This window comes from Anomaloglossus baeobatrachus, chromosome 5, assembly GCF_048569485.1.
Source record: "Anomaloglossus baeobatrachus isolate aAnoBae1 chromosome 5, aAnoBae1.hap1, whole genome shotgun sequence".
Classification (NCBI taxonomy): domain Eukaryota; kingdom Metazoa; phylum Chordata; class Amphibia; order Anura; family Aromobatidae; genus Anomaloglossus; species Anomaloglossus baeobatrachus.
The window spans coordinates 531,407,492-531,477,604 of record NC_134357.1 but is presented as its reverse complement, the minus strand read 5'-3'; the positions used below and the strand labels follow the sequence as shown (position 1 = coordinate 531,477,604).

Here is a 70,113-nt window from a genome sequence, read left to right as displayed (position 1 = left end):
GGGGGTGGGCGGCATGTTACGTCCCGCTCAACTCCGCCCCTCCTCTGCTATTGGACGGCTGCCGTGTGACGTCGCTGTGACGCCGCATGAACCGCCCCCTTAGAAATTAAGTGGTTCGCCAGCCAGAGCGACGTCGCAGGGAAGGTAAGTCCGTGTGACGGGTGTTAGCGATGTTGTGCGCCATGGGCAGCGAATTGCCCGTGACGCACAACCGACGGGGGCGGGTACGCTCGCTAGCGATATCGGTACCGATATCGCAGCGTGTAAAGTACCCTTAAATCTGTACCTTGCCTAAATGCATTCACTGTGGTGCACCTTTAATTGGGTTCCGAGAAAAATCTATATCAGGCTTTATTACGGTCACTGCTGTGCACTTGTAATTGTTTTTTTTTAAAGTTAATGCAGAATATATTATAGTAAGTGAATGGGCTTACTTTGCCTGTGCAAAAAGTCTGAATTTTGATCATTATGCTGTATTTATTTATATATAGTGCTGATGATATTCAGAATAAAATAGTAAATTAATTGTATTAAGCTTTACATATAGATTGGAACATCTAGCTCTCTATATATGTGGGCATAAAAATAATTAGCTAGATGTTGGGTAACTAATTTAGTATACATACTATATTGGTTTTTTTTCTGAGAATAAATAAATTTATTACATTTGAATGTCGGATTAATGATGATAATTGAATATACAGTGGTACCTTGCTTAACGTGAACAATCCGTTCTGGGACTGTGCTTGTTAATCAAGGTACTCATTCAGCAGAGCAAGATTTCCCATAGGAAATCATTGCAATGCTGACGATCCGTTCCACAACTTCTAAAATGTCCCATCCTGGTCCCCTATTCTGTCATTCCACACACACACAAACACACACAAACTCACACAAACACACACGCACATATTATATGCTCACCTTACCTTCCGTTCCATCGCTGGTCTGCTGGGACTTGCTGTTCTCTGGTACGGGGCCGGACTGTGTAACGCGTTACCTTATCGACGAGGCAGGAAGTTCCCGGCCAGAGCGCTGACGTCAAAGGCACAGCCGCTTGCCTGTGATTGGCCAGCGCTCTGCCTTTCATTAGCGATGACAGGAAGTTCCTCCCTCGTCTCTATGGCTGCAGATACACAGCGTGGACTGGAGCGGAGCGGTGCACTACAGCACCCAGGAGGCCGGCGATGAAACGAAAGGTAAACATATTATGTTATATTATATGCTCACCTTACCTTCCATCGCATGCCTCCTGGGTCTTGTAGTTCGCCGCGAGGACGTCGCGATGTACCCGGGAACTACAAGAACCATGAGACCGGCGGTGGAACGGAAGGTAAGGTGAGCATAATACTGTATGTGTGTGCGTGCGTGTGTTTGTATGTGTTTATGCGTACATGTGTGTGTTTGTGCGTACATGTGTGTGTTTGTCTGGACTGCAAGAGCGGGTCAGAGTGTGGTGGATGGACGGAACCGGAAGTGTGTGCGGTGAGAATTTCGCTGGTACAGCAAAGCTTTCTCGTAAAGCGGGTTACAAATTTACAGAAAACTTTGCTTGTTAAGCGAAATTCTCGTTAAGAGGGTTACTCGTTATGCGAGGTACCACTGTATATGAATAGCCATTACCTTTATGTGTAATTTCTCAACTGTGGGTGTAATTTATCTGGATCCAGTTGTGTCACCCCTAGGTGGCTCTTCTGTTTTAATAGATGTTGTATTTTGAAAATAAATGTGAATAAAAAGTTTTTTTACTTTACTAAAAATTTGTATGCATGTTCACTTTTGTCCAGCTGGGATTGATCCTGGACTGATGGGTATGTTCAGTTTCTAATGAAGTGTGCACTACATTTAAGGACTTTAAGTTGAATAACTGTCTGCATTGTTGGGTCTGGTGTCTTTCAGCTTCCTCTTGACAATACCCCATAGATTCTCTATGGTAGGGGTGGGGAACCCCCAGCCTGCGGGCCATGTGCGGCCCACAAATAAGTTTTCTGCGACCCCCGGGCATATTCCTGAGGCCACAGTGCTCGGGCCGGCTACCAGGTCTTGCCGGCAGTTTAAATCCCCATCCTGCGAGGACGCGCATTCCGGAGTCACACTTGTGAGTGACTCACATCGCATCACCTGACACGACCACACTCTCCCCTGGCAGGAACGGGTCAGCTGCATGTATTTCTACACATCTGAGATTCTCCTATCCAGAGAGCAGCAGGCTGTGTCTGGTTATGCGGTATGTGAGGCTTCCACTCAACTTTCCATTAATATGTTTGGCTGCAGCTTCTTTAGCAATGACCTTTTGTGGCTTGCCCTCCTTGTGGAGTGTGTCAATGACTACCTTCTGGACATCTGTCAAGTCAGCAGTCTTCTCCATGATTATGTAGCCTACTCAACCAGACTAAGGGACCATTTTAAACACTTAGGAAGCCTTTGTAGGTGTTTGTAGTAATTATTCCATTTGCTGAAATAATAACTTTCAGGTTTTCACTGTCTGTAAGCCATTATCATCAACATTCACAGAAAAACACTTGAAATAGAGCCCTCTGTGTGTAATGACTCTATATAATATATGTGTTCCCTTTTTGTATTGAATTACTGAAAAAAATTAACTTTTTGATGATATTCTAATTTATTTTGATGCACCTGTAACTTTGGTAGATTTCCATTTATTTCTGAAGATACTTTACAATCTATGAATGAAAATTAAGGGGGACTAATCATGGTGAGCAGCACTGTATGATAACGTCCCATGTAATTTATAACAAGTCTATTATAAAATTATCAAATAAATAATGATATTTCAGATATTCCTGTATTCATTTCGAAAGCTCTTTGTGTACTACTGGTCTTGATCCACTCGCACCGCCTGAACAACTAATAAATATATATACAGTGTGTCCACCCATATCCTGTCCACCGCCATTAACTTGAGAACGGCGGCAGCTATAGGCATAGGAGTGCTGTCTAGGTATAGTAAAGTAGCCATGCGCTATGCAGTGAAACCACCTATAGCGCCACCTGGTGGAAAAAAACGGAGTTAGCATTTTTATCTTGAAAACAGAACAAGATAGAGAAAAAAAAGTGAATTACAAAATTGTAGGGCATCAGCAATTCAATATGAATCGACACCTTGCATACAGAAATCCTATGATATGAAACCCATGACCCCCCTCCAAAACATTGAATGCTGGTCACGCATATGGCGCTCATTTAAAGGGAACCAAACATCAGGATTTTCGTGTATAAGCTGCAGCCAGTGCAGTACTGGCACTATCAGGCACAGGCTGTACATACCATTAGGGTGCATCTCGGGTGTTTAGTCAGTGAAATCCAACTTTATATAGTTTGAAATTTCGTGCACTTTTTGATTGACGTGTGCACCTCTGTTAATGTCGGGCGGGTTATGCAGGAGTTCCCCGCCCCCCCACCAGCCGGTTCCTCCCTCTCTCCTGATGTCCGGGCGGGTTATGCACGTGTTTCCCGCCCCCCCCCCCCCCCCGGGCCGCCTGTTCCTCCCTCCCTCCCTCTGGCTGTATGTAAATTTCTAATCTTCAGAAACATGGCGCCGGAGTGGGCCTCTGCGTATAGCGCTTATCTCCGGCGCCATGTTTCTGAAGCCCGCATCACACAGCTTGGTGTCTAAGAGGGCGGCGCATGCGCCCTCGCTCCTTCAGATCCCATTGTGACCGCGGGAGCGAGCGCGATCACAATAGGACTGCAGAACAGCTGATCGGAGGACGCGATCAGCTGTAGCTGTATATATATAATATATATAGTGTGTATATAGTGTGTGGTGTGTGTATAGTGTGTGTGTATGCGCGCGCCTCTCTGCTGGGGCAATGACGTCACAGGTGGAAGTGAGAGGCTGCTCTCACAATCAATGGGGGACTTTTAGTTCCGCATTGAACGTACCAGGGATTATGGGATCAACCCCAGATTTGGATTTCGGTGGACCTGGATTATGGATGTCACAGGGAATTAAATTTGAAAAGATGGTGTCTATTGTGTTCTAATTTCTATTTTTATGTCTTTTCAGGGTCAACTTTGGAGAACGTCGGGGAACATCTAAATGGATTACGGCGGACCTTTAGCATTTTAATAATTTTGTTAATAAATTGGTCAATGAGGGATGGCGTCGGGGGTTTTTTTGTTCTAAAAAAAAAATCACTTTTCTAGTGCGCACATAGCCTAAAGATCTTACTTTACTTTTTTTTTGGAATGGTTGCACAAGCCACCTTCCAACATACATATCGATGAAAAATTCATTGTACAACCGCAAGTAGCAGCAGCATAGGTGGCGAGGACGCGGCAGGCAGCGGGGATAGGTAAGCTCTATGAATCCTCCTCCTCCTCCTTATAATTCTCCTCATAATCCTCCTCCTCATAATCCTCCTCCTCCTCATAATCATGATGGAGGAGGAGGATAATGAGGAGGAGGATAATGAGGAGGAGGAGGATAATGAGGAGGAGGAGGAGGATAATGATGATGGAGGAGGATAATGATGATGGAGAAAGAGGATAATGATGATGGAGAAAGAGGATAATGATGATGGAGAAGGATGATGATGGAGGAGGAGGATGATGATGATGGAGGAGGAGGATAATGATGGAGGAGGAGGATAATGATGGAGGAGGAGGATAATGATGATGATGATGGAGGAGGATAATGATGATGATGGAGGAGGAGGATAATGATGATGGAGAAGGAGGATTATGAGGAGGATAATGATGGAGGAGGAGGATTATGAGGAGAAAGAGGATAATGATGATGGAGGAGGAGGATAATGATGGAGGAGGATAATGATGATGGCGGAGGATAATGATGATGGAGGAGGATAATGATGATGATGGAGGAGGAGGATAATGATGGAGAAAGAGGATAATGATGGAGGAGGAGGATAATGATGATGATGGAGGAGGATAATGATGATGATGGAGGAGGATAATGATGATGATGGAGGAGGAGGATAATGATGATGGAGAAGGAGGATAATGATGGAGGAGGAGGATTATGAGGAGGAGGAGGATAATGATGATGGAGGAGGAGGATTATGAGGAGGATAATGATGGAGGAGGAGGATTATAATGATGATGGAGAAGGAGGATAATGAGGAGGATAATGATGATGGAGAAGGAGGATTATGAGGAGGAGGAGGAGGATAATGATGATGGAGGAGGAGGATTATGAGGAGGAGGATTATAATGATGATGGAGAAGGAGGATAATGAGGAGGATAATGATGATGGAGAAGGAGGATTATGAGGAGGAGGAGGAGGATAATGATGATGATGGAGGAGGAGGATTATGAGGAGGAGGAGGATAATGATGATGGAGGAGGAGGATTATAAGGATGATGGAGAAGGAGGATAATGAGGAGGATGATGATGATGATGATGGAGGAGAAGGAGGAGGATAATGAGGAGGAGGAGAATGATGATGGAGGAGGAGAAGTAGGAGGAGGTGGAGTATTCATAGAGCTTACCTATCCCCGCTGCCTGCCGCGTCCTCGCCACCTATGCTGCTGCTACTTGCGGTTGTATAATGAATTTTTCATCGATATGTATGTTGGAAGGTGGCTTGTGCAACCATTCAAAAAAAAAAAAGTAAAGTAAGATCTTTAGGCTATGTGCGCACTAGAAAAGTGATTTTTCTCAAGAAAATTTCTTGAGAAACTTCTGGGAGTTGAAGATTACCGCACCTGCGGTAAAAAACCGCACCAAAACCGCGGGAAAAACGCATGCGCTTTTCCTGCAGTTTTCCCGCAGGTTGGTCCCTGCGTTTTTTTTATGCTGAACTGCAATAAATAATATAGATAATAGATAGATAATCGATAGACAGATAATGGATAGAGGGAAAGATGGATAGATGAATAGATAGATGAGAAAGACCTATATAATGTCCCACCTCCCTGCATTTTCTAAGCTGACACCCTTTAGTGACTTTCATCACTAAAGGGTGCCTAGCCTTGTATTTAGCCAAAAAATAAATAATTAAAAAAAAATGACGTGGGGTTCCCCCTATTTTTGTAGCCAGCTAGGGTAAAGCAGATGGCTGCAGCCTGCAAACCACAGCTGGCAGCTTCACCTTGGCTGGTAATCCAAAACAGAGGGCACCCCACGCAGTTATTTTATATTAAATAAATAATTTAAAACAAAAAACGTGGGGTCCCCCCAAATTGGATCACCAGCCAAGGTAAAGCGGACAGCTGGGGTCTGATATTCTCAGACTAGGGAGGTCCACTGTTATTGGACACTTCCCAGCCTAAAAATAGCAGGCAGCAGCCGCCCCAGAAGTGGCGCATCCATTAGACGTGCAAATACTGGCGCTTCGCCCCAACTCATCCCGTTGCCCTAGTGCGGTGGCAAACGGGGTAATATATGGGGTTGATAACAGCTGTGAATTGCCAGCTGCCATCAAGTCCTGGTATTAGTAATGGGTGGGTATCTAGTAAACACCCCCATTACGAATTCCTTTATTTGAAAGTAATACTTTTTATTAGAACAAAACCCCCCCCGACGCCATCCCTCGTTGACCAATTTATTAACAAAATTATTAAAATGCTAAAGGTCCGCCGTAATCCATTTAGATGTCCCCCGACGTTCTCCAAAGTTGACCCTGAAAAGACATAAAAATAGAAATTAGAACACAATAGACACCATCTTTTCAAAATTTAATTCCCTGTGACATCCATAATCCAGGTCCGCCGAAATCCAAATCTGGGGTTGATCCCATAATCCCTGGTACGTTCAATGCGGAACTAAAAGTCCCCCATTGATTGTGAGAGCAGCCCCTCACTTCCACCTGTGACGTCATTGCCCCAGCAGAGAGGTGCGCGCATACACACACACTATACACACACCACACACTATATACACACACACTATACACACACCACACTATATACACACACACACACACACACTATATACACACTATATACACACACTATACCTACCCACACACTACACACACACCACACACACACACACACACACTATATACACACACACGCTATATATACACACACACACACACTATACCTACCCACACACACTACACACACACTATATACACACTATATATACACACACACACTATATATACACACACACTATATACACACACACACTATATATACACACACACACTCATAATATACACACACTAAAGACACACACACTATATATACACACACACACTATACACGCACTATACACACACACACACACACACACACTATACACACTATATACACACACACACACACTATATATACACACACTATATACACACACACACTATACACACAGACACACACTATACACACACACTATACACACACACTATATACACACATACACATTATACACACACATTATACACACGCGCGCGCACACACACATTATACACACGCACATTATGTACATTATACGCACGCACATACACTATACACGCGCACGCACACACACATTATACACACACGCGCGCGCACATCTGTGCCTGATAGTGCCAGTACTGCACTGGCTGCAGCTTATACACGAAAATCCTGATGTTTGGTTCCCTTTAACTTTGATGCTCAAAGTGACCACCGTCAGCTGCAATGCACATCTGGACTCTGGACAGCATACTGTATCTTGCTGCACGCTGTGCAATATGGTAGGTGACACTTTTGCACAAGCATCTATGATACGTCGTCGTAGGTCCTGCTGTAAAACCTGTTAACATATATATATATATATATATATATATATATATATATATATATATATATATATATACATACAGTTAGGTCCAGAAATATTTGGACAGTGACACAATTTTCGCGAGTTGGGCTCTGCATGCCACCACATTGGATTTGAAATGAAACCTCTACAACAGAATTCAAGTGCAGATTGTAACGTTTAATTTGAAGGTTTGAACAAAAATATCTGATAGAAATTGTAGGAATTGTACACATTTCTTTACAAACACTCCACATTTTAGGAGGTCAAAAGTAATTGCACAAATAAACCAAACCCAAACAAAATATTTTTATTTTCAATATTTTGTTGCGAATTCTTTGGAGGCAATCACTGCCTTAAGTCTGGAACCCATGGACATCACCAAACGCTGGGTTTCCTCCTTCTTAATGCTTTGCCAGGCCTTTACAGCCGCAGCCTTCAGGTCTTGCTTGTTTGTGGGTCTTTCCGTCTTAAGTCTGGATTTGAGCAAGTGAAATGCATGCTCAATTGGGTTAAGATCTGGTGATTGACTTGGCCATTGCAGAATGTTCCACTTTTTTGCACTCATGAACTCCTGGGTAGCTTTGGCTGTATGCTTGGGGTCATCGTCCATCTGTACTATGAAGCGCCGTCCGATCAACTTTGCGGCATTTGGCTGAATCTGGGTTGAAAGTATATCCCGGTACACTTCAGAATTCATCCGGCTACTCTTGTCTGCTGTTATGTCATCAATAAACACAAGTGACCCAGTGCCATTGAAAGCCACGCATGCCCATGCCATCACGTTGCCTCCACCATGTTTTACAGAGGATGTGGTGTGCCTTGGATCATGTGCCGTTCCCTTTCTTCTCCAAACTTTTTTCTTCCCATCATTCTGGTACAGGTTGATCTTTGTCTCATCTGTCCATAGAATACTTTTCCAGAACTGAGCTGGCTTCAGGAGGTGTTTTTCAGCAAATTTAACTCTGGCCTGTCTATTTTTGGAATTGATGAATGGTTTGCATCTAGATGTGAACCCTTTGTATTTACTTTCATGGAGTCTTCTCTTTACTGTTGACTTAGAGACAGATACACCTACTTCACTGAGAGTGTTCTGGACTTCAGTTGATGTTGTGAACGGGTTCTTCTTCACCAAAGAAAGTATGCGGCGATCATCCACCACTGTTGTCATCCGTGGACGCCCAGGCCTTTTTGAGTTCCCAAGCTCACCAGTCAATTCCTTTTTTCTCAGAATGTACCCGACTGTTGATTTTGCTACTCCAAGCATGTCTGCTATCTCTCTGATGGATTTTTTCTTTTTTTTCAGCCTCAGGATGTTCTGCTTCACCTCAATTGAGAGTTCCTTAGACCGCATGTTGTCTGGTCACAGCAACAGCTTCCAAATGCAAAACCACACACCTGTAATCAACCCCAGACCTTTTAACTACTTCATTGATTACAGGTTAACGAGGGAGACGCCTTCAGAGTTAATTGCAGCCCTTAGAGTCCCTTGTCCAATTACTTTTGGTCCCTTGAAAAAGAGGAGGCTATGCATTACAGAGCTATGATTCCTAAACCCTTTCTCCGATTTGGATGTGAAAACTCTCATATTGCAGCTAGGAGTGTGCACTTTCAGCCCATATTATATATATAATTGTATTTCTGAACATGTTTTTGTAAACAGCTAAAATAACAAAACTTGTGTCACTGTCCAAATATTTCTGGCCCTGACTGTATATATATATATATACAGGTTAAAAGACTGTTTTGTGGACTTGTCCTTGTGTTATGCTGCCACCTGCTGTCAAAACAGAGAACAGCGGGCAAAAAGGCCCTGCTGCTTCGTATGACTTGGTACAGTCCTGAACAGGAGGAGGAGGGGAGTCTACCTGTGGCTGAACAGGAGAAAGGAGTGTGCTCGGCTCTGCTGAAAGATAGAAGGCCGCAGTCTGCCCTGCTGAACGAGGTCCAAGTACCTGAGAGTGTTGTGTGACGTCTCCCCAAGACACAGATCCAAAGAGGCTGGATGTGGAGCGAGGAGCCAGACAGCACGGGCAAGTTACAGATCCGGGACAAAGACTGAACTTTAGAGGTGTCTGCCGGCGGAATACGGGCCCCAACGGTGACCAGGTATAATTATTATTATTTATTATTATAGCGCCATTTATTCCATGGCGCTTTACAAGTGAGAGAGGGTATACGTACAACAATCATTAACAGTACAAGACAGACTGGTATAGGTGGAGAGAGGACCCTGCCCGCGAGGGCTCACAGTCTACAGGGAATGGGTGATGGTACAATAGGTGAGGACAGAGCTGGCAGTGGTCAACTGGACTGAGGGCTATTGTAGGTTGTAGGCTTGTTGGAAGAGGTGGGTCTTGAGGTTCCTCTTGAAGCTTTCCACAGTAGTGGAGAGTCTGATGTGCTGAGGTAGAGCGTTCCAGAGTATGGGGGATGCACGGGAGAAATCTTGTACGCGATTGTGGGAAGAGGAGATAAGAGAGGAGCAGAGGAATCCCACGCTAAAACCGGCAGTTAAGTGTGCACACTACTCTTAGTTAGGGACAGCTAGGAAAAGACTCTGCACTGTGTTTCACGAGTAAAGTAACAAGGACTCAGCGTTTTTGCTTAGTAAGGATACTGTGTTTTGCTTTTGGAGGACTATCTGAGGCTTTGCAGCCTTGACAAACTAGTTAAAGTATTTGTATGTATATTACATTATATTCACTGCTGTGTACCTTCCAGCTTCTCTCCCTCTCCTTTCCCACGCTTTTCCCCCACTTGTGTCGTGCAATACGTTATTAAATTTGCATTGGTTAATTCCTGTGGTTCCGTGCAGTCCTTGCGGATCCAGTCACCTGCTGGTTATCACACTGCAATGTTGGTAGAGGGGTCGCATACACCTGCTGTTTGATGTGACCTCACAGAAAAGTCCAATGAGGTCAGGTCAGGTGAGCGTGGAGGCCACTCCACGCAGCCACTATACCCACTGACTTGTAGGAAGGTCTCCATGAGGTACTGCTTCACGTCCGCAGCCTTGTGAGTTTTACACGTTCTAATCATAGCATTTCTTTATGCAAGGTGTCGATTCGTATTGAATGGATGATGCCCTAGAACTTTTTAATTCACTTTTTTTCTCTTTCTCGTTCTGTTTTCAAGATAAAAATGCTAACTCCGTTGTTTTCCACCAGGTGGAGCTATAGGTGGTTTCATGGCGTAGCGCATGGCTACTTTACTATACCTAGACACCACTTCTATGCATATAGTTGTCGCCATTCTCAAGTTAATGGCGGTGGACAGGATATGAGTGGACACACTGTATATATCAACTAACCATTATAATTCACTACTTTTTAGAAAGAGATCCATCAATCAGTAAGCACAGCTATGTGATTTATATACCCATTTTTCTCTTCTATAGAATTTTTATCTTTGTATAGGTAAATTCTGTACACTATATTATGGGTTTCAAATTACACATGTTTTGAATATGATGCAATCAAGCGATAGTTATTTTTCTCACAGATCGCACTCTAACATGTTTCATCAATCTCACTTTTGAGTTTCATGCAAAAAAAACAGCGGAGATTTTACCTGTTAAAGTCAATTTCCCAGCCGACATTGTGCTCATTGGATCTTCTCTCCTCTTGATGATCATTGGATCTCCTCTCTATCCTTATTTTTCTGTTGGCTCAACATGCTAATCCTATTGGAAAAGCTTCCCAATTAGCATTTCAATCTCATTCATCACTGGGTTCATGGTCACCATCTCATGTAGTGAGAATATTCCTCAAAGAGTAACAGAAAAGTCAAATTCCCTTTTATCTCTACGCTCACTGTGTGTTTTTTCACCCTAATCGTCACTTCTTTGAATGCTCATCACACTGAGGGCTCTTGTCCACTTGAGTACCGCTTCCGATGCGAGAGCATCGGAAGTGATATGCTAATGACCCTCTGCTGCGGGTGTCAGCCAAGGTTCATGCAACTGTGATGCGATCTTGCGATCACATCACAGGAGCGGAGAAGATGGAGCACTTTCTCCCCATCTCCTCCGCTGTCTGTCTCTGTGTGCACCGCACTGCAGTCGCATAACATGCGAGTGCAGTGCAATTTTACACACGCATGAGCCGAGACTCTGTGCAAAACGCAGCATGCTGAGATTGCACCAAGAGCACGATTTGTGCCGTAGAAAAATTAAGCAAGAGGACACTGTCCCAGAGATTAACACTGGTGCGAGTGGACATGAGCCCTGATGCTGAGTCGGGTTAGCCTACAGCAGAGATTTTCATTTGCTATAGTACTGGGTTTGCGGTCACTTGACACAACAAAGAAATACTCCTTTTTGTTTTCTATAATTTATTATTGTCATTTGTACATTAGGAAACCTTTATTTTATTCAACATATTGTATGTAAATAAACAGAATGAAATATTGTATATATATAAAAAGTTTTTTAAATTTAAAAAATGATCACCTGACAATGTCGCTAAAATATGCGCCTTATTGTATCAATTAAGGTAGTGTGTCCCATATGTATATACAGTATATCCCATGTGTGTTATGGTCCTGTACATGTGATTTTTGTCCTGAAGAAGGCTACAGTGTTTGCCGAAATGCATTGATGAATAAAGAAAAACTATTTTACTGCTTGGGTCAAATTATTTCCACATGGCAGCACGGCGTTGTCCCATCTCCTCCTTCAGCTTCTAGATCACAGAGATTGGGAGTTAAAAAAAGAGGGGGAAATGTTGGGTGTTTTTTTTTAGTGAGGAGGGAGGTGGAGGGGGTTGCAATACTCTTATCCACATAGAGACTATCTAAATATATAACAATGTGATATATTTAATGCTAATATTGTATTGCTTTTTAGATAACCAATGTCTATTAGTAAATGGACATGTTTTAATTCTAATGTAAGTTCTAAATTGCTTTTCCTTTCTCATTACTTTCATTGACTCTGTTATAGGTTTTCATATACAGTTTGTAAAAATATATGAGTTCTCCCCTGTGTGAGTTCTCTGATGGACAACTAAATCGGATTCCTGATTAAAACATTTTCCACATTCTAAACATGAATATGGCAACAACCCTCCTGTGTGAGTTCTCTGGTGTCTAACAAGAGTTGTTTTATCTGCAAAAAATTTTCCACATTGTGAACATAAAAAAGGCTTCTCTCCTGAGTGAATTCTCTGGTGTCTAATAAGATATGGTTTATCTCCAAAACATTTTCCACAATCCGAACATGAAAAAGGTTTCTCCCCTGTGTGAGTTCTTTGATGGGCAACTAAAGCTGATTTCTGATTAAAACATTTGCCACATTCTGAACATGAAAAAGGTTTCTCCCCTGTGTGAAGTCTCTGATGAACAATTGAATTTGATTTCTGATTAAAACATTTCCCACACTCTGAACATGAAAATGGCTTCTCTCCTGTGTGAGTTCTCTGATGGATAACTAAATCTGATTTCTGATTAAAACATTTACCGCATTCAGAACATGAAAATGGCTTCTCACCTGAGTGAAGTTTCTGATGTCTAACAAGATTTGATATATCAGCATAACATTTCCCACAATCTGGACATGAAAAAGGTTTCTCTCCTGTGTGATTTCGCTGATGGACAATTAAAGCTCTTTCCCTATTAAAACGTTTCCCACATTCTGAACATGAATATGGCTTATCACCTGTGTGAACACTTTCATGTACAACAAGCTCTGATTTGAAGCTAAAATATTTTCCACAGTATGCACAAGAAAATCTTTTCTCCTTTGTGTGACTTTTTTTCTGAGTAACAAAAGACATTTTGAGGGACAAACATTTTCTATATTCTGAGCTTGAAAATGGCTTCTTTGCTGTAAGAGCAATTTGATTTTCAATGCCTTTTTCATGACTTTTATTTTTCTTATTAACCTGTGATGAATCAGAAGATGGGACCAGTTTAAAAGGATCAGATGATAGATCTTCGCTCTGAGGGGATGATGGGATATCTGGAGAAATGACTTTCACTTCAATTATATCTTGCTCGATATCAAAGTCATCTGATTTAAACATTCCAGATACTGATACCTCTGATCTGGTACAGTCACCTGCTAAGAATAAAAAATATTATTTGTGAGTAAAATGGTCTTAAAAAATACCATTGTATAACATTTCTAAAATATCCATAGAAATTACATGTTATGTAGAAAAATTCAATTATTTTTTGAGACAAAAACAGTTAACAATATAACAATAGATCTTAGAGCAGGAACGTGCAGAGCATGATGGTCGGACCTGTTTGTTCTGCCTCCCAAATACTGGAATAATTCGCCACAAAAATAAAATGTATGTAAGTAACAATGATATCAATAAAAAAATAACCCAATTGGTAATTAAGTTTTGGAAAATTGCAACAAAAAGAAAAAAAAAAAAAGTTTGCAATATTCAGATTTTTTTCCAGCCATTTTTATGGCAATAAGAATGTCGTAAAAGCAAAACAATGGCAGAATTGCACTTTTTCATCATGTGTTGTACTGGAAAGCAGGAAGTGATTTCTAAGTACTTGGAATTAAAAAACAAAAAGTGCAATTCTACAATTTATTTTTTTTTTTCATTTACCATGTTCACTAAACTGACCTTGCAATATGATTCTCCAGATCAGTATGATCACAGAAATACTAAGTATATATTATATGTGTATTCACACACATAAACATATAGTTTTATTTACACGTGTAAAAACAATTTGCTTTTGTCGCCATTTTTCCGAAGCTAGTAACAGTTTAATTTTTCAGAATCTTGGCCTGTGTGAGGGCTTATTTTTTGCGCCTAAGCTGACGTTGTTCTTTAAACAATTTTGGGGCGTTTTGATCATCTCTTAATGCAACGTTGCAGAGGCTAAAAGACACGTAATTCTGGTGTTTTTATTTTTTTTCCTGTTATGCAGTTTGCCAATCAGATTAATTTATTTTATATTTTGAAAGACCAGACATATACAAATGCAACGATGCCAGATATGTGTATTTTTAAATGGGCAAAATGGAGGGTTATTTGAACTTTTGTATTTTTTATATCACATTTTGTACTTTTCACTGTATTTGCTAGTTTCATTAGGTTGCTTAAACCTGCAGCTGTCTGATCATTTGCACTATGCAGAGCAGTGCATAAGCACTGCTATGTATAGTGAAAATCAAGATACTCTATGAACGGCAGCTAAAGGTTGGCTTTCACAAAAGTATCCGCATAACAGACACAAGGTGCGATCCAGCAGAATCCCAGCGTTCATGGCAAACCATCGGCGCTCCGCGATCACGCCACAGGCACTCCGATGGGTGGAATAACGAGTCATCCTGCTGGCTCTTGTTAAATGACTCTGTCAAAAATTGACAGTGGCATTTAACAGGTTAACAGCCGCAAGCGAAACGCCACTCCACCCGTGGCAGTTAGAGGCAGATGGTGGCTAAATAACACAGCCATTATCTGACGGGAAAGATGCGGGCACGGTGTGCGAGCCCACATCAACGTTAGGGAGCCAGCATATAATATACCAGTGCCTCATATGTGATGAAGAGGTTAAACAATGAGAAATAGTTGTGAATCCTGCTAATTTTCTTCTCTGCATCAAATGAGAGGATATTTCAATTTATGGTTATTCACAGGTTGCACCGTCCTTGGCTTTGATGCAGAAGATCAGAAATATTAAACATTTTAAAACGTCTTAACTGTAAGACTGCAGTCACACTTTCGCGTGACTTGGACGTGGATCGCATGGCACTGCCCGGACCAGCTGCCCACCCTTAGGACTGGAGCTTGCAGCTTCATGTATTTCTAAGCAGCTATACGCGCCTGCCCTGAGATCAGGCGGTGAGTCCGGACACGGCGATGAGATCCAAGCACATGTCACACGCAAGTGTGACTCCAGCTTAACTCAGAGGTGGCAGATCTATTGGGACAGCCTGGAATGAGAGATTTTTGGGAACCGGTTATCACATTTGTTGCTGAGAGGCTGAATATTGTTTTGTCATTTCAGGATCTAATCAATTCTCAGTTATTTGCAAGGGGAATTATTTTTAAGGACGGGATAACTTCTAAAAATATCTTTTTGTAACAACAGGTTAGGCCGAGTTACACATCCAAATATAATAATTGCTGGGATAAGTATAAGGTATGAGTTTTGGATATATTGGAAAGGATTGTTGATTGTAGATGATCTCTTCTTTTCTCTGATCTGGATGGGTGGGTGTCGGGGATGGAATTAAATATAAAAACAAAGGAGAAAAAAATAAAAATAAAATTGAGTTTGTGTCTACTGTGCATAATTGAGCATATAAATAAAAAGGACATGGACTTTGGTCTCATCTTAAAAGTAAGGCACACCATACGGATTATATTTTTCTTCACAAGATTTTCTAAGTTGTCAGCACATGCTATGTACGCTGTCATTTGGATTTGTAGTTTAGTAATCTGGGAAGGTAAGGGTCAGCATCTTCTAATTCCAGAGAGTAGTGTGCGTTATCTGGGCTGTAAGCTCTGGCCAGAACAGATCTCACTCCAACAGAAGGACTTCCAATGCCCAAAGTAATGGGGACAGTTTTGGTTTAGCAGCAGAATGGTGACCACTTGATTGTGCTATGGTCGGACTACACCGCAGATAAACCAGACACAGACGGTGACTGAGAAGAATCTGTGACTTCTCTGCATTTTGTGTTTACTACTCACCTGGGTGGTTATCTGTAGGAATCTCCTCTTTAAACCACTCATCATCTCTCACATATGTCTCTGTAGTGTCAATATCGGTAAGATCTTCACCCTGAAACAAACATTGTAAAAGTCACAGACAGATGGAGAAGTCTCATCTATGATCAGCTCTAATCCTGCCATCTCCACCGCTCTCATTACACAAGTATAAGGCTCTGTGCGCACTGGGAAATGAAATTTCCTTGAGAGAATTCCGCATGCTCTCAAAGATTACCGCACCCGCGGTAAAAAACCGCAGGAAACCGCACCCGAAAACCGCATGCGGTTTGCCGCGGTTTTACCGCGGTATTATTCGCAGTATTGCCGCGGTTTTGCCGCGTGCGGGTTGGGATGTGCTTTATTGCATTCAATGCAATAAAGCACATTGAAGAAAAAAAAAAAAAAAATACATTTAATTCTGATAGTAGATAGACAGAAGAATAGATAGAGGGATAGATAGACAGACAGATAGATAGAGGGATAGATAGAAGACAGATCGCTGCATTTCCCACGGTCGGCAGTGAGTTCACATTACCGGCCGTGGGAAATGACCGGTAATTACCTCTGCTGTCTGCTGCATTCAGCCTGTGTCTGTGACAGTCGCGGCTGGATGTCAGCAGCGCAGGACGCAGGAGCCGGAGCTGTGTGGATTACGCCGGAGCTTTGGTGCAGGAGGGGTTAATAAAATGGTGAACGAGGCTTGTTGGTTTTATTTAAAATAAAGGATTTTTGGTGTCTGTGTTTTTTCACTTTACTTACGGGTTGATCATGTCAGCTGTCACATAGACGCTGCCATGATCAAGCCTGGGGTTAATGGCGGTGGTCCCCCACCAACATTAACCCCTTGTATTACCTTGCCACCACTGCTACACGGTGGCAAGAAGAGCCGAGGACACTCCGGTACTGCCGCATATTGCATGCGACAGTGCCGGGGCAGCTGCGGCTGATATTCTCGGCTGCCGGAGGGGGAGTGAGGCGGGGGACATTATCCCTGCCTCTCTCCCTCCCCAGCCTGAGAATACCGGGCCGCCGCTGTGTGCTTACCTCGGCTGGATGGTAAATATGCAGCGGAGCCCACGTTCTTTTTTTTCTATATTTCCGTTTTCTTTCTATGTGTGTTCTATGTGTCTGTGTCTATGTGTTCTATGTCTGTGATGTGTGTGTGTTTACTCTGCACGGCTTCCTCTTCCTGTAATGACATCACTTCCCTGCAAAACCGCAGACAAGCGATGCACATTACCGGAGGTAAACCGCGAAATACCGCAGGGAATAACGCAGGAAAACGCAGTGAACCGCACAGAATTTGCTGCCTGCGTTATTCCCTGCGGGATTTCATGATTAACATTGAGTCAATGAAGTGAAATCCCGCAGCGATGTGCGGAAAAGAAGTGACATGCACTTGTTTTTGCTGCGGGATTCCCGCAGCAAAACATGCAGCTGTCAAATTCCGCCCAGTGCGCACAGGATTTTTTTTCTCCATAGGATTTGCTGATGATTCACTGCAGAGATGTTATGAACATTTTCTGCAGCGAAACATGCAGCAAATCCGCGAAAAATCCGGTAAGTGCGCACATAGCCTAAAACATATAATAATGGTGGATAAAACAAGACTGAGCACAAGACCTTCACAGTATTTTACACATTATAGGGAGATTTCATGTCACCTTCTCCGCACCTACCTGATAATCCTGAGGAACAGTGGGATTTTCTTGCTTAAATTCCTGTAGAAGAGGAGAGGGACATCTCTCTGGTGTTGTACTCTTACTGGATAGAACTGGAGGAGACACATACAGGAACTGAATTCATATCTTACATGGGGATAATTACACACAGTGTGAATTTAGTCCTGTCTATTACCTGGTGATGTGAGGGGCTGGGGAACCTCCATCATGACATCCTCATATAGACCTTTGTGTCCTTCTAAATATTCCCACTCCTCCATGGACAAATAGACGGCGACATCCTGACACCTTATAGGGACCTGACACATACAATGATACCGTCACCCCCCCGATCCCTTCATAGAATTACTGTATAATGTCCCAGCATTCCCAGCAGTGTCACCTCTCCAGTCAGCAGCTCAATCATCTTGTAGGTGAGTTCTAGGATCTTCTGGTCATTGATGTCCTCATGTATCAGGGGGTGAGGTGGAGGCCCCGTGATTGGGCTCAGGGGTCTTCCCCATCCCTCAGACACAGGGTCCCGACAGCGCTCACTAGAGGTCTTCTTCACTACTGTGTAATCCTGGTTATGGAGAGACACATTAATAAATCTCACTACAGACATTTCCAGAGTCCTCACCTCTCCAGTTCTGTCCATCTGTTATTCCCATAGATAAGAATGATGTAATGTGACATTATCAGAATCTCTCACCTCTCCAGTAAGCCGGAAGAGGATCTCTAGGGTGAGGTTTAGCATCTTCTGTGTCATCTTGTCCCTGTCCCTATCCATCCTTGATGAGTTAATTTGGAAAATTCTCTTCTAAAGATCTCCACTGAGAGGATGTGATTTTGTAGAGACCTGAATTAGGAGAAGATGAGCCGGTGTAACATCATAAAGAATCCTGTGTAATAATGCAATCACTGAAGATAAAAAAGGAAAATATATGAGGAGATATAATGTGTAGATGTTGTATTCTTAGATTATATACACTGAAACATTAGTTGAATTGGTGACAGTCAGCTGGTGCCATTCACTGGTTATTTCAGCTACTGATTGGTTGTATAGATAATATGTGACCAGAAAATACAGAGATTGGTAGGTAACACAGCACTGGAGACACAGGAGTATGGGGGATCATTCATGTGAGTTGTAATATTTTTATTATTTTCCAGTATTTACTGTATTATTCAGACTATAAGATGCTTATAGAGTAGGAAAATAGAGAAAAATGTTTGAAGCAAAAAATGTGGTCATGGCACACTGTATTTGGGGAGTGGGGTGGAATCTGCCGGTGACACTATTATGGGGGTGATGTACTCATTCTGTTGTATATATCCCCACACTGGGCACATCCTGGTATACATGGTTCCCGTTATGGTGCACACGTAAAAAACAAACAAAAAAAACAAACCACAATTCTACTCACCTACATCCTCTTCTGGTGCCCTCAACTGATGTCAGTGTGTAAGCAGGACAGCGCATAACGTCACTGCCATGTGATCTCCAGTCACAAGCTAACCTCAGCTGCGAGCTAATCCAAAATGAATATTCACTGCTCCCCACGCCCACTATTATAGGCGTCGGGAGCAGTGAATATTCAATTTCTGGTCATAGTGGACATACGATTGCCCCAGCAGCTTCAATAAGCTGGCGGCAGGGCTGACCACGTGTGCCTGCTATTAAAAAAAAATATTCACTGCTCCCCACTTCCATAATCCCACCCACCCTTCGGCACCGCGGCTTCAGTGCAGAGAGGTGGGTGGTATTATGGCCATGGGGAGCACTGACACGTATTCGCCCGAGCTGTGGCTTCCTGCAGCACGACCCTGCTCCTGCCTGCTGTGCCTCCGCTCCACTAATGCCACCCCAGGCACATCCGGACTATAAGACGCAACCCCCAACCTTACTTCCAAATTTGTGGCGGGGAACAACAGTGCATCTTATAGTTTGAAAAATACGACAGGTTTAATTTCTGTATATCGTCACATAAAATCTATATATTTTATTTTACTGCACACACAGCAAACAGTTTCTTCCTCGGAGTCGGCAGCTGAATATGTTTCTCATAGACTCATCTTCCATAACATTAATTCACATCTCATTTACAAACGTTGGAATCAGCATTAGCAATACTGCAGGAGATATTCATTACACATGAGATGAGAAATAACTACCGTATTTTTTATTTTACAAGATGCACTGGATTATACAGGGGGCTTTACACGCAACGACATCGCTAACAAGATGTCGTTGGGGTCACGGAATTCGTGACGCACATCCAGCCTCGTTAGCGATATTGTTGCGTGTGAAACATACGAACGACCGCTAACGATCAAAATTACTCATCTAATCGTTGATTGTTGACACGCCGTTCTAATCTCAAATATCTTTGCTGTTGCAGGACACAGGTTGTTCGTCGTTCCTGAGGCAGCACACATCGCTACATGTGACAGCCCAGCAACGACAAACACCGTACCTGCGTCCTCCAGCAACGAGGTGGGCGTCACTTTCTTTTGGCTGCTCTCCGCCTCTCCGCTTCTATTGGACGGCTGTCATGTGACGTCGCTGTGACACCGCACAAACCGCCCCCTTAGAAAGGAGGCGGTTCGCCGGCCACAGAGCGACGTCGCTAGGCAGGTAAGTACGTGGGATGGATCCTAGCGATGTTGTGCGCCACGTGCAGCGATTTTCCCGTGACGCACAACTGACGGGGGCGGGTGCTTTCACCAGCGACATCGCTAGTGATGTTGCTGCGTGTAAAGCAGCCTTAAGACGCACCCCAAATTTAGAGGTGGAAAAAATGATTTTTCATTGTTCATATAAGGGTCCATCTTATAATCCTAGTGCATCTTATATTAGCTCACCAGGGGGAAGCGGCAGTGGTGGAGCGGCTCAGAAAGGTCAGAGGAGGCAGGGTTGGTGATGCTGTGTTCTCGGAGGAGGGGGTTTCACGGCTCAGGAGGGTCAGTGGACGGTGGGTCGGCGATGCTTCGGGCTTGGAGGAGGGGGTGTCACGGCTCAGGAGGGTTAGTGGACGGAGGGTCGGCGATACTGCAGCAGCGTGCGCCTCTGATATGCTGGTGGCCTGCGGGCTCCATTGAATCGCCGGCGGTTGACGCGATGGACGTCAAGAAAATGGCTGCAGATGTGGCACGTACGCAGATTGACGTGATGGACTTCCAGAATATGGCTACAGAGGCCAATTTGCACAGGCACCGCCCCCTCAGCCATTTTCTTAAAGTCTATCGTGTCAGCCGCCAGCAATTCAAAGGAGCCCACTTGCAGATTAATGGCGCCCCTCGCTGCGACACCCCTGAGCCCGAAGTATCGCCGGCCCTCTGTTCTGTGACCTTCTTGAGGCTGCACCACTGCAGTGACACCCCCTTCTCACGAGCCCTTAGTAGCGCTGACCCTGCCTCCTGTGACCCCGATCCACCACCGCCATCCTGGTAAGCCATACCCAGATTATCAGACGCACCACCATTTTACCGCCAATTTTTTAGGGGAAAAGTGCGTCTTATAATCTGGAAAATATGGTACTTCATGATGAGGACGAAATCTTAATTTTCTACTATAGCTCTATAAACATATTTAGCCAGAGTCCGTCACTGACTCCATCCCCACCAGCCGCCTGTATGAAAGTTTTCCGCCTTCCCCGGGCTGTAATCTTCTATCACGTTACATCCCATCTGATTCACATGCTTGAGGCATTTTGATTTCCAAAAATAATGTAGACAGTAGTTATTTAAAACAAAAGTCTACATGCACAGTGTTTTAGTTTTGGCATTTAAAAAAAAAAAAAAAAAACGAAATAAAAAATTCCTCTGGGTTACGGTATTATATTTTTTTCTGGTACTTTCCTTTTAAGCTTCCATGTATTAAAATAAAATAGCCAGAAATAAAGCAGATGTTAAAATCTTAAAAAATAATATCGTCACAAACAATTTTTGTAAAAAACATGGAAAAAGCATGAGACACATGCTCCTTTTTATCAAATGTTAAAAGGGTTTTTCCCATCTCCAAGATCCTATCCCAATATGTATTGGGTGTAATAATAATATTAATAAAATTAGCAAATACCTTCAATTATATATATTGTATAGTTCTCCTGATATAGCCATGTCTCTTAACTCATGTGCAGGGTATTGCAGCTTAAGTATCCTCATGGTTATAATCATGAGGCGTGACCCAGTCAATGGTAATGAAAAGTAGTCTTGGAATAAAGAGGTAAATGTGTTGAAAAATAAAAAGATGGAAAACCATTTTATCTACTTGGATGCAGCGATCAGTAGAAACCGTGGCATATAAGCAGTTTTCATAAATGAATACTGCAATCAAGGATAAGGAACATGGAAATATATCTTATCAGAGAAATCAGCTTGTTTTCCCTTTGGCGAATGATCATTTGCCTCAGTTCACAGGTAAAATCTGTATTACAGAGGGCTAAAGATGATGGAGGACAAGCACTTTCAAACCTGTGGCTCTAACCATCCTGCACAAAGCCATCACTTCAGGGGTTGGAGAGAGGGACTATGAATGGGTGTAAGTGATGATAAGTAGAGATGAGTGAACCCGTTTGGTTAGGCGGGTTCAGCTGGACTTTATCTAAAGTTTGGTTTGGGACCCGGACTTGACCTGAACCCCAATGGAAGTCACTAATTGGGCAGTTCAGAACTCCGTCCACATGCAGCCAGCCATAAACAGATCACTTCTTCAGGAGTTTGAGCTGGATTTTTCCTTTTTTTATTTGGTGCACTCTACATCCAGCCACACTGTGGTTACCCCCAGCGAAAGCCGTTCTAACACTACAAACTGCTTGCACTGGGCTGAGCACCGGGCGTACCTAAGCACAGCGATGCTCGCGCGAGTGGTTTGCATACGTAGAGCACCTGAACTCAGAACTCGAACACTGATTTTTCTCAGCGAACTTTAAAGTTTGGGTTCACTCATCTCTAGTGTTTACTCCTTGATTTTATTGATGATCTTCTGTAAATATATGTTTGGTATCAGATTAGGTGTCTAACACTGCCCAACAATGACCATTATCATGTGTGTTCCATTCCTGTAGTATAGTTATTGGGTATCGAATGCGACCACTCCACGTGTTTCTTAATTCTGACACTGCAAGACTAAAGGGGGCTTAACACGCGTGAAAGCACCCCCCCGTCGTTTGTGCGTCACGGGCAAATCGCTGCCCGTGGCGCATAATATCACTAGTACCTGTCACACGGACTTACCTTCCTAGTGACGTCGCTGTGGCCTCCTTTATAAGGGGGTGGTTCGTGTGGCGTTACAGCGACATCACACGGCAGCCGTCCAATGAAGTGGAGGGGCGGAGAGCAGCTGAAGGCAAGTCACGCCCACCTTGTTGCTGGAGGACGCAGGTACGGTGTTGTTCGTCGTTCCCGGGGTGTCACACGTAGCGATGTGTGCTGCCTCAGGAACGATGAACAACCTGCGTCCAGCACCATCAACGATATTTGGGATTTGAACAACGTGTCAACGATCAACGATTAGGTATTTGTGATCGTTAGCGGTCGTTCGTACGTGTCACACGCAACAACGTCGCTAATGAGGCCGGATGTGCGTCACGAATTCCGTGACCCCCAATGACATCTCGTTAGCGATGTCGTTGCGTGTAACGGGGCCTTAAGGCCAGGGCCACACGGTGGACTACTGCGATTCTCGCATGACACTCGGCTCAAGCTGGCCGCACTGCAGGAGCCGAGTGTCATGCGAGTGTCACTGCGACTGAGGTCCAATCTTGCAATCGGACCACACTTGCGGGGGGCGGGCCGGCACCGAGGAGGGGCCGGCACCAAGGAGGGGCGGGCCAGCACTGATGGTTGGCGCTGCGGAGGGGAGGAATTTATGGACGTAAAGCGCTATGGTCCTAACTGGACCAAGAAAACAACCGCAGCATGCTGCGACTGTAATGCGTTCTTGGTTTCTCTCGCACCCATTCAAGTCTATAGGGCGAGAGAAAAATCACACTGCACTCGCGGTACACTGGTGTACTGCGAGTGCAGAGCGAGAATGGCAATAGCCGGCAACGGAGGAGAGCGGGAGATAAATCCCTCCCTCCCCTCTGTAGCGCCGGCCCGCCCCTCCTCAGCACTGACCCGCCCCTCCTCAGTGCTGCCCCACCCCCCACAGCTTTGGTCCGATTGCACGATTGGACCTCAATCGCAGTGACACTTGCTTGACACTCGGCTCCCGCTGTGCTGCCAGCGTGAGCTGAGTGTCATCCAAGGATCGCAGTAGTGCACCGTGTGGCCACGGCCTAACAGTTGCATCTCACAGAGCAGAGGGAAAAAAGTAAACAAGGGCATGGAATAAACCACTGTGCAAACAATGACGTAGCTCACTTTACAGAGGAGTCACATCTCTAAGCAATAGCTGTGCACTATTGATCCTATCGATAAACTTTAGCAATGTATTGTTAAAGTTGGCGAGCAATTGCCATGTACAGGCAAGTTTGAAGTTCGCCAATGAAGATCTGGATGAGGCCGCGCTCACATCAGCGGTATTTTGCAGCAAAACGGGATTTGTCATAAATGCCTTTCAGTTCCATTCCTTTACAATGGAATTGTGGCAAGATGCGGTCACATGCGGTTTCGTGCGGCATACACAACCGCATGTGACCACATCTTGCCGGGAGTTCATTGTAAATGAATGGAACTAAATCGCATTTATGACAGATTCGGTTTTGCGGCAAAATACCGCTGATGTGAGCGTGGCCTGATCCAGGAAAAATGGGAGAATATCATGTGGTCAGATAGAATAGAAATTTTTGGTATCAACTGCACTCACTGTGTTTGAAGGAAGAAGTAGGAGTACAACCCAAAGAACACCGTCCCAACCATGAAGCATGGGGTGGAAACCCAATAATTTGGAGGTGTTTTTCTGCAAAGGGGACAGAACAACTGCACCGTATTGAAGGAAGGATGGATGGAGTGATCTATCGCAAGATTTTGGCCAACAACCTCTTTTCCTCAGTAACAGCACTGAAATTGGGTCGTGGCTGAGTCTGTGTCATGGGGGTAACGAAGTAACTGGGAATAGACTCTCCTAAACTGGCCCTCAGGCTAGGGGGCCCAAACTGTCCCTGATCTCAGAAATACTTCCGAAGGTGAAGAGGTCTGGACTGCCAGCGTAGCCCTGACTCCTGATCAGCCCAAGGTCTAAAACTCCCTCACCCCCAAACTAGGAGAGGGCCAGGACTGAAGTGGCAAGTCCCGCACTGATAGACAAACAGGGGGAAACCTAAACTCAAAGCAATCACTCAAAGAGGTATAGACAAAATGTGCCCAGGATGAAATAAAGAATAGGAAGGATATAATTAAATGACAAGAGTATTTCTATGCCGCCCCCGTGCCAGCAGCCGAGCTGCTCGGATTCGGGTTTTCAGTGGCTCGATGGTCTCCGGACTCGGGGGTCGTGCGGCCACTCAAATGAAGGGGGTTATTTACAAGGGTTTTCATAGAGTTCGTGACGCCACCCATGGTATGTGGTAATTAGGAGTACCACCGCTGCAGTTGGGAGTACTCGGGAATGATGGAATGGGGCAGCCAGGTGTTGTGACCCTCCACGGGTAGGGGGGATACCCGGGGCTCGGTGATGGTGGGGGAGTGCCATTGGATGCAAAGGAGTCACTGTGGTACTCACTCAGTCCATTAAGGCTAAGTTCACACTTCCGTTGTTTTCAATCCGTCAGGTCCGTCAGCAACGGATCAGTTGTTTTTTAGATGTCAACTGATGCAACTGATGTGTTTTTCACAGGATTCCTTTCACAGGAATCCTGTGAAAAAACGGATCAGTTGCGTCCGTTACATCCGCTGTGCGTCCGTTTTTTGACGGATCAGTCATGATCCGTTTGTGTTTGGGACAGCCCAGTGGGCGTGCCAAACATGCTGGGCACGCTCAGTAGAGCATGACGGAATCCAACGCTGGATTCCGTCGTAAGACGGATTACGACGGAATCCAGCACCATAGACATCCATTGCAAGTGTGACGGATGGCGACGGATTCCTGCATGGTGCGTTGTTTTCGACGGCCCGAAAAACGTTACATTCTGCGTTGCTCCCCGCCCGGCGGTCAGTCAAAATACGACGGACTGCGACGCAGCGGATGCAACGCAGGGTCATCAGTCGCAATCCGCCACTAATGCAAGTCTATGGGACACAACGGAATCCGCTAAACGGATTCCGTTGTTTACCATAGCAGCGGATTTCGACTGATACATTTTAGCGGAAATGTGAACTTAGCCTAAGCTGACACCTGGTCAAACAAGTCTCTGGACGCCGCTGCCGCTGAGGGGAGATTAGTTCGGGTCCCGTCCCCAATGGTGCTGCCTGGTGATCCGTGACCTGCCTCCTGGCACTAAGTTTACTTCTTTAGTGTGAAACATGCCGGGTCCCGCTTCCCACTATGGCTAAGTGTGGGAGCTTGCTGTCAGGGCTCACGCTTGGGATTTTCTGGACCGTTTTGGATTGAAAAGTCCTATCCCCCTCGATGCGCTAATGCCCCGATTTTGAAGTGGGTGGGAACGGCTCTTGAAGACTCCGTTCTCCTCGGGTAAATTATCGGGTTGCCTGAAGTTACTACCCGACCTAGGGTCCACGTACCCCGTCGTGCCCTGGTCCTAGCCCGGTGATGGTGCAAGGTCGCCGGCTGTCCTCCTTGACAGATCCGTGCCCCTTGCCACGATCTCCTGTGACCGGGGGTCCAGCTCCTCTAGGCCCAGACCACCGTCTGCTACCTCGATTGCTTCCCAGGAGCCCTGCTCCTGACCTCCTCTCACTTTCACTTCTCAGACCCAACTCTCTACTTCTGACACTCCTGACCTCCCTTGTCCAACCCTCCCAGGTGGGCGATTCTATTCCACTCAAGCCGTCCACTGGTGTGTTTGGTGGGTGTGGTGCAGGTTGTACCTAGGATTTGATTGGCTGATGTAGGCAACACCATGTACGGTAGTTAGGGACCCTAAACCAAGAAAGAGGTGGATACTGCACGGGAGGGCAGATTGTGCAATACCCTGTGATGACCCAATAGTCCAGGGGCGTCACATTTCCACAACACACCAGAATAGCATATAGCAGGCCACCAGGATCTGGATAATCATGCACGTTGACTAGAAATCAAAAAAGCTATTATCGGCATGGAGTAGAAGATTCCACCATCTTTTAAATGGCGAAGGCGACCATGATAGGTCTCCAGAAACCTATGAGCATAGCAGTAATTCACAGGTCAGCAGAAATTACTCCTGCTAGACCATTCATTAGAAATCTCACAGCCCAGGTTGAAGCCCAGCTCTAAGTCAAAAACTCAAATGCACCAGGTGGTGTGTCAGACTCTGAAGTGTGAACAGGGTCAGAAGGCATCATGACACCTGGTGAGTTTAGAGCTAAACCCCGTGTGACAGTACCCTTCCTTCTACGAGGGGCCTCTGGAACAGGTCTCTCCGGATGACGGCGATGAAAAGCCCCAACCAGGCATTCCACTTGGACATCCAAAGCTAGCACCCAAGTTCTCTCCTCAAAACCATAACCTCGCCAGTGCACTAGATACTGCAGAGAAGGGAAGTTCCCGAATAAGCTTCTTCAACAGAGACTTCTCGAAGACACATTGTGGATTTTATATACTGCAGGTAAGGCCAAAGGATTGATGATGGCAGTAATAGTGAATGGACCAATGAAACAAAATCCTAACTTAAATGAAGAAATCTTAAGCTTGATATTCTTAGTGAAAATCACACCAACCAACCCACACGCAAATCCGGACCAGGCACACGTCCACAGTCAGCCACACACTAATGCGGGCTTTACACGAGACGACCGATCGTGCGATGCATCGTCGGGGTCACGGTTTTCGTGACGCACATCCGGCATCGTACACGATGTCGTCTCGTGTGACACCTCCTAGCGACTCAGTATCGCTCACAAATCGTGAGTCGTGTAATCGTCGCTAGGTTTCATAAAATTGTTTAATTAAAATGGCCCCGGTTGTTCATAGTTTCTATGGCATCACACGTTGCTCCGTGTGACACCACGGGAACGATGAACACAGCTTACCTGCGTTTCCAGCGATGTGTCACGTACTGGGCCGGTCAGTGTAGTTTTGCTAAACTCACTGTTTAATCAACAGGAGATTATCATTAGAGGACTACTTGGCATGCTGCAGGTAGTCCAGTATATTAATGAGCTCTGAATAAGTGCTAGATCTGCAGCAGAGAAAACATTGATTTTATTAAAATGACAGCAAACAGCCCAGTAAGTGACACATTGCTGGAATAAGGCTCTCTGTCTCCACATTATGCTGCTTTCAGATGGGGTAGTAAAAACCGGTTAACAGATTCACTTTAAGAACACAAGACAGAACGTATTCATTGTAGTTTGATCAAAAGCCACAAGGATTCATTACTGCAGAAAAAAAAAAAAGAGGAAAGCAAATGACAAAAAGGAATAAGTTATCAACACGTTTCTTAATGTACAAAAGAAATAAACTAGAAACCTAACACTCACGTTTTTTGTACAGGATCCAGTATCTGGAGGAGGCAGAGACAGGGACAAGTCTTCTATCCCACTGACGGCATAGAAATCCCAATGTCCAGTGTTTCCTACATGTGTAAGACCTGGTCCCTGGTGCTCATCCCCCATTCTGTGATGTCACCTCCCGGGGAGAGGATAATTGCACTTTATGCCTCGCTGTTGATTTTCTCCACCCACCTTTGGGTTGTGATCTATAACTTCAAAGAAATGTAAATCGCAAATCTAAGGGTCAGCACACATGGAAAGTAATAAGGTGCGAGTGGAATGCGATTAAAAAAAAAAACGCATTCCGCTCGGACCAATATTACTCTATAGGGCAGCTCCCATGAGTGATTGTTTTCTCATGGCTAATCGGACCACAATCGCAGCATGCTGCAGGTGGAACGTGATCTTGTTTCACTCGCACCCATTCAAGTCTATCGGGCGAGAGAAACATCGCATTGCTCTCGCGTTACACCGGTGTACCGCGAGTGCAGAGTGAGAATGGCAATAGCCGGCAACGGAGGAGATAGGCAGATAAATCCCTCCCTTCCCTCCGCAGCGCCGGCCCTCCCCTCCGCAACTGTGGTATGATCGCACGATCAGACCACAGTCGCATGACACTCGGCTCCCACTGTGCTGCGAGAGTGAGCCAAGTGTCATGAAAGAACTCGCAGTAATCCCCGTGTGGCCCTTTTAAATACTGGCACCGATTGCAGTTTTTGCATCAAATTAATTAGGCACAATATTTTTGCGCACCTTAGAAGAAAATGGTGACACTTGGCATTTACTCGCCAGCCCTGGCTGATTATGTCAATATGAGCATAGCAAGGCGTCACTATGCCAATCCATCGTCAATTTAGTGGCTGAACATATTTCAGAAATGTACTCTAGTCCGTCCCCAACTAAAGTACATTTTTGGGGTCGGTGTGCGCTACTGAAATGAATCAGGTGCACTGTACCCCAGCGAGCCTTTCATTAAGACTGGTGTGTGGATCGGAAGTTTTTATGATTTGGCCCCCACGGCTCAGTTATATTCTGTCTCGCTCTCTTATTCACCACATCCAGTCTCTCCATAAAAGTCTACTGTCACCACCTCTGTCCTGTGCTCTGCGGCTGAATCACTTTCTGGTCACCAATCATGATGTCCTCAGGTCCTAATGTTTAGGCCAAAATCTGGAGTTCATAAAAACACAGTCCAAGTGATGTCCAGACCATCCGCGGGGCTCCTAATCTGACCTGAACTGCTTCATAAATGCCTTTAAGGTTGTTGAGTTTGGATCAAGTGACGCACTGACAGTCTGGACATGATGAAACGTACTTGCACCGTGTTTCCCAGACATATGAATTTGGCCTTAAAGGGAATGTGGCATCAAAATATTTTTTTTTCAATAATTGAAAAAAATTAAATTGTGAAAATTTTAATCTAATATATAAAGCTGAGTGTATGTGTGTATGTCCGCTAAAGGAATCTGCACTGTCGCATTTAAAATCACGAAATTTTGCACAGACGCCTGTGACCCAGGAAGCGTCGTAGACTATGTTTTGACAGAAAAATTTAACCTCGCGCTTTACAGTTACTCTCCAAAATCCTGCCGCCATTAAACTGAATGGAGGTGGGAGCTATAGGTTATTAATAGCAACTGTCAGTGGTTGCTATTGGCACAAAATAAACGGTTAGTTGAAGCTTATGTGTGAGGTTATATGATGTCGGTGGAGAGATGGATAGAGACAGAAAAAGACAGACAGACAGAGACACAGACAGATGGGGAAAGAGACAGACAGCCCTGGAAAGAGACAGCCCTGGAAAGAGACAGCCCTGGAAAGAGACAGCCCTGGAAAGAGACAGCCGGGCAAAGAGACAGCCGGGCAAAGAGACAGCCGGGCAAAGAGACAGCCAGACACACACACATAGAGAGACACAGTGATAGAGAGAGACAGACAGACACAGAGATGGAGACCGATAGACTGATACAAATACAGACAGAGATAGAAATAGACAGAGATATAGACACAGACAGACAAAAAAAGAGACAGACAGAGAGACAGACAGACAGCGACACACAGACAGAGACTGGGAGAGACAGAGAGACAGTTACTATCCCGGGCAACGCTCGGGAACTACATCTAGTTAAAAATAAAGTTCCTTTTTGCGCTTTCATTTTTTTCCTCCCCTTCTTCCAAGAGACATAACTTTTTTTATTTTTCAGTCAATATAGCCGTAAGAGGGCTTGTGTTTTGAGGGTCGAGTACTTTTGAAGGAGACAAAGCAGAAACACTGCCATGTTTGAGGCTGCTCAATCTGTGGGAGCCAAATGATGGACAGGCTCACCTGGGAGGGTTGTGCAATCACAGGCTGATGCACTTCTCGTCAATACCCAAACAGGGATAGAGACTCCAAAAAATTAAAGCAAAAGTTCAAGTATAATGAGGCGCTGTCTTTCAACCTGAATAAAAATGATATTTATTGCTAAAACGTTTCTAGAGCAAGTAAACTTTTGCCTTCATGTTTTGGAGCACTGTGAAATTGCAAAAAAAGTGTAATTCCACAATAGTTTTTTGGCATTTTTATTTACTACCGTATGTTCACTATATGGTAAACCTGACCTGGCACTATGATTCTCCAGATCAGTATAAGACCCCTTTCAGACATCTGGGTTTCAGGTACAGTACAGACCAAAAGTTTGGACACACCTTCTCATTCAAAGAGTTTTCTTTATTTTCATGACTCTGAAAATTGTAGATTCACATTGAAGGCAACAAAACTATGAATTAACACATGTGGAATGAAATACTTAACAAAAAGGTGTGAAACAACTGAAAATATGTCTTATATTCTAGGTTCTTCAAAGTAGCCACATTTTGCTTTGATTACTGCTTTGCACACTCTTGGCATTCTCTTGATGAGCTTCAAGAGGTAGTCACCGGAAATGGTCTTCCAACAGTCTTGAAGGAGTTCCCAGAGATACATAGCACTTGTTGGCCCTTTTGCCTTCACTCTGCGGTCCAGCTCACCCCCAAACAATCTCTATTGGGTTCCGGTCTGGTGACTGTGGAGAACAGGTCATCTGGCGTAGCACCCATCACTCTCCTTCTTAGTCAAATAGCCCTTACACAACCTGGAGGGGTGTGTTTGGTCATTGTCCTGTTGAAAAATAAATGATGGTCCAGCTAAACGGAAACCGGATGGAATAGTATGCCGCTGCAAGGTTCTGTGGTAGCCATGCTGGTTCAGTATGCCTTCAATTTTGAATAAATCCCCAACAGTGTCACCAGCAAAACACCCCCACACCATCACACCTCCTCCATGCTTCACGGTGGGAACCAGGCATGTAGAGTCCATCTGTTCACCTTTTCTGCGTCGCACAAAGACATGGTGGTTGGATCGAAAGATCTCAAATTTGGACTCATCAGACCAAAGCACAGATTTCAACTGGTTCCCACACATTCCTTGTGTTCTTTATCCCAAACAAGTCTCTTCTGCTTGTTGCCTGTCCTTACAAGTTGTTTCCTAGCAGCTAGTTTACCTTGAAGGCCTGCTGCACAAAGTCTCCTCTTAACAGTTGTTCTAGAGATGTGTCTGCTGCTAGAACTCTGTGTGGAATTTACCTGGTCTCTAATCTGAGCTGTTGTTAACCTGCAATTTCTGAGGCTGGTGACTCGGATAAACTTATCCTCTGCAGCAGAGGTGACTCTTGGTCTTCCTTTTCTGGGGCGGACCTCATGTGAGCCAGTTTCTTTGTAGCATTTGATGGTTTTTGCCACTGCACTTGGGGACACTTTCAAAATTTTCCCAATATTTCGGACTGACTGACCTTCATTTCTTAAAGTAATGATGGCTACTCGTTTTTCTTTACTTAGCTGCTTTTTTTGTTGCCATAATACAAATTCTAACAGTCTATTCAGTAGGACTATCAGCTGTGTATCCACCAGACTTATGCACAACACAACTGATGGTCTCAACCCCATTTATAAGGCAATAAATCCCACTTATTAAACCTGACAGGGCACACCTGTGAAGTGAAAACCATTTCCGGTGACTACTTCTTGAAGCTCATCAAGAGAATGCCAAGAGTGTGCAAAGTAGTAATCAAAGCAAAAGGTGGCTACTTTGAAGAACCTAGAATATAAGACATATTTTCAGCTGTTTCACAATTTTTTGTTAAGTATTTAATTCCACATGTGTTAATTCATAGTTTTGATGCTTTCAATGTGAATCTACAATTTTCAGTCATGAAAATAAAAAATCTCTTTGAATGATAAGATGTGTCCAAACGTTTGGTCTGTACTGTACGTGTGACATCCGTTTTTAACACGGATGCCGCACATACCCATGTTATTCTATGGAATTACTCACACGGCCATGTTTTCACACAGATCGTGTGACCCCCTCGTGGCCCCACATGCATACACGGTGACATGTCCGTTTTTTCTCCGGCAGCACGAGTGTCACACAGATTGCACACTGATGTGAGCAGTGTGACACATACCGGAGAAAACACAGCTCTTTGAAATAGTTTTTCTAAATTCACCTGTATTCAGCTCTGTTTTCTTCGGCTCTGCTGTCTCCTGCTTCTGACCCCCGCTCATTATATTCACTGATTACTCACTGCACCTCGGACCTTGAAGCCAGAACATCGCAGGGACAGCATCGCCGAGGACAGCATCGCCGGGGACAGGTGAGTATTCAGCAAGCAAGCAGTGTGTGTGCAGTGACGTCCAAGAAGTCATCGGAGTTCCCAATGAACTCTGATGAACCCGTAAAGTCACCGTGGTGACACCCGCTGTAGCGCAGATGTCGCAGGGGAGTCATCAGGATGTCATCAGAGTTCATTGGGAACTCCAATGACTTCCTGGACGTCACTGGACACACACTGCTTGCTGGATACTCACATGTCCCCGGCGGTGCTGTCCCCACGATGCTCCGGCTTCCAGATCCTCAGTGCAGTGAATAATCAATGAATATAATGAGCAGGGGTCAGAATCAGGAGACAGCAGAGCCGAAGAAAACAGCGCCGGATACAGGTGAATATAGAAAATCTTTTTATTTCAAAGACCCGTGTTTTCTCCGGTATGTGTCACACTGATGTCACACATAATCAAACACAGATGTCACACATTGGACCATACCGATGCATGTGGCTTGTACCTGATTAAACACGGACATCTGAAAGTGGCCTAAGTATGTAGATATTAGTGATGAGCGAACAATACCATGCTCGGTGCTCGTATAATGGAAGAATTCAACTGCTCAAACTGTGCAAACTGAGAAAGCTGAGAAATTGAACTCTTCTACACCCCAACTTTGGGCCCGGCTCACGGTCTCTAGAGGCAGCGCCCCCGCCAATACCAAGGCAGAGTGAGTCCAATGGCTGGAAAGCTATGTCAGCCAGGGAGCGTGGCGTACTTATGCAAATTCAGCCAGAGAGTGGAGCCTACACAGGCAGATCAGGAGGATCTCCAAGGAGGTACACGATGAGCCACTGACATATCATTAATGGCGCGCACACAGCACAATATAAGCTGGGAGGTAAATCAATGTTTGGTTAGGGGAATCTTTATCAAACATGGATCCATGTCTAAAGCGGGATAGTCACAGATTAATGGTTTACCTCTGCCATTCGTACACTTTTAACTCGTCATAAGGGCCTCCCTGATCAAAACTTAGTTGGAGGCATTGAACATAAACGTTCCTTTAAAAACCATTTCCTTATTGCAAAAGTCATTTAAATTTTGTTGGTCATCTCGGTCATTAAAACACTTGGGCATTGTCCTCCCTACTGACTTAAAATCTCTTTTAAAGAGCACCAACCACCAGGAGTTTACAATATGAACTAAAGGCAGTGTCATACTTACACTAAGGAGTACTTTGCACGCTGCGACATCGCTAGCGATCTCGTTAGCGATGTGAAATGCTAGATCGCAAGTGCGATCTTTCGGGATCGCATATGCGTAAAATGACCTATGTGCGATCTGTAAAGAATGCACTTGCGATCTAGCATTTCACATCGCTAACGAGATCGCTAGCGATGTCGCAGCGTGCAAAGTACCCCTAAGATGATGAATCCAGGCATATCTGTTGTAAAAAAATCTGATGCTTGGTTGCAGAGATATATCTTTAATCAAAGTTGCAGTAATACACTGCATTTTGACTGACAGTTGCAATGGGGGCGGGTCTTTGTGGGTTGGGTCGTCGCTATAAAGTTCTCCTCTAGCTTCCTCTATGATGTGCCCCCTTTTTTTTTTATTTCAATCTCGTGCCGCCATTGCGGTTGTTGGCGGTGCGTGCGCATGGACACAGTGATTTTGTCTTCATTAAAATGGTGCCAGAGTCCGCGCATGTGCAGATCACTATCTCAGGCGCCATTTTATTGAAAACACTGTGGTGAAGACTATGAGAGGCATTGGCACATATGCAGTTTTTAGGGGTTTTTTTTACATCTGCTCACGTGCCCTTGCCACTCATAGTCTTCACCACAGTGTCTTCAATAAAATAGCGCCGAAGAGCACAACTCGCGCATGCGCAGATTCCGCCGCCATTTTATTGAAGACAGAATCATTGTGTCAATGCCACATGCCGCCAACATCATCAATGGCGGCGCGGTGTGAGATTAAAAAAAAAAAAAAGGGGGCATGTCATAGAGGAAGCTGGAGGAGGACATTACAGTCCTCTTTACTTTACAGAGAGGACCCAACCCACAAAGACCTGCCCCGTTGCACCTGCAAATTGAAGTGCAGTGCATTTCTGCAACTTTTATTAAAGATATTTCTGCAACCAAGCATCCGATCTTTCTACAACAGGTATGTCTGGATACAGCATCTTACTGCCTGTATGGTACTGCCTTTACTTCATATAGAAAAACCCTGGTGAATGATCCTCTTTAACCCCTTTACCCCCCAGCCTATTTTCACCTTTACAACCCTGTCAATTGTTTCAATTCAGACCAGTGTCAGCTTATGAGGTTCTAAATCTGGAACATTTCAAAGGATCCCGGGGATTCCAAGATTGTTCTTCATTGACATATTGGACTTCATGTTGGTGGTAAATTTAGGAAGATATGTTTTGCATTTATTTGTGAAACAAATCAAAAATTTGGTAAAAAGTTAGCAATTTTCAAATTTTTAATTTGTATACCCTTAAACCAGATATCTCATGTGTGGTAGAAATCAATTGTTTGGGCAGGGCTTGGAAGGGAAGAAGCGATTAGTTGACTTTTTGAAAATTGGCTGGAATTGATAGTGGACGCCATGTCATGTTTGGAGAGCCCCTGAGGTGCCTAAACATTAGAGCTCCCCCACAGGTGTCCCATATTGGAATTTAGACCCCATCAAGGAATTTATCTAGATCTTTGATCACAGAATTTTATAACGTTGAGCCGTGAAAATGAAAAAATACATTTTTAACCCCTTTTCTTTTACAAATTCACTATGGTAATAGAAGATAATGGAGAGTACAATTTGTTTTGCAATTTCTCCTGAGTTCGCCAGTACCCCATATGTGCTCAAAACTACTTTTGAGGCACAGTACAAAGTGAAGCAGGAAAGGAGCGTTGTATTTGAATTTAGATTTAGTTGGGATGGTTTGTGGGTGCCATGTCACATTGGCAGAGCCCCCGAGATGCCATAACAGCAAAAACCCCCCACAAGTGACCCCATTTTACAACTGCACCCCTCAATGAATTCATCCAGGGGTGCAGTGAGCATATTGGCTCTACAGGTGTGTCACAAAATATACTAAACTATACGATACTACACTATTGGGTTGTGAACAAAAAGTAATTAACATTTTACTACTAAAAATTTCTCCTGAATGTGGCAATACCCCACATGTGACTTTATAGCAGGGCTCGGGAGGGAGGAGCGCCATTTGATATTTGGAGCACAGATTTTCATAGAATAGTTTGCGGACTCCATTTGCAGAGGCCCTAAGTGCTAGAGCAGAAGAAATCCCCTCAAGTGACCAAATTTTGGAAATTACACCCTTTTCGGCGTTCATCTACTGGTGTACTGATGATTTAATCTCTGAAAACACTCATGGTGTCAAACGCAGTGAATGTTGCAGGATCAAATATTGCAAATAAGCTCTTGTAGTGCCCAGTACATTGTGCCCAGCTTGTGCGTCTTGAGACATACACCCTCTAAATTAAGAGGGATTTCCTCACTACAATAATGCCAAACATGAGGACGCTATCTGTAATTTAGGCATATTGTGCGGCTTAGAAGGAAGGGGGTATTTGGATTTTGGAATGCAGATTTCGCTTGATTTCTTTTTTGAGGGGGGGGGGGCATAATGTTTTTCCAGAGCCTTTGTGTTACCAGTCACATGGAAGCCCCCTAGATTTCTGTTAACAGATGACGGACTCGAGTAGAGACTTGTGTTTTTGTGGGTTGAGTTGAATGCTATTTCGTAGCGATTTGGGTACAAAACATTTTGGAACAGTCCACATTTATCCGGTGCTATATGTTGAGCGCTTACATTATGGTTTCCATTAACATCTGCGAAATACGTGATTCAGAAGAAACCCCCTATGAATCCTATCACTAATGAGGCAGCAGAGTTACTCCGGATTCCTTTTGGCCTATGTTCAGCTGTGTCCGTCTTTTCAGAGGTGAACAATACTATTAATGACTAGAGATGAACAAACCTGAGGTTCGAGATTCGGGTTCGGAAACAGACTTCCAAAAAAACAAAGTTGAGGTTCGAAGTTTGAGTGGGTCACGAATGCAAACCACTCAAACGAGCAGCGATGTGCTTGGGTGTGAGTGATGCCCAACCCTGTGTCAGCTGCGTGTAGTGTTTGAATCGCTTGCACTGGGGGTAAAATCAGAATGCTCTGATGTAATATGCGTATACAAATAATAAAAAAAAATGTAGACACCCTATCCACCTGCTCCTGGATGTTTTCAGGCAAGCTGAGTCCCCAGTAGCAATCGTGTCAGGCTCGGCGCCAGTACAACTGTCACGCTCTCCGGGTCCCCTGCTCTGCTCCCCGGCTCACCTGCCACGCTCCCCGGCTTCCCTGCTTCGCTCCCCGGCTCCTCTGTCAGGCGTCCCCCGCTCCACGGTCTCCAGCCTCCATCACCTGCGGTCCCCAGGCGGCCCGGTCCCCGCTCCCGGCGCCCGTCGGCAGCCCTGCTCCAGGCCGGCTCCCCTGCTTCCTATACACCGCTCCCTGCCCTGGCTTCTGGCACCCGGGCCTCGCGCATGCGCATTAGGGCGCGCGTGCGGTCATTGACCCTCTCTTAAAGGGCCAGCGTCCACTGACAGGAAATTGAACACACAGGTACAGGGTATAAAGGGGTTTAATGTCCAAGTGGGCGGGGCCTGTTCTTCGTGTTTCCTAAGCTAGGAGTCAGGTCTCCTTGTGTCTCTGTGATATACTTACCTATCTCTCTTCTAGAGCCGCTCCTGCCTCGCCATCCGGTCCTGCCGATTCCCGAACTCCGAACGCTGACTATCTGCCATCCCGTCAGTCCGTACCATCTCTGATCCCTGTGGTGACCAGTCCTCTCGCTCCATCGGTTCCGGACTCTGCCTGACAACATCTCGGCCTCCGAACCTGAGCCCCGTCACCCGGACTACCATCAGTGACTCCGTGGTCCCAGGGACTTCTCCATTCCACTCTTTTGCACGGACTGTCCTGCTACCCGTAGTGCTCCGGCTACCGGACCCCTTGCCTTCATTAAGGTGTTCGGCCCAGTGGATCCACCTCCTGGGTCTGCCCGTCCACCTGGCCCTAACAGTAAGAACAGGCCATGGATCCCGCCCAAGCACTAGCGGCCTTGCAGGAAGAACTCACACGCCAGCATGAGACCCAGACCCGCATGCTGAACTTCATGTCTTCTGTGGACGCCCGCCTGAACACGCTGCAAGCGTCGGTCACATCTTCGGCATCTCGAGCTTCCACTATACAATCCACGGCCCAGCTCCCGTGGCAGCCTCCTCGGATGCTTCCAGCCTTCGTTTGGCCTCACCACCCCGATACGCCGGAGATCCCAAGACCTGCAGGGGTTTCATCAATCAATGCTCTCTCCATTTCAAGCAGCTGCTGCACTTGTTTGCCTCCAAGCCAAGGTCGCGTTCATGATGTCCCATCTAGAGGGTGAGGCGCTGGCCTGGATGAACCCCTTGTGGGAGAAGGAGGATCCGGTGACCACCAACATCCAGGAGTTCCTGCAGGCATTTCGTGGCACCTTTGACGAGCCCGGACGCGCCTCCGCGTCGGCCTCATCTCTCCTCCGGCTACGTCAGGGGACTCTGATGGTGGGTCAATATGCCATCCGTTTTCGCACCTTGGCTTCGGAACTCGGGTGGAACAATGAGGCTCTAACCGCCACCTTCTGGGAAGGCCTCTCGGTTCGTATCAAAGATGAGTTGGCTGGTCGTGACGTGCCGTCCACCCTGGATGCCCTGATTGCCCTAGCGACTCGAGTGGATCTTCGTTTTCAGGAACGATCCAAAGAGGTGTCCCGTGAGAGACGTCCGATACGGCATTCATCTCCTCCGCAGAAGCCCGCCGTACTTCAGTCAACGTCATCTGGTGTCTCCGTCCACGAGCCCATGCAGATCAACCGTTTGCGGCAGTCTGAACAACGCCGAGCAGAACGGCTCGCCAAGGGTCTCTGCTTCTACTGCGGAGAGGGCACACACCTTCTACGCTCCTGTCCAGAGAGGCCGGGAAACTCCAAAGCCTAGGGTTGGTAGGAGAGGCCACCCTAGGTGCTGGGATTCTCTCAGACCCGGTTACGTGGACTGTTCAAGTGACAACGGGAGAGACGCGGTTCACGGCCGAGGCGTACCTCGATTCCGGGGCAGCAGGCAATTTCATCCAGCAGGCCACGATGGACAAGTACCAGGTGCCTGTTACTCCACTCGACAAACCCCTAGTGATTGCCTCTGTGGATGGGAGACCCCTCTCTGACACCATCTCGTGGATCACCAAGCCGGTGGAACTGCGTATCGGTGCCCTGCACACCGAGAACATCGCTCTCTATGTCCTCCCACACATGTCCCATCAAATCCTGCTGGGACTCCCCTGGTTACGGACACACACGAACCCTCAGTCAGCTGGGGTACTGGTGAAATCACCCGATGGGGTTCCTCTTGCCACGAGAACTGTCTGAAGACTATTCAACCTATCCGACAACCTCCGGTTCCAGAGTCCCTACCGGGACTGCCCTCGGACTATTGGTCCTTCGCGGACGTCTTTGATAAAAAGGAATCAGAGGTACTTCCGCCACATCGTCCTTACGATTGTGCCATCGACCTGCTCCCGGGAACTACACCACCTCGAGGACGGATATATCCGCTGTCTCCTGCCGAAACAAGGGCCATGTCTACCTACATCACAGAGAACCTGGAAAGGGGATTCATTCGGAGATCCTCCTCTCCTGCTGGAGCAGGCTTCTTCTTCGTTAAGAAGAAAGAGGGCGACCTACGCCCATGCATTGACTACCGGGGATTGAACCAAATCACCGTGAAAAATAAATACCCCCTGCCGCTCATCCCCGAATTGTTTGATCGGCTTAGAGGAGCTCGTGTGTTTACCAAGTTGGATCTTCGGGGTGCCTACAACCTGGTCCGCATCCGCTCTGGGGACGAATGGAAGACCGCGTTCAATACTCGCGATGGGCACTATGAATACTGTGTGATGCCCTTTGGCCTGTGTAACGCACCAGCAGTCTTTCAGGAATTGGTGAACGACGTGTTCCGGGACCTTCTCTACATCTGTGTGGTGGTGTATCTTGATGACATCCTGGTCTTTTCTCCGGACCTCCAGACCCACAGAGAGAACGTGCAGCTGGTACTACAAAGACTGAGGGAAAATCGTCTGTACGCCAAGTACGAGAAGTGCGTCTTTGAGCAGTCTTCTCTTCCCTTCCTGGGTTACGTAATCTCCGATACCGGACTGCAGATGGATCCGGAGAAGGTCTCTTCCATTCTCAACTGGCCCCCTCCTTCTGGACTGAAGGCACCCTACCTACCGGACCCCTTGCCTTCATTAAGGTGTTCGGCCCAGTGGATCCACCTCCTGGGTCTGCCCGTCCACCTGGCCCTAACAACAACCCACGTTTGCTAGGACGTATCTTTGCATCCTAGGTCAGTAAGTACATTAAATACAGGATGTATAGGCACGTCCAAGGTTGTGAAGGGGTAAAATAGTCCTACTGGACATTCCTTGTTTCTGCTTCTTTTTATTATGACAAGATATTCCTCTCTGCTTCCTAGGATGTTGCTCAGCCAAGTGGAAGGTTTGTGTGTATGGGGGAGTCAATAGAGATAGTAGTCAAACGATTGATCGTTCACTAGTTCATTAGTATTACACTGACCGGAGGGATAATGCTCTGTACTACAGTAGTGCAGGGCATCACCAGAGCAATCACAGACCGGATGTTATGTAATGTGTATGGGGCCATTAGTATTACACTGACCGGAGGGATAATACTCTGTACTACAGTAGTGCAGGGCGTCACCGGAGCAATCACAGACCGGATGTTATGTAATGTGTATGGGGCCATTAGTATTACACTGAGCGGAGGGATAATATTCTGTATTACAGTAGTGCAGGGCGTCACCGGAGCAATCACAGGCCAGATGTTATGTAATGTGTATGGGGCCATTAGTATTACACTGAGCGGAGGGATAATACTCTGTACTACAGTAGTGCAGGGCGTCACCGGAGCAATCACAGGCCGAATATTATGTAATGTGTATGGGGCCATTAGTATTACACTGAGAGGAGGGATACCGTATTTTTCGGACTATAAGATGCACCGGACCATAAGACGCACCCTGGTTTTAGAGGAGGAAAATAATCTTTTAAGCAAAAAATGTGGTCATGACACACTGTTATGGGGCGAGGATCTGCTGCTGACACTGTTATGGGGTAATGTCCCCAAATTCTCTACTAAGGTACCCCAGCCTGGTAATGATCCTCCTGCCTTGTATATACAGTATATGTCCCTCATCCTGGTATAGCCCCCATCCTGCTATATACTGGCATATGGCCGCATCCTGCTATATACCTCCATCCTGCTGTATACCCCCATCCTGCTATATACCCCCATCCTGCTCATATACCCCCATCCTGCTCATATACCCCCATCCTGCTCATATACCCCCATCCTGCTCATATACCCCCATCCTGCTCATATACCCCCATCCTGCTCATATACCCCCATCCTGCTCATATACTCCCATCCTGCTCATATACCCCCATCCTGCTCATATACCCCCATCCTACTCATATACCCCCATTCTGCTCATATACCCCCATAGTGCTCATACACCCCCATCCTGCTCATATACCCCCATCCTGCTCATAATATACCCCCATCCTGCTATATGCCCTCATCCGGCTATACAGCCCCATCCTGCTATATACCCCCATCCTGGTATACGGCCCGCATCCTGAGGCACATAAAAAAAAATAAACGTTCATACTCACCTTACCTCACCTCACTCCCTGCAGCATCGCTCCTCCTCCGACTGTGCCGGCAGCAGAAGCGCTGGAGTGTGGAGCCGGCCACAATCCCTGCAGCATCGCGATGTCCTCCTGTCGTTGTCGGCGGCGGCTGCGTGTGGACACGCACGCACAGCGATGACATCATCGCTGTGAGCACCGCTAGTCTCCACACAGCCGCGGCCGGCAGACAGGAGGACATCGCGGTGCTGCAGGGATCGTTGTTGGTGAGTGTACTGATTCACTGCACACCAAGCTGATGATGATGCGCGGGGGCAGTGAATAAAGCCGCACATGATCACTCCAGGCTGTAGTTGCCAGGGGTGATCATGAGGGCAGGCTGTTTAATATGAGCGCATTCCCCACCCATCACCCCGCCCACCTGTCAGCGCTGGCTTCAGCGCTGAGAGATGGTGCGTGGGATGATGGGTGTGCATATTAAATGAGCGGGTCCACATGGTCACGGCAGGCGCTGCTACAGCCTGCTCATGCCGCCGATGACCCGCTCCACCGCATCACCCTCATTCCTCACAGCCCTACATTCAGACTATAAGACGCACCCCCCCACTTTCCCACAACATTTGGGGGAAAAAAGTGCGTCTTATAGTCCGAAAAATACGGTAATACTCTGTACTACAGTAGTGCAGGGCATCACCGGAGCAATCACAGGCCGGATGTTATGTAATGTGTATGGGGCCATTAGTATTACACTGACCGGAGGGATAATACTCTGTACTACAATAGTGCAGGGCATCACCGAAGCAATCACAGGCCGGATGTTGTATGATCGCACTGAGAGTTGTTGAAAAAAGATTAAAAATAGGTTGTAAGGGGGGCGTGGCCAGCGGGCAGCATGAGCAGACGCACTTGAGAGCAGCTCCGCTATCCAACGCTGATTTACTACATTAATCCTGCCGAAATTGGTGCCTAAATACACCTCCGGATTACATGTGGTGCGGTGATTATCCTGATCGGTAACATGAGTAGAGGTCGTAGTGCTGCGGCGGCCGAGAAGCTGAAGAAATTTGCTCTGGACTCCCAGCAAGATGGCGCCGGCAAACAGGCAGAGCGGGAAGCCAGCGAGGCGGAGGAGGGGGAGGACATGGAGGCCGGATGGATCTGAGGGATCGCAGGAGATGACCTTGCAGCAAGTCACTACGCAATTACTTGCAGCGATCCAGGATTCGAAAGTGTCGCTGACGGGCAAAATCGAGGAGGTTATGATCGATGTGGGTCTCCTCAGGCTGGATTTGCAAAATCTAAGAGGGCGGGTAAAGGAGACGGAGCAGAGGATCTCCACACTAGAGGACGACGCAAGAGCGACGCCGGGCAGACTACCCTCCTTGGAAAGTGCGGCAAACAACTGGGCACAGAGGGCTGATGACCTAGAGAATCGTCTGCGTCGCAATAACTTAAGAATCCTAGGGATGCTGGAGAGAACGGAAGGGAGCGACCCATGTAAGTTTATGGAAACATGGCTCTCCGAAACCTTCCCTGATGTGACGTTGTCTGCGGCTTTTGCCATAGAAAGAGCCCATCGGGTGCCAGCCATCCCTCCTCCTCCGGGAGCATAGCCCAGACCCCTCTTGGCCCGACTATTGAGCAGCAGGGACAGAGATGCGATCCTAAGTGCGACGAGACGCAAGGGCCCGATCTCGCATAATACTGCCTCCATATTGATCTTCCCTGACTTCTCTGCGTCTCTCCAGAAAACAAGGGCATCCTTCATCCAAGTGAAAAGACGCCTTAGAGCAGAGGTCCCCAACCTTTTTTGCACCAGGGACCGGCTTTAAGCAAGACCAGTTATCCATGGCCCGGTGGGACATGGGCGGAGCTTTGGTCATATGGGGGCGGGGTTATGGAGGGGTGGAGCTTAGTGCATACTTATATAATTATGACATTTATAATGAGAATATGATTCAACTTACTACAGGTTCAGAATGAGTGGGAGCACTGGGCTTGTTTCCCTGGATCAGTGGGAGCACTGGGCTTGTCGCAGCGCTACACACTGAACACCGGTATCGGGAGCCGCGTCAATGAGGCCAGTCTGCTGCCCCGCCCTGGCACGCCCCACATAATATGTTCTGCCAGGGGCGAGTCAGTGAGGAGAGCCTGCCGCCCCACCCTGTCAAGTACATACCATGCCATGCTGTGCTGGAGGGCCGCGTCACTAAAACCCACCCGATGCCACGCCCCATCCCGTGCAACAGGTACCATGCTGTGCTGTGGAGGGCTGCGTCACAAAGACCCGCCCGATGCCCCGCCCCATCCTGCATAATGTTCTCTGCCGGGAGCTGCGAGCTGTCACGGCTACGGCAGAGAACATTATCAATCCACACAGAGCGTGCTCTGACCAGGCGCAGGGCCGCAGAGCTAGCTGTCAGCGGCGCCGCGGACCGGCTGAAAACCCCCAACGGCCCAGTCTTGGTCCGCGGACCGGCGGTTGGGGACCTCTGCCTTAGAGAACACCAGATTGCCTACTCCATGATCTTCCCAGCTCGTCTTAGAGTGGTTCATCAAGAGCGCTCCCTTTTCTTCACCTCTTCTGCGGAAGCGGATGATTGGATCAACTCGCTGAAAAGGAAACGCTGATGCGCTGTTGATTTGGGTGACACCCTGGTGATCGTTGTTGTGTCTACATCGCGGTTCCGACCCACCTCCCCTTTTCTCTTCCGAAGTGAAGACGGAAGTGCGATTCCGGTTTCTGGGGCGTTGTGTTTGAAATCGCTGTTGCGATTGATTTTTGATCTTCCGCTGCCGGAATCCTGCGTCCCTCGTTATTGAAGGCGCGAAATAATTCTTCCTCCTTTTTCCTCCTTTTCTCCTGATTTGTGAGTGGAGAGGAGTTCGGGATTGCTGTTGCGCCCGCTCCCCGATCTCTTGGCTTCAGATTGCTGATAAGCTGGTGATTATGTGAAGATGCGCTGTTGCGATTGCGACCCTCCGGACGCTGGTGGGCCACCAGATGCGACCAATGTGGGTCCTCCACTGAGCTGGTTGTCTGGCCTCCCTCCCGCGTCTGGATGACTGGAGGCGGGCCGTGACTGTGATCTCGGATGTGACATGGCCTGCGATCATTGCTGAGTTCAGTTTGAGTCCCAGAGTCCCGGATTACCGCCACTTCGGTCGCAGTTGCGTCGCTTGTGGGGCCCGGACTGAGGTGAGGTCCGATGGGACTTGGGCCGGACCGTTGCTGCGTCACCAAAAGCACCTTCAAGCGGACTCATGCTATCCTGTATTTCTCGGTCCGGTATGGGATTCCATTTTGGGATCGCACTATTCTGCAACACATCTAAGTTCACAATGTTGGTTTCTATTGTAGAACTTTATGAAGTCTCTTAGGCTACCACGTATTATAGTATCTCATAACCTAAGGCTACTTGCAACTATCCTCTGGTTTCCCACTCTCATTCCCCCCCCCCCCTCTCCTGCTCAACCCCCTTATCCCTGCCCTCCCTTACTTCCACCCCCCCCCCCTTTTTTTTTTTTTTCCCTCTCTCTCTTTCCCTCTCTCTCTCTCCCCTCTACCTCCTATCTCCATATCCCCCTATTCTCTCCCTTATTTATGCATGTTATAGGTTATGTAGCTAGGTAATTGCCAAATTTAAGCTGTTGGACTGCAGGAGCCGCTCAAGTCCTTGTTTGAGGACACCCCCGTACCAAGTACATTATCTAGCCACGTTGGTTCACCCTAGTCGTTGCTAGGGAAAATCTCTCCTGGTCACACTATTGGACCAGTTCTTGTCGGCGGCGTAAGTGCAGCCGATTGTTCGCATTCAAGGGTACGTTCACCCAAGTTCTACTGTAGATTAAGTTCTTGACATACTTCATTTAGTCTAGCAAGTGATATCTTTCAATGGTTTTAAACTTAATGACATGGAATGTTAGGGGACTGGGCACAGCCAGGAAAAGGGCTGCAGTATTTGCACATATCAAAAGATCCAAAGCTCAGATCGTATGTTTACAAGAGACCCACTTATTGTTAGAGACCACTAGAGTGCTCCAGAAGCCTTGGGTTCAATGGTCAGCCCACTCTGTTCATTCCTCATATTCTAGGGGAGTATCAGTGCTAATCCACAAAACATTGCGTTGGGACCCGGGTAGGATTATAAAGGATACTGATGGGAGATATGTATTTATCCAAGCTCATATTGATGGGGTAATGATAGTGATCCTAGCCATATACATCCTCCCTCCGATGGGAATTTCAATACTGTATGAGGCGGCTAAGTTTGCCTCGCAATTCCCACAAGCTTTGGTGCTCTGCATGGGGGACTTTAACTTGATCAATAACCCAGGACTGGATAGATTCAGCGCCCGACAGATCTCGATCTCTCATACGATACAAACCAGACTGAGCGCATTCCTACAGGAGGTGGGATGGCGTGACATGTGGCGGTTCTATAATCCAGTATTGAGAGAGTACACATGTTATACTCCGGGGAAAAATTCTTTATCTAGGATTGATTACATTTGTGGGAATGAGAGAGTCTGTGCTCATATACAAATGGTATGCCACTTGCCCAGATCAGTATCAGACCACTCACCGGTATTTGTCGGCATTAAATGGGAGGGATGTAAATCACACAGATTGTCACGGAAAATTAACCCTTGGTGGCTTTCACTTTTCGGAACCAATGATAGGATTCCTGACCAAATTATGGCATATACTGAGACGAATTCCATAGAGGAAAATCACTCGGCCTATTGGGACGCACTTAAAGCGTATTTGAGGGGATGCTGTCACTCCTCCATCTCATATATTAAGAAACAGGCGGCCAGAGAGGAGGAGGAATTGGCCACTCAAAATAGAACACTAGAACATAGATTTACTTCGGACCCGTCTGAGGAAAACAGAACTCAATGGTTACAAGCTGGGAGGAAATATCTTTTATACTTACAGGACAAGGCCAAGAGACATGTCTTCTTCACGAGCCAGAGATATTTCGAGCAAGGGAACAAATCTAGTAGCCTACTAGGGTTCTTGGTGCATCAGTCCAATAGCTCACCTGCGGTCCTTAAGATTAGAGCCCCCAGTGGCGAACCAGTCACTTCCGTCAATGACATTCTGGAGGTGTTCTTGGAATTTTATAGGAACCTATATGACTCCAGACTGACCATGTCGAGGGAGGAGATTGCTGATTACCTGCGAGATCTGGAGATTCCCAGATTGACTTCGGCCCAGAGATCGGCCTTGGATGAGCCCATTAGTATGGAGGAGGTGGTGGAAGCGATGGGGGCACTTAATAAAAGGTAGGGCGTCTGGTCCTGACGGACTCCCTATTGAAATATCAGGGGGGGCTTGCTCCAGCCCTCTTGGAAACGGTTGAGGCTTTGCTCCGAACGGGACGATTGCCTGACTCTTTCTATGAGGCAACCATCGTTCTGCTACTAAAACCAGACAAGGACCCATTGGATTGCGGCTCGTACAGACCGATCTCTTTGTTGAACTCTGACTATAAAATTCTTACCAAAATATTAGCAACTAGACTTAACAAAGTGATCTCCTCCATAATACATGAAGACCAGTCGGGATTCATTCTGGGTAAGAGTACCTCGGATAACCTGAGGAGGGCGCAGGTGATCTTACAGTTGGGTACCAAGTTAGAGGAAGATTGGGCTTTGGTCTCACTGGATGCGGCCAAGGCCTTTGGTTCTATAGAATGGCCATACCTGCTGGAGGTGCTGCGGGCATTTGGTTTCGGCAACGCATTCATCAGATGGATTGAAATTATATATAAAGCACCGTCTGCTAACATCCAGGTGGGTGGTGGGGTGTCGGAAACTTTCTCCCTGGGGAGGGGAACCAGACAGGGATGCCCCCTATCCCCTCTCCTGTTTGCCCTGGCCATGGAGCCGTTGGCAGTGCGCATTCGGGCGGACCCAATATATCAAGGAGTGAAGCACCGAAAGGGAGATGAACGCCTGTCTCTGTACGCAGACGACTTGTTATTGTTTGCATCTAATCCGGATTCCTCCATTCCTAGGGCTGTGGAGCTTATTGACCGATTCGGGGAGTTCTCGGGCCTGGCAATAAACTGGTCAAAGTCGTACCTCCTCTTTTTGTCCTGGGACAGAGAGGAAACGGCGAACACTTACATATGTAGGATCCCGGTGGTTGATCACTTTAAATACCTGGGGATTATACTGACAGGAAGCCCTTCGGAGATGATAGCAAGAAATGTCACCCCTCTTTTATCACACCTGGGGGAGAAATTTAATAGATGGAGCCAGCTCCCGCTTTCAGTGGCGGGAAGGATTAACCTTCTCAAAATGATAGTACAACCAAAGTGTCTCTACATTACCCAGCATGTATTTGTGCAGATCCCCCGCTCCTTCTTTCAGACCCTGGACTCCTTAATGATTACCTTTGTCTGAGGCGCTTCCAGATCGAAAGTCCAATTGGCCAAATTACAGAGGCCCAAAGACCTGGGGGGTATGGCCCTTCCTGATCTTTATATATACTACCTGGCCGGACAACTGAAATATCTGGGTCAATGAACACTACCTGGGGTGATGGGTTCTCCGGAGGGATTCTTGGCAGAGTTCACGGGTTTGGATCTTCTATGGCTCCTATTGACAGATTACAAGAGAGCCCCTGAGGGCCGTATCCTCCCGATACACAAACTGGGGGCCAGGATTTGGAAGGAGGCTAAAGCCATATTCGGGTTCCGTGATGTACCAATTGAGACCCACTTATGGGGTAACTTGGACCTTCCGCACTTTTGTGGGTTGCCGGGCTTTGGTGAATGGAGGAATCGCGGAATAGTCTCCCTGAGCTCAATTGTCCGTGATGGTGAACTTCGTCCTTTTGCGCAACTGCGAGCGGAATTCGAATTGCCAGAATCCCATGGGTTTCAGTACCTCCAGATCAGGCAAGCCTTTCGGGCTCAGTTCTCTGGTCGTGGGGTTAGATTCTCTTCCTTCCCAATCATTGGAATTATTGGATCACAAGGCCCTGGCGGTCTTATCTCCAAACTATACTCCTCTCTCATTCGGGCCAAAGCCATGAATAATCCTCTTTCTGTCCAGGATAAGTGGAGAGCCAGGATTCCTGAAATAGATGACGTAGTTTGGGACGACATCGTCGAATCCCACACTTTGGTCTCTCCTGCAATTAATAACAGACTGATCCAATTATACATAATACACCAGAGTTATATCACTCCCCAGAGACTGAACAAGATGAACAACTCGGTGGGAGAGAGTTGTCCGAGGTGTGGGAGAGACGGTGCAGATTTCTGGCACATGATATGGGAATGCCGGATCATTCACTCTTATTGGGGTGAGGTTATAGCGGTTCTTTCCTCCATACTTGAAAAACTGGTCCCTATGAGCCCAACTCTGTGCCTATTTGGTGTGGCAGATGTACACTTTTGGGCCCAAGATGAGAATTTATTATTAAAAAAGGTCCTGTTTCTGGCCCGGAAGGGCATTATACTAAATTGGATGAGTGCTCATCCCCCATCTAGGGCCTCTTGGATTGCACTGGTAAATACTATAATTCCGCTAGAACAATTTGTATTCAAGACGAGATGTTCTTTAAATAAATTTGACAAAATATGGGGCAGATGGTTGGGTTCGCCCTTGACTGGGGGCTCACCCGGTTCCCTGGCTAATAACAAATTATTACTGCGACAGCAGTGTCTGTAGGTTATCATACCAGTGATACGGAAGGGGAAATTTATAGATCATAAGGTTATGTATCAGCAGTGTGACGTGGTCCCCGACACCTAGTGTGCATATTCTTTGTCAATATGAGGGGTTTTTTTTACCCCATGTTAGATATAGCTTGTGAGCAGACACATCTGAGGTATCTACTATTCAATGCTATCCTAAGAGTACAGGATGTTGACTTGATTATTGATGTACTCTCACTCTAGATATTGATCAATATTTACCCATATCCTAAAGCGGGCTTTACACGCTACGACATCGCTAATGCGGAGTCGTTGGGGTCACGGAATTCGTGACGCACATCCGGCCGCATTAGCGATGCCGTTGCGTGTGACATCGATTAGCGATTTTGCATCGTTGCAAAACAGTGAAAAATCGCTAATTGGCGACACGGGGGTCCATTCCCAATTATCGTTACTTCAGCAGTAACGAGGTTGTTCCTCGTTCCTGCGGCATCACACATCGCTGCGTGTGACGCCGCAGGAGCGAGGAACGTCTCCCTACCTGCCTCCCGGCCGCTATGCGGAAGGAAGGAGGTGGGCGGGATGTTACGTCCCGCTCATCTCCGCCCCTCCGCTGCGATTGGGCGGCGGTTCAGTGACGTCGCTGTGACGCCGCACGGACCGCCCCCTTAGAAAGGAGGCGGTTCGCCGGTCACAGCGACGTCGCCGGACAGGTAAGTATGTGTGACGGCTGTGGGCGATGTTGTGCGGCACGGGCAGCGATATGCCCGTGTCGCGCAACAGATGGGGGCGGGTACGCACACTAGCGATATCGGGACCGATATCGCAGTGTGTAAAGTAGCCTTAACTGTATAAATTGTTGACATGATTTCTGATGTAATGCCATACTTAACCTTCAATAAAACGAGTTTTAAAAAAAAAAAAAAAAAAAAAAAAAAGGTTGTAAGTGAATAAAAAGATACAAATATCATTTTTAGCAATAAGAAATACACATCACTATAGGCAAAATAAACTCCCTACACAATTTTAGTGAAATCCTTAGTCCATAATGACCTGTTTATCCTCTACTCAACTGTCTTGTGGTGACTCTATATCTATATCTCTATATCTCCGGGGACAACAGTATCAATATAAAGTGTAAGGAGATGCAAGATTTTATTATTATTATCTTGATGTTCTCCCCGTGTTTGCGTGGGTATCCTTCCACACTCCAAAGACATAACGATAGAGACTTTAGATTGTGAGCCCCAATGGGGACATTGCAAATTAGAGGTGAGCAAACCTGAGGTTCGAGTTCGGAAATCGACTTCCAAACAAAGCTCAGGTTTGAAGTTTGAGTGAACTATGAGTGCAAAACACTCAAGTGAGCAGTGCTGGGCTGGGGTAGGAGTGATGCTCAGCCCTGTGCTTGGGTATGAGTGATGCTGAGACCTGTGCTTGGGTATGAGTGATGCTGAGCCCTGTGCTTGGGTATGAGTGATGCTGAGCCCTGTGCTTGGGTATGAGTGATGCTGAGCCCTGTGCTTGGTTATGAGTGATGCTGAGCCCTGTGCTTGGTTATGAGTGATGCTGAGCCCTGTGCTTGGGTATGAGTGATGCTGAGCCCTGTGCTTGGGTATGAGTGATGCTGAGCCTTGTGCTTGGGTATGAGTGATGCTGAGCCTTGTGCTTGGGTATGAGGGATGCTCAGCCCTGTGCTCGGGTATGAGGGATGCTCAGCCCTGTGCTTGGGTATGAGTGATGCTGAGCCTTGTGCTTGGGTATGAGGGATGCTGAGCCCTGTGCTTGGGTATGAGGGATGCTCAGCCCTGTGCTTGGGTATGAGTGATGCTGAGCCTTGTGCTTGGGTATGAGTGATGCTGAGCCTTGTGCTTGGGTATGAGGGATGCTCAGCCCTGTGCTTGGGTATGAGTGATGCTGAGCCTTGTGCTTGGGTATGAGGGATGCTCAGCCCTGTGCTTGGGTATGAGTGATGCTGAGCCTTGTGCTTGGGTATGAGTGATGCTGAGCCTTGTGCTTGGGTATGAGGGATGCTGAGCCCTGTGCTTGGGTATGAGTGATGCTGAGCCTTGTGCTTGGGTATGAGGGATGCTCAGCCCTGTGCTTGGGTATGAGTGATGCTGAGCCTTGTGCTTGGGTATGAGGGATGCTCAGCCCTGTGCTCGGGTATGAGGGATGCTCAGCCCTGTGCTCGGGTATGAGGGATGCTCAGCCCTGTGCTTGGGTATGAGTGATGCTCAGCCCTGTGCTTGGGTATGAGGGATGCTCAGCCCTGTGCTTGGGTATGAGTGATGCTGAACCCTGTGCTTGGGTATGAGGGACGCTCAGCCCTGTGCTTGGGTATGAGTGATGCTGAACCCTGTGCTTGGGTATGAGTGATGCTCAGCCCTGTGCTTGGGTATGAGTGATGCTCAGCCCTGTGCTTGGGTATGAGTGATGCTGAACCCTGTGCTTGGGTATGAGTGATGCTCAGCCCTGTGCTCGGGTATGAGGGATGCTCAGCCCTGTGCTTGGGTATGAGTGATGCTCAGCCCTGTGCTCGGGTATGAGGGATGCTCAGCCCTGTGCTTGGGTATGAGTGATGCTCAGCCCTGTGCTTGGGTATGAGGGATGCTCAGCCCTGTGCTTGGGTATGAGTGATGCTAAGCCCTGTGCTTGGGTATGAGTGATGCTGAACCCTGTGCTTGGGTATGAGTGATGCTCAGCCCTGTGCTTGGGTATGAGTGATGCTAAGCCCTGTGCTTGGGTATGAGTGATGCTGAACCCTGTGCTTGGGTATGAGTGATGCTAAGCCCTGTGCTTGGGTATGAGTGATGCTGAACCCTGTGCTTGGGTATGAGTGATGCTCAGCCCTGTGCTGGGGTATGAGGGACGCTCAGCCCTGTGCTTGGGTATGAGTGATGCTAAGCCCTGTGCTTGGGTATGAGTGATGCTGAACCCTGTGCTTGGGTATGAGTGATGCTCAGCCCTGTGCTGGGGTATGAGGGACGCTCAGCCCTGTGCTTGGGTATGAGTGATGCTAAGCCCTGTGCTTGGGTATGAGGGATGCTCAGCTCTGTGCTTGGGTATGAGTGATGCTGAACCCTGTGCGAGCTGCGTGCAGTGTTTGAACGCCTCACACTGGGGGTAAAATCCGCGTGATCAGATGTAGTTTAGTGTAATGTACACATACATACATATACATACATACACACACACACTTTTGAAAGTGCTGCTTATGGCCGGCTACATGTGGGCGGAGACACAAACTGCCCAATTACTGACGTCCATTGAGGTTCAGGTCGATTCAGGGTCACAAACCAAACCGTATCTAGGGTTTGAATGTGCCCCGCGAACCAAACCTCCAAAGGTTCTCTCATCTCTACTACCAATGTATGTAAAGCGCCGTGGAATTAATATGACTCTATATAAGTGATTATTATTATTAATATCATCCCCAGTAATGGGGAATCTCCACATACCTCCTCCTGCAGAGCCGCACACTAGATATATGGCTGCTCTGTGCTTACAGGACCTGTGATGATGTCACATGGAGGGGGAGGAGTCAGGGGGTCACATGATCAGCTCCTCAGTGTGTATGCAGGACTCTGCTGTGCTGGTTGTCATGGGGCTGGATGAGGGGAAGGTTATGTGTGGGGTCAGGAGGGGTTTACAGTGTGGATGTAGCAGAGCCGTGTGTGTACGAGGTGTACGGAGCAGAGCCGTGTGTGTACGAGGTGTATGGAGCGGAGCCGTGTGTGTACGAGGTGTACGGAGCAGAGCCGTGTGTGTACGAGGTGTATGGAGCAGAGCCGTGTGTGTACGAGGTGTACGGAGCAGAGCCGTGTGTGTACGAGGTGTATGGAGCGGAGCCGTGTGTGTACGAGGTGTATGTAGCAGAGCCGTGTGTGTACGAGGTGTATGGAGCAGAGCCGTGTGTGTACGAGGTGTACGGAGCAGAGCCGTGTGTGTACGAGGTGTATGGAGCGGAGCCGTGTGTGTACGAGGTGTATGTAGCAGAGCCGTGTGTGTACGAGGTGTATGGAGCAGAGCCGTGTGTGTACGAGGTGTACGGAGCAGAGCCGTGTGTGTACGAGGTGTATGGAGCAGAGCCGTGTGTGTACGAGGTGTACGGAGCAGAGCCGTGTGTGTACGAGGTGTACGGAGCAGAGCAGTGTGTGTACGAGGTGTACGGAGCGGAGCCGTGTGTGTACGAGGTGTACGGAGCGGAGCCGTGTGTGTACGAGGTGTACGGAGCAGAGCCGTGTGTGTACGAGGCGTACGGAGCAGAGCCGTGTGTGTACGAGCTGTACGGAGCGGAGCCGTGTGTGTACGAGGTGTACGGAGCAGAGCCGAGTATGTACGAGGTGTACGGAGCGTAGCCTTGTGTGTACGAGGTGTACGGAGCGGAGCCTTGTGTTTATGACATGCATCGAGCAGAGCTGTGTGTGTACAAACTGTGCGAAGCAGAGCCGTTTGTGTGTGTAGCAGAGCCATATGCGTATGATGTGGAGCCATGTACACTGTGTGCAGAATTATTAGGCAAATGAGTATTTTGATCACATGATGCTTTTTATACATGTTGTCCTACTCCAAGCTGTATAGGCTTGAGAGCCAACTACCAATTAAGTAAATCAGGTGAGGTGCATCTCTGTAATGAGGAGGGATGTGGTGTAATGACATCAACACCCTATATAAGGTGTGCTTAATTATTAGGCAACTTCCTTTCCTTTGGCAAAATGGGTCAGAAGAGAGATTTGACGGGTTCTGAAAAGTCCAAAATTGTGAGATGTCTTGCAGAGGGATGCAGCAGTCTTGAAAATACCAAACTTTTGAAGCGTGATCACTGAACAATCAAGCGTTTCATGGCAAATAGCCAACAGGGTCGCAAGAAGTGTGTTGGGCAACAAAAGGCGCAAAATAATTGCCCATGAATTGAGGAAAATCAAGCGTGAAGATGCCATTTGCCACCAGTTTGGCCATATTTCAGAGCTGCAACGTTACTGGAGTATCAAAAAGCACAAGGTGTGCCATACTCAGGGACATGGCCAAGGTAAGGAAGGCTGAAAAACGGCCACCTTTGAACAAGAAAAATAAGATAAAACGTCAAGACTGGGCCAAGAAATATCTTAAGACTGATTTTTCAAAGGTTTTATGGACTGATGAAATGAGAGTGACTCTTGATGGGCCAGATGGATGGGCCAGAGGCTGGATCAGTAAAGGGCAGAGAGCTCCACTCCGACTCAGACGCCAGCAAGGTGGAGGTGGGGTACTGGTATGGGCTGGTATCATCAAAGATGAACTTGTGGGACCTCTTCGGGTTTAGGATGGAGTGAAGCTCAACTCCCAGACCTACTGCCAGTTTCTGGAAGACAACTTCTTCAAGCAGTGGTACAGGAAGAAGTCAGTATCGTTCAAGAAAAACATGATTTGCATGCAGGACAATGCTCCATCAGATGCATCCAACTACTCCACAGTGTGGCTGGCCAATAAAGGTCTAAAAGATGAAAAAATAATGACATGGCTCCCTTGTTCACCTGATCTGAACCCCGTAGAGAACCTGTGGTCCCTCATAAAATGTGAGATCTACAGGGAGGGAAAACAGTACACCTCTCGGAACAGTGTCTGGAGGCTGTGGTGGCTGCTGCATGCAATGTTGATCATAAAAAGATCAAGCAACTGACAGAATCTATGGATGGTAGGCTGTTGAATGTCATCATAGAGAAAGGTGGCTATATTAGTCACTAATTTTTGGGGGGTTTTGTTTTTGCATGTCAGAAATGTTTATTTCTAAATTTTGGTATATTGGTTTACTCGGTAAAAGTAAACAAGTGAGATGGGAATATATTTGGTTTTTATTAAGTTGCCTAATAATTCGGCACAGTAATAGTTACCTGCACAAACAGATGTCCTCCTAAGATAGCCAAATCTAAAAAAAACCACTCCAACTTCCAAAAATATTAAGCTTTGATATTTATGAGTCTTTTGGGGTGATTGAGAACATAGTTGTTGATCAATAATAAAAAAAAATCCTCTAAAATACAACTTGCCTAATAATTCCGCACACGGTGTATAAATGTGTGTGTTTCCCGAGTTTTCTCCTTACAGCCCCATTTCTCTGACCTCAGTCCCGGGCTCCGCTGCTCTCTAAGTTATAGATTTGTGCATTTTGGTAGAAGTTTCTTCCGGTCTCTTGGTCACTTTTCCAGCATTATTTGCCCCTGACTTCTGGCACAATTACCCCGCGCCGCCTTTTCTATAAGTTTTATGTGTGGAATGTAAGGTGTGATTTTCTTTTTTGGGAAGACAAATAGATCACACAAATGAAATAATTATCACGTTACCTGGCGTCTACTGCAACCCCTGGAAAACATTATGAACTTACCTGGCTCTGAGGATGTTCATTCAGTTGTTTACTTTTGTTTAAAAAAAGCAGATCACAGACACAGCACAAAACTAAAGGAATTTTAAATGGCAACTTTCTGGCTTTAAGAAACACTAAAAAAAATCATGAAAACATAATGTGCTAGCCAGTAACGGTTACTTTTCAAGACCAAATGGGGAAAAATTATGGAATCACTCAATTATGAGGAAAAAATTATGGAATCATCTTGTAAATTTTCATTCCCAAAACTAACATCTGCGTCAAATAAGATCAGCTCATTAGTCTGCATCTAAAAAGGAGTGATCACACCTTGGAGAGCTGTTGCACCAAGTGGACTGACACGAATCATGGCTACAACACAAGAGACGTAAATTGAAACAAAGAAGAGGATTATCAAACTCTTAAAAGAGTGTAAATCATCCCGCAATGTTGGAAAAGATGTTGGTTGTTCACAGTCAGCTGTGTCTAAAATCTGGACCAAATGCAAACAACATGGGAATGTTGTTAAAGGCAAACATACTGGTATACCAAGGAAGACATCAAAGTGTCAAGACAGGAAAACGTAAAGGAATTTCCACAGTCATTGATGATATGGAGCTGCATGTCAGGTAAAGGCACTGGGGAGATAGCTGTCATTACATCTTCAATAAATGCCCAAGTTTACATTGAAATTTTTGACACTTTTCTTATTTCATCAATTGAAAGGATGTTTGGGGATGATGAAATCATTTATCAAGATGATAATACATCCTGCCATAAAGCAAAAACTGTGAAAACATTCCTTGAAAAAGACATATAAGCTCAATCACATTTTTTGCAAATAGTCCGGATCTCAATCCAATTGAAAATCTTTGGTGGAAGTTGAAGAAAATGGTCCATGACAAGGCTCCAACCTGCAAAGCTGATCTGGCAACAGCAATCAGAGAAAGTTGGAGCCAAATTGATGAAGAGTACTGTTTGTCACTCATTAAGTTCATGCCTCAGAAACTGCAAGCTGTTATAAAAGCCAGAGGTGGTGCAACAAAATACTAGTGATGCATTGGAGTGTTCTTTTGTTTGTTTTTCATGATTCTATAATTTTTTTCCTCAGAATTGAGTGATTCTATAATTTTTTCCCCCTGTTTAGTCTTGAAAAGTAACCATTACTGGCTAGCACATTATGTTTTCATGATTTTATTTTTAGTGTTTCTTAAAGCCAGAAAGTTGACATTTGAAATGACTTTAGTTTTGTGCCATGTCTGTGATCTGCTTTATTTAAACAAAAGTAAACAACTGAATGAACATCCTCAGAGCCAGGTGATTCCATCAATTTTGCCAGGAGTGGTATATGGCTGCTGTGATGAACAGCCAAGGGGGTGTAACGCCTGCCTGGATCCACAGACTCAGATGGGCTGTAATGGGGAGGCTAGAGGGAAGCCACTCACCAAGCAGGACCCCCAGAACCCAGAAACCCTTTAACTCCTCTACAGGGATTTGGAATTACACAGGGAACTGGAGATCACTACTTGTGGAAGGCTGGAGTCCGATGAGAGTAGTAGTCAGGCAGGGACAAACCAGGAATTGCGGAACAGGGACAGAATCGGCAGGTAATGACGTAGTCAGCAAACGTAGCAGAGGTCAAATCCGGATCAGGCAGCGAGGTACAGAAACAGTAGGCAGGAGGGTAGTCAGAAAACACGCAAAAGTCAACACACAGGAATCACCAACAGAATAGGACGTAACAGGAGCCAGGAAAATCAGAACCATCTCTGGCAGTGGTCATGTGTCAGGAGGGGGAATAAAAGGGTGTGGTGTCTTCCCATTGGCTGTAGCTGAACGCTGGCAACTTCAGCTGGAAGACACATGCCACCCACAGTCAGCCAGCGGTACTGCAGATTCCAAGCTAACCCAGCCCAGTGGATGATCGGAGCCTGCGCCCACGGCTGGCATCGACTCCTCTCCCTTCACCAGCATCATCCACGGCAGGAACACGGCGTCGCCTGGCAATTGGAGCAAATGTCGCTGGAGCAGACTCTGGCGGTGACGTAACAGGGGGTTGGGTGTGGGTCACGCCCACATCCCACCGCTGCCACCAAACTGTAACAAAACCGTACGGCACAGCCCCAGTCTCTAATACATTGAAGCCACGTGATACGGCCTTGTAACTTCTGCCACGTCACATTCCACACCCCCAGGAGTACGTAAGATCAGCTTGGCCCACTGTTACACTGACACCCCCTGTCCATGCGGGCATGGGGAGGGAGACCAAGTGGGCCATGTGACCTCAGGCACGACAACCCACTCACAACTTTGACAGGCTGACAGACCCTTTTCAAAAGCCCCAATGGAACAGGGCCATCCCTGCCAGCCTAGAAGTCTGCCACCAGTTCCACGTTAGATATAAACTTAGTTCGTTAGCAGGACTATATCAGATCAGAAACCAGCCCAGGTAGCAGGTAATAGTATACCGAGCACACGGACATGGGATTCATGGATTAAGATAAAAGAGCAACCCAGGATTAAATTGTATATTTAATCGCCTTAAGGGAACACTAGATAGTACACTATATACAAGAAGAATTTACAGAGATTATGGTGAGAAATGCAGATACAAGTAATATATAAGAGCAAGCAGATGTACATATGAATCCGTTACCCATTTCCTTATGATTAGGCTTGGTGGTGTCTCGGCAAATGGGAGGTGCTGTGGACCGAATGGTTTCCTTGGTACTCCCCACACGTTTACTGAACGTGATTTTCCTGAGACGAACACCTCCAAAATGACTGATTTAGTTTTTAATTTCCAACGTACTTCCCATATAAAACCCATCTGATGACCTATGACAGGACTGGACATTGGATGTCCCTTCAGGTTCCAGAGAATTATGAAATGGCAGCTTTCCTCATATAACTCCGCCTCTGAGCGTCCCACGGGGAAAACATTACCATCATGTTTCCTATTATGATTTTATCTATCCATATCTGGGAAACATGATGTGTCTATTGTCTTCCAGCGGCTAGTTATTAATTATGAGCTGATACGCACGTCCCACAATTATGTAAAATATGTGCAACATGCGACCCGCTGTCTTGAGGCCGGAAATATGACTGCCATATTTGTGGAAGCTATGTACACCTCAATTTTATCATTTTTACCTGGGTTACTGTCTGTCTGTAGGTCCCCTTTGAAGCTTCACAACCACCAAGAAAAAATGAGTCTCTAATGCAATCATATATTTTTTGCAAAAGTTATCAAAAATCATTTTTATTAGAATAAAAAGAGCATTGTACAAAGATTGTATCATAAAAAGCACATATAAGGTCTCTCTCAAGCAATAACTCATAACCCAGGATAAACAGGTTTACACACCATACTGCTTAGGGAAGTATTTTTAGAAAAAACCTACACTGAATCTAATTCTCATTAAGTTTTTAACATGTGTTATATAGACCCAATCTTCTGACTATATTGGTTTGTATTAAGGTTATTAAGAATCTCCTCTATGCAAATGTACCGCCCCGCGGGCTCGGCCGGCTGCCGAGCCGCTCGGATCAGTGCTCGTACGGTGGGTGGCTCGAGCTCTTCACGGACCCGGGGGTCATGTCGCTCCGTAATTGGGGGTTGGCGCTACACGTGGGGACTTCGGTGGGGAGTGTCACGGTCGGGGCCGCGGTGGTTTGTAAGGGATTTTTAAGTTCGTGACGCCACCCACGGGTTGTGGTGAATGGATGGACACCACCGCTGCTGTTGACTAGGGCTCCCAGGGAAGGTGTTGCGCAGCTTGGTGTTGACCCCTCCGTGGGTAGGGGAATGTTGGTCCCGGGGGCCCGAGGGAGGTGCTGAGGCGGGAGATTGGATACGTGCTGGGGTGTCGGTACGGTGCAGCGCGGTGCGTATGACACAAGACACTGGAGTCTCTGGTAAACCAAACGGGATGATGAACGGGTCCCGCAGCCGGCTGCAGCTTCTCCCTGAACAGGTCAGTGGTTTCCGCCTTTCTCCTGCACCTCCTTAATGTGAATGTTCTGACTCCTATGCCTAAGCAACGGTAGTCCGCTCCCCGGCTTGCTGGCTGTTGGGAGAGCCCTGTTTGCCAGCAGACGCTGGCCCTTTGGGTCTCTATGCCTTGGCGGTGGCTTTACGCTAAAAGGTTGGGCTGTTGTCTTCAGTCGGGTCTTGTGTGGGAAAAGTCCTAAAGTCCAGTCCTCAATCAGTTGATTCGACTTAGCCTAGTGGGTTCTGGGCTTCGTACTGGGTCTGAGTACCCCTCCTGGTGCTCCGGTTTCCAATCGGTTCCCCGGTTCGGTACCGGCAGGCCACCGCCCGACCCCGGTCCTTACGGTTCCACTAGCTGTAATCCCAGTTCCTGCAGGCGGCCACCACCATCTGCCTCCTTGCCAGAGGTGACTGGGCTCCAACCCAGCCACCTGAGTAGACTATTGGCAGGCCTGGTCACAGGTCTGCCCTCAAACTCGACTTCTCTCCTCCACTGTCCAAGCTACTCTCCAACTCTCTGTTTTTCCCACCTCCAGGCCTGTGAACTCCTCGGTGGGCGGAGCCAACTGCCTGGCTCCACCCCCCTGGTGTGGACATCAAACCTGGAGGGAGGTGACAAGGATTTTGAAGTTTGGCTGCTGTCACCTTTTTAGGGAGGGGGTGTGTGCATGGGACTACCTGGGACGACCTGACTAGTCCAGGGCGTCACACAAAGAAAGCGGCTTTTGTATTTAGTCTTTTACAAATGGATATGCAGGGGTCAATCCTCCATTTTGTTAGCCTCTTCAAAGCAGAAAGTCTATGGATGCGCACTCGTGTGTGCCATTAGTACCTGACCACTAGTGAAATCTTCTCTCAATTTTTGTTTCTAGACAGAGGTGATTACTGTAGCTGTGTGTATCTGCTGCCGATCAGGTGCATATACAGAGTAAAAAGTTACACCTCCATATAATAACTCCCTTTAAGGCCCCCTTCACACGTCTGTGAAAAAAACGATTTGTTTTTTCACGTACATGTTAAAGGGGTGGTTTGCTCCCCGTGTGCTGTGTTTGTGGCACATTCCTGTTCACTGTGTGTTATACGTAATAACACACGGAGAACGAAAAGCCCCGCCTTACCTGTTTCTTCCGGAGCTGTCTATGGTGCTGAATGACAGCATCCGACACAGGCCACGCCCCGCTGACGCTGCTTCCGGCCCCCAATGAAAAAGATGCGTTGTTCAAATTCAATGGGGGTCGGATGCAGGTGACAGCCGCGGCAGAGACTGCAGGTATGGTGGAGGTATGTGTTTTTTTTATTTTTTACAATGACACGAGTGTTTCTCCGGCGCATGTCACGTGCACCCGCATCCACACTACATCCGTGTGGTACGTGTGCGGGCCCGTGCTGCCGGAGAAACACGGACATGCATCCGTGTGGAGCACACGGCACACGTCTGCTCCACACGGAGGCACGGGCCACTGGCAGAACACGTGCGTGCACATATACCCATTGATTTTAATGGGTATACGTGTGCCCGTGTCTCCGGTACATACGGGCATGGACCTAGCACGTACCGGAGACACGGACGTGTGAAGGGGGCCTAAAAGGGTATAAAGTATTTATATCATGCGAAATCTCACATAGTTTGATACCCAATAAAAGGTGTTACTATCAAGGTGAACTCGCACTCACTATGGCACACACATGAATGCGCTTTCTTATGGCAAACTTAAATATATATATGGGAAATTCAGAACCACCTCAATTGAGGGCTTGTGAATCAATCTGATATGTTTAGTATAATTACACCACCCATATCATTAATAGCCCATAGATTAGGAAAACTATCTATCAATCTATGTGAGATTTCGCATGATATAAATACTTCCCTTTTAAAGGGAGTTATTATACGGAGGTGTAACGTTTTACTCTGTATATGCACCTGATCGGCAGCAGATACACACAGCTACAGTAATCACCTCTGTCTAGAAACGAAAATTGAGAGATTTCACTAGTGGTCAGGTACTAATGGCACACACGAGTGCGCATCCATCCATAGACTTTCTGCTTTGAAGAGGCTAACAAAATGGAGAATTAACCAATGCATATCCATTTGTAAAAGCTAAATACAAAATCCACTTTCTTTGCATAGAGGAGATTGTTAATAGTCTTAATACAAACCAATATAGTCAGAAGATTGGGTCTATATTACACATGTTAAAAACCTAATGAGAATTAGATTCAGTGTATTTTTTTTCTAAAAATACTTCCCTAAGCAGTATGGTGTGTGAACCTGTTTATCCTGGGTTATGAGTTATTGCTTGAGACCTTATATGTGCGTTTCATGATACAATTTTTGTACAATGCTCTTTTATTCTAATAAAATGATTTTTGATAACTTTTGCAAAAAATATATGATTGCATTAGAGACTCCTTTTTTCTTGGTGGTTGTGAATTTTGCTGGTTGAGTCTGCAAGACAAGTTGATAATAATGAAAAGCTGGAGGTGGTTGTTCTTAATACCCCTTTGAAGCTTCTCTGAAACTAGCAATCGCCTGCCCACTTCCCTAGCTTATTTATTTTTGTCACCAGGGGTTCTTGCTCTAGTCAGAGGCTTCTTCCTTACTATAATTACCTTTCACCCCTTACCATTTGTTCCAGAATGGAGGTATTGGATTTCAAACCTGAATAGGGGGACCTCTAGATGCAGGTAATGATGTGTGGAAATATGTATGATTGGCAGGTGACTGGAATGTATGGATATACCATATTCCTCACAGTGGCATTATATTTTTTAATGTCCTTTCAATTCAAAGTTTAGCAGCAAATTTCCATAATCAATCTTTCTTTTTTGGATATCAATTCGTTGGTAAAATGAAATTGAGGGGCCCAAAATTTAGCTTATTTTAAATACTTCACCTTTGGAAGCATTCGACATCTCTCTCAGGCCTCCGACACACATCCGTGCTGCTGGTACATGTTTGGTACGTTTTTGCACGTATTGGCAGGACAGAGACACATACACCATGTAAAAACACACGGAACGTGTGTCCGTGTCGTTTGTACTTGTGTGCGTTTTTCCACATGCTCAACATGTCCATTTTTCTCCGGCATCACGCAGGCACGGACCCGCTAAAGTCAATGGGTCCGTGTCTGCACGTATGTGACACGTAGCATGTCAGTGTGCTACCCGTACCGTCCGTGTGCGGTTTTTTATTTAATTCTGGAAGCGATGTCGGTCAATCTCCCTCTGTCGGTTGGTCGGTATCTTTCTCTGTCAGATGGTCGCTCTGTCTGTCTGTGTCTCTCTCTGTCTTTCCCTATCTCTTTCTATCGATCGGTCTCTCCCCTCGCATACTCACCGATCCCCGATCACCAGCTGTTAAAAACCTCAGGCGGATATTAATATATTGCTTTCCCCGCCCACCGGCGCCTATGATTGGTTGTAGTCAGACACGCCCCCACGCTGAGTGACAGATGTCTCACTGCAACCAATCCCAGACACCGGTGGGTGTGTCTATATCAAGAAGTAAAATAAATAAATATTTAAATAAACAAAAACAACATGCGGTCCCCCCAATTTTGATACCAGCCAGAGTAAAGCCACACGGCTGGAGGCTGGTATTCTCAGGATGGGGAGCTCCACATTATGGGGAGCCCCCCAGCCTAAAAATATTAGCCAGCAGCCGCCCGGAATTGACGCATCCATTAGATGCAACAGTTCCGGGACTCTACCCAACTCATCCCGAATTGCCCTGAGGACTTGAGAATCCAAATTGCGAGGAAGCATCAGCAATCTCAAGGCTACAAGTCCATCTCCAAAGACCTGAAAGGTCCTGTGTCTACGGTGCACAGTGTCATCAAGAAGTTTAAAGCCCATGGCACTGTGGCTAACCTCCCTAGATATGGAAGGAAAAGAAATTTTGACGAGAGATTTCAATGCAAGATTGTGCGGATGGTGGATAAAAAACCTCGACTAACATCCAAACAAGTTCAAGCTGCCCTGCAGTCCGAGGGTACAACAGTGTCAACCCGTACTATCCGTCGGCTTTTGAATGAAAAGGGACTGTATGGTAGGATACCCAGGAAGACCCCACTTCTTACCTTAAGACATAAAAAAGCCAGGATGGAGTTTGCCAAAACTTACCTGAGAAAGCCTAAAACGTTTTGGAAGAATGTTCTCTGGTCAGATGAGACAAAAGTAGTGCTTTTTGGGAAAAGCCATCAACATAGAGTTTACAGGAAAAAAAGAGGCATTCAAAGAAAAGAACACGGTCCCTACAGTCAAACATGGCGGAGATTCACCTGATGTTTTGGGGTTGCTTTGCTGCCTCTGGCACTGGACTGCTTGACCGTGTGCATGGCATTATGAAGTCTGAAGACTACCAACAAATTTTGCAGCATAATGTAGGGCCCAGTGTGAGAAAGCTGGGTCTCCCTCAGATGTCATGGGTCTTCCAGCAGGACAATGACGCAAAACGCACTTCAAAAAGCACTAGAAAATGGTTTGAGAGAAAGCACTGGAGACTACTAAAGTGGCCAGCAATGAGTCCAGACCTGAATCCCATAGAACATCTGTGTAGAGATCTCAAAATGGCAGTTTGGAGAAGGCACCCTTCAAATCTCAGGGACCTGGAGCAATTTGCCAAAGAAGAATGGTCTAAAATTCCAGCAGAGCATTGTAAGAAACTCATTGATGGTTACCGGAAGCGGTTGTTCGCATTTATTATGGCTAAAGGTTGTGCAACCAAGTATTAGGCTAAGGGCGGCTTTGCACGTTGCGACATTGCACGTGCGATGTCGGTGGGGTCAAATCGAAAGTGACGCACATCCGGCGTCGCAGTCGATATCGCAACGTGTAAAACCTTTTTGATACGATGAACGAGCGCAAAAGCGTCGTTATCGTATCATCGCTGCAGCCTCCGACATTTCCATAATGCCGATGGTGCGACAGGTACGATGTTGTTCCTCGCTGTGTGTGAAGCCGCAGGAGCGAGGAACATCACCTTACCTGCCGCCGGCTGCAATGGGAAGGACGGAGGTGGGCGGGATGTTTACATCCTGCACATCTCCGCCCCTCCGCTTCAATTGGCCGCCTGCCGTGTGACGTCGCTGTGACGCCGCACAACCCGCCCCCCTAAGGAAGGCGGCGGGTCGCCGGCCAGAGGGACATCGCACGGCAGGTATGTGCGTGTGAAGCTGCCGTAGCGAGAATAATCGCTACGACAGCTTTCACTAGATATCGCACATGTGACGGGGGCGGGACTATCGCTGCAGCATCGGTAATACATTGTTACCGATGTCGCAATGTGCAAAGCCCGCCTAAGGGTGCCAATACTTTTGTCTGGCCCATTTTTGGAGTTTTGTGTGAAATGATCAATGATTTGATTTTTGTTTCATTTTCTTTTGTGTTTTTTCATTGCAAGCAAAATAAATGAAGATAATACCAAAGAATGTGATTGCAATCATTTTCAGGAAGAAACTGAGTATTATCTGACAGAATTGCAGGGGTGCCAATACTTTTGGCCAGCACTGTATAGAGTCATTACAAATAGAGTGATCTATTTCAAGTGTTTATTCCTGGTAATGTTGTTGATTATAGCATGGTATATGTTTGGATGTATAATGTTGTACTGTAGATCCTTAATTAGATTTATTATATATTTATTAATGATATACTACCTTTTTGCATTCTATTCTAATTGCTATCTACCCTGCATATACTAGGCTACACTGCCACCTAGTGCCACTTTTGAGGTATTTCACTATATTATTCACTTTGTGAGAGATATAATTTATTACTTATTATTCTACCTCATTAATCCTCGTTTTGCACAGACATCTTCTGCCTCATGCTCAATAGCACAATTGCTTTTTAATCCTTTTTGATTTTTTCATCTTACAGTAGAGTTATACTTACATCATATATAGGTGGTATCGTTTAAACATATACATTTAGTACATTTTGTACATTTCCATTAAATTTATGGTGGGTCTGTATGAATTGATGTTTTACCATAATATTACCCTGGTCCGGTATTCTGGTCCCCTTTTTTCCTGTTACTGTAGTGGGTTTTTTTTTCAGATTGTGATTTTATTAATTTGTCTAATAAAATTATATATTTTTTATTCTCTTACAGTGCCTTGCGAAAGTATTCGGCCCCCTTGAATTTTTCAACCTTTTCCCACATTTCAGGCTTCAAGCATAAAGATAAAAAAATGTATTGTTATGGTGAAGAATCAACAACAAGTGGGACACAATTGTGAAGTTGCTTATTTTAAACTTTTTTAAAAAATAAATAACTGAAAATTGGGGCGTGCAATATTATTCATCCTTTTTAAGTGAATACTTTGTAGCGCCACCTTTTGCTGCGATTATAGCTGCAAGTCGCTTGAGGAATGTCTCTATCAGTTTTGCACATGGAGAGACTGAAATTATTGCCCATTCTTCCTTTGCAAATAGCTCGAGCTGAGCGAGGTTGGATAGAGAGCGTTTGTGAACAGCAGTTTTCAGCTCTTTCCACAGATTCTCGATTGGATTCAGGTCTGGACTTTGACTTGGCCATTCTAAAACCTGGATACGTTTATTTGTGAACCATTCCATTTTAGATTTTGCTTTATATTTGGGATCTTTGTCTTGTTGGAAGACAAATCTCCGTCCCAGATTTTCTTCCAGAATGGTCCAGTATTTGGCTCCATCCATCTTCCCATCAATTTTATGTTCAATCTATTTTTATTGTAAACATGTTATATTATACATATAAAGCATATAAAACAGGATATCTAACATGTCAGTCATTATAAATTGCACAGTAAAGAAGTCAAAATTTCTCAATTTGACCAAATAATGTGCACTGTTCATCAATAATCATCTCAGAATAGATTCCAACAGGAAATGGAATTAAATGGTTTTATATGACTAGAGCACCATCTACCACATGTTTGGTGTGTCTCCCAGGTGGCTTGTGGCAAACTTTAAAATACACTTTTTATGGATATCTTTGAGAAATGGCTTTTTCCTTGCTACTCTTCCATAAAGGCCAGATTTGTGCAGAGTACGACTGATTGTTGTCCTATGGACTGACTCTCCCACCTCAGCTGTAGATCTCTGCAGTTCATCCAGAGTGACTCTACAGTCCATCCTTAATGCAGCAGCCAGGGTCACCTATCTGGCTAACCGCTACTCGGATGCCTCTGCTCTTTGCCAGTCCTTGCACTGGCTGCCCATATATCACAGGATCCAATTCAAACTGCTTGTTCTCACCCACAAAGCTCTCCACAGTGCGGCACCCCCTACATCTCCACCCTTCTCTCTGTCTATCATCCCACCCGTTCTCTACGCTCTGCAAATTACTTTCGACTAACATCCACACTAATTCGAACCTCCCACTCCCGAATCCAAGACTTCTTCCAAGCTGCACCAAACCTCTGGAACGCTCTACCTCAAGAAGTTAGGACAAATCACAACTTACTCAGCTTCAGACGCTCCCTAAAAACGCATCTTTTTAGGGCGGCCTATCACACTCCCTAGCCAAACTAATTTCACCTAATCCCTCTACAACTTCTCAGAACATAACCCCACGTCAAACTCCATGGCACCCAAATGCATCTCAAGGCTCTGGCCAACTGGTCCAGGAAGCCATTATCTATCCCCCATGAGATGGCTGGATTGTCATTGTAAATAAGCACTTGTACCTTGCCCCTCCACCCATCTCATTGTAGATTGTAAGCTCTCACGAGCAGGGTTGCCATTTTTCCCTTTAAATATTGTATCTTCTATAATTGTTACTTGTTTGTATATGTTTATGTATATGATATGTATATGTATTTGAGCCTCCTGAATTGTAAAGCGCTGCGGAATATGTTGGCGCTATAGAAATAAAGATTATTATTATTATTATTATTATTATTATTATTATCATGGGCATCTTGGCTGCATCTCTGATCAGTCTTCTTCTTGTTTGAGATGAAAGTTTGGATGGACGGTCGGGTCTTGGTAGATTTGCAGTGGTAAGTTACTCCTTCCATTTCAATATGATCACTTGCACAGAGCTCCTTGGGATGTTTAAAGTTTTGAAAATCTTTTTGTAACCAAATCCGGCATTAAACTTCTCCACAACAGTATCACAGACCTGCCTGTTGTGTTCCTTGGTCTTCATGATGCTCTCTGCGCTTTAAACAGAACACTGAGACTATCACAGAGCAGGTGCATTTATATGGAGACTTGATTACACACAGGTGGCTTATATTTATCATCATCATCAGTCATTTAGGACAACATTGGATCATTCAGAGATCCTCAATGAACTTCTGTAGTGAGTTTGCTGCACTGAAAGTAAAGGGGACGAATAATATTGCACGCACCAATTTTCAGTTATTTATTTTTTAAAAAGGTTTAAAATAAGCAATAAATTTCATTCAACTTCACAATTGTGTCCCACTTGTTGTTGATTCTTCACCATAACATTGACATTTTTATCTTTATGTTTGAAGCCTGAAATGTGGGAAAAGGTTGACAAATTCAAGGGGGCCGAATACTTTATATTATGGCTTAATTTGTGGAAATTTAGGTTGATTTTCCACATGTATTTGATATTCCTGTCACAGAAAGTTTTCCACAAACTTTGATGACTGTCATGGCAGCATTCGACTTTGCTCACATTGCAGATTCTGATATTCTGCCCAATGGTCTCTCTTGTGTCTGGGATCAAAAGAGACAGACTTGGGTGTCGCCCTGCTGTGTGCTGATTCATAGGCAGGCTAGCTATAGTTAATCTCTGCTACTCTGCTTGCTTCTGTTATCACGTTGTGAGGAAACCTATCACATCTGCTCCCCTCTTATTTATACTGTTGGAATCCTTCTACCCATGCCAGCTATAGTTTATTCTGTGTTGGCCAGTGAGGTGTGGTTTCCCAGACTTTCTCTGGTGAAAGTTGTGTTTAGTGGTGCTGTTTGATTGGTGCGGTTGTGGAGTGTACCTCTATTGATTTGTACTTCCTTCCTGCTGTTGTTTTCCTTATTAATCTCTTATTGTCTTATCCTTTGTGTGTGTGCGTGCTGTGTGATAGAGTTTTGTTTTTTACCTTGTCTGTCTTTTTCCGTGGTTTCAACATATTCCTCCTCTCCCAACTCTCAATGGGGGAGGGGGAATTCAATCATGACTGGTCAGGAGTGGGGAAAGGAAGGAGACTCAGGCCTCTCCACCATTAGGAGTATCCCAGAGAATAGGGATAGCAATTGGCCCCCTAGCTTGAGGGACAAAGCTTAGGAGCTCCGGTTCCCTGCTATCCCAAAGTCATCATGACAATTCCTTATCAGTGGCATAACTGAGGACTTTCCCCAATTTATTTTAAGCCCCGACATTTCCCCAAATTAACTGATAAGAGTACAGGTGTATCTCAATAATTTAGAATATCATCAAAAAGTTAATTTATTTCAGTAATTCAATACAAAAAGTGAAACGCATATATTATATAGAGTCATTACAAACAGAGTAATCTATTTAGCAATGACCTTTTGTGGCTTACCCTCCTTGTGGAGTGTGTCAATGACTGCCTTCTGGACATCTGTCAAGTCAGCAGTCTTCCCCATGATTGTGTTGCCTACTGAACCAAACTAAGGGACCATTTTAAATGCTAATTTTCTGAGATAATGGCTTTTCATTTCATTCATGGTTTTCATTGGCTGTAAGCCATAATCATCAACATTACCAGAAATAAACACTTGAAATAGATCACTCTGTGTGTAATGACTCTATATAATATACACTATGTGTTTCTCTTTTTGCAATGAATTACTGAAATAAATTATTTTTTTTATGATATTCTAATTTATTGAGATGCACTTGTATATCTTGTGGACTGCACGTAGTAAACAAATTTAAATACATTGGTATAATTATTAAACACAAATAAGGAATTTAGTTCAGCTCACCACTCCAAAGCAGGTATCTCCAACTTCTGGTCCGGTTCACGGAACAAGTGGTTTGGCTTCCACAGCTGAATAATCAGTCACATCAAGAGCAGGAGGGGAGAAGATCCAGCACCGACGTAATAAAAAAATTCTTTATTCAAAATTCATAAAAAAGGTAAT

At 45.9% G+C, this 70,113-nt stretch overlaps 1 protein-coding gene across 2 annotated transcripts; it reads right to left on the bottom strand.

Annotated features, from left to right (window-relative positions):
• Positions 1-12,061: 12,061 nt before the first annotated feature.
• Positions 12,062-53,209, bottom strand: LOC142312126 (uncharacterized). 2 transcript variants are annotated; one of them, XM_075351013.1, is made up of 7 exons: positions 53,161-53,209; positions 18,779-18,987; positions 18,470-18,649; positions 18,263-18,386; positions 18,085-18,179; positions 16,388-16,478; positions 12,062-13,779 (listed from the first exon to the last, which is right to left on the bottom strand). In XM_075351013.1, exons 2-7 carry the CDS (start codon positions 18,854-18,856, stop codon positions 12,665-12,667), a joined length of 1,683 nt encoding a protein of 560 aa, XP_075207128.1. In that variant the 5' UTR covers positions 18,857-18,987; positions 53,161-53,209; the 3' UTR covers positions 12,062-12,664. The 2 variants fall into 2 exon arrangements, with proteins under 2 accessions (XP_075207128.1, XP_075207129.1); XM_075351014.1 differs by having other exon boundaries at positions 12,062-13,776.
• Between the last annotated feature and the right edge of the window lie 16,904 nt (positions 53,210-70,113).

What these genes read in the sequence shown, in the direction of transcription:
- LOC142312126 (XM_075351013.1), bottom strand. Translation starts at nt 18,856, where the DNA reads ATGGATAGGGACAGGGACAAGATGACACAGAAGATGCTAAACCTCACC. An exon ending in CCAGCCCCTCACATCACCAG is followed by an intron (nt 18,180 to 18,262) that starts GTAATAGACAGG and finishes TGTCTCCTCCAG; the next exon opens with TTCTATCCAGTAAGAGTACA. An exon ending in TCCTACAGATAACCACCCAG is followed by an intron (nt 13,780 to 16,387) that starts GTGAGTAGTAAA and finishes TTTTATTCTTAG; the next exon opens with CAGGTGACTGTACCAGATCA.